At 46.4% G+C, this 72,089-nt stretch overlaps 2 protein-coding genes across 2 annotated transcripts; one reads left to right on the top strand and one right to left on the bottom strand.

The window, feature by feature from the left end:
- Positions 1-22,850: 22,850 nt before the first annotated feature.
- Positions 22,851-39,096, top strand: LOC119393975 (cytochrome P450 3A8). The gene is made up of 14 exons (XM_037661184.2): positions 22,851-23,096; positions 23,502-23,598; positions 24,515-24,567; positions 24,677-24,773; positions 26,673-26,789; positions 29,089-29,177; positions 29,813-29,958; positions 30,073-30,188; positions 32,511-32,655; positions 33,928-34,088; positions 34,646-34,737; positions 35,447-35,590; positions 37,625-37,787; positions 38,817-39,096. Exons 1-14 carry the CDS (start codon positions 23,032-23,034, stop codon positions 38,898-38,900), a joined length of 1,569 nt encoding a protein of 522 aa, XP_037517112.1. The 5' UTR covers positions 22,851-23,031; the 3' UTR covers positions 38,901-39,096.
- A 7,963-nt stretch (positions 39,097-47,059) lies between these two features.
- Positions 47,060-68,202, bottom strand: LOC119394821 (cytochrome P450 3A8). Its single transcript, XM_049415576.1, has 15 exons — positions 68,138-68,202; positions 67,683-67,779; positions 64,886-64,938; positions 62,283-62,379; positions 61,872-61,988; positions 61,143-61,231; positions 60,090-60,235; positions 59,861-59,976; positions 58,184-58,318; positions 58,015-58,024; positions 56,843-57,003; positions 50,859-50,950; positions 48,885-49,028; positions 48,067-48,229; positions 47,060-47,191 (listed from the first exon to the last, which is right to left on the bottom strand). The coding sequence occupies exons 1-15, from the start codon at positions 68,200-68,202 to the stop codon at positions 47,108-47,110; spliced, it is 1,569 nt and encodes a 522-aa protein (XP_049271533.1). The 3' UTR covers positions 47,060-47,107.
- Between the last annotated feature and the right edge of the window lie 3,887 nt (positions 68,203-72,089).

Here is a 72,089-nt window from a genome sequence, read left to right as displayed (position 1 = left end):
GTAAATCCCACTACTCGCCACCGGTCCACTAAAACTCAAGAAGGCAACAGTTAGCCCAACAAACAGCCGACGACGTATCAGGATTTAATTGCATTAATTAACAGAAATTTCTTAAGTTCCGTCTCATAATTGATTTCAAATGCCAAGTTTCCTCCAGCAAAGCATACTTCGTAGCACGTTGCGGTGTGTAACACGATGACAACTTACGGCAAAATCGCTTCTAATGGGCTATGAGAGAAGGAAGAAGAAGCACCGTCAGGATAAGCTGCATTCCGACGCAGTTTTTCGACGACGTTAGTGGAGCTGAAACACCCTTCCCTACATGCCCGGTTTCAGGCTTGGCATCACTAGTGCCTCATCAAAGAAATCTCTCTCAAAACATTGTGGCTAATTACCTCAGCCAGGCCCTTCTTCTTCTTCTTCTGTCTCTCATTGCCCATTAGCAGCGATTTTGTTGTGGGAAACACCGGCGCACACTGGATGCTTCGCTCCTCCCCAAGTTTCACGTTAGTGGTGCTGAAACACCCTTCCCTACATCGGTTTTTAGATGCGAAGCAGCTTTTGCTCGGGGCTGTGTCCCGAGCAAAAGCTGCTCGGGAACCAGGTGTGCTGGCACGCGCTAGCGCGTTCGGGCCTGTGTAAGGGGCTGGGTAAGACGCTGTGCCCTCTCCCCCTTACACTCTCTCAGCAGTCATGTGATGGCATCGGGGAACGAGATTCTGCAGACGCGCGATGAACCAACGAGTTGTATCCTAGTCAGAACGCGCTGGCACGCGCTAGTGCGTTCGGGCCTGTGTAAGGGCTGGGTAAGACGCTGTGGCCTCTCCCCCTTACACTCTCGCAGCAAATACGGAATTTTAAGTCGACCCATGCGCCGCTTCCCATCCCCACATTGTTCCCTTTTGTGGGAGACAGTATATTTTTTTTTAATTTTCACGTCCTGTTTAAACAATCCTCACAGTTCCTGCAACATGAGGGGCACTCGGCGACCGTTATCGTTAAAGAACATGCGTGGTCGTAATTCATTCAAAGAACTGTTTACTTCCCACATCTACCCCCAGTAAGCCGGGGACCAATGGCAGACAGTAACTATAATTCTCTGTAACTATAATTAACTTTACGTAACTTCACTTTCTTCGTTAACCATGCGTAACTGAGAATCTGAATGAGAAGGGAGTCCTTTAGTGAATACGTTGCACTTAGTTAAAGGACGAGTGATGGTTTATGAATACTCTGGTTCCCGTGGAAGGGCTTAAGTTCTCGTTTTCTTAATTCACTCATGAAGATATGAAAAAAAAAAGAGGAGGGGGCGGTTAGTTGAAATTAGCGCTAACGACGCACATAGTCGCAGCCGTAGTATGTAAACAAGTGTATTAATCCTCCACGAAACCTTAACAATAATGATTTAACCATTTTTTTTTCTTATTATACATGTCACTTTTTTATGATTTCTCTGATGGCAACAATCATCTTTCTTTTTGCTCAGCCCGCATGCAAAGTCAGCTTTTCGTGGGTTATAGTCGCTTTAAGTTAGTATTCTGGCTGAATGTTTTTCTGAACTTTAGCAAAGTGCAATTTCGCGAAATTTCTAAAAATTAATGGATTCCTTTCAACGGAGTCGCCTTTATAGAATATAGGTACTGCTGCGCAGTGATTCTTTGTATGCTACAGAATGGTCACTTTGATCTACACTTCTCCCTCTCTCCCATTTTCCCTCAGAATGGTGGGGCACTCTTTAGGCCGACTTCTTCTTTCTCTCCATTAAACATTGCCTTCTTCTTTTTCTTCACTCGTGGAAACACACCGACGTCCAGGTAAGGAAGGGCCAAGAGGAAGGCAATTCTTTTAATTTGTTGCTTCAATATGTCTTTTTTTTTTTTGCAAGATTGCAGTTTAGCACTCTGCTCATTTCTACGTGGCTTTATTTCTTTCTCTCTCTCAGCAACGCTCCAATATGCTAAGTTTTCTTTTTCTTTCATCGCATTAGGCACGCTTGTAAAGTGTCGTGCTTCTTGACCAATCCCTCATTGTGAGTATGAGTCGAATGTGCTGTGCGCATATGACAGCACGAAGCCGACATAAATTTATTCCACTTGCTGCTGTTTTCAGAAGTCTACTGATGTAGCTAGTCTATTCATATCATCTTCGCAGTGTAACTTATTCTTCGCTTTCTACTACATTCCTTCGCTCTCAATTGACATCTCTCCGGGAAAGTGTATCACAATATAAAAATTCTTGTCCGCTTCTGTGTGCCACTCCAAAGTCAAACAGCTGAATTGCACTTTTGGTTCAGAAATATTCAGCAAATCGATAGGCGTCCGATTACTAGTGAATAGTTTGAATTTTGTGCCTTCGATGTGAGGCCGAAATTACCTGATTGATGGCACAACCGCCATCGCCTCTTTCTCTGTTTTGCTGAATTTCTGCTCTGCAGACGTGTTTTGTATACGAAAAATAGCTAAAAACTTGGGCTCCTCTTTTGTTGGTACTTGCGTGTTTTCGCTGGTACAGAACAGCCCCCTGCACTGAAATAAGTTAAAAGCACCTGCCGTCATTCCAAAGGGAAGAGTGAAATTCGGCAGTGTGAGGACAGGATCTGACTATATGGCTGATACTGAATCGTTGAACACCTTTTCACGTTGATCGGTAAAGATTCGCTCAGTGCGATCAAAACAGCAGTCAAACGTTCAGCGTGTGAAGCTTCATTTCGATCAGAGTAGATTGAAATATCGTAGATAGAGACGTTGCAAAATACCCCGAGAAAGGTCTTGAGAACGCCATTCATCGTCTTTTGAAACATGGCAGCGCTCTTCTGCCACCCGAAAGGTAAGTAGTTGTACTCATATACATCGGTGGGTGTGATAAACACCGCAAACATTTCATATTCCTTTTCAAGCGGTACCTGCCAAAATCTTTTGCAAAGGTTTATACAGGAAAGTACTTAACAATCTCCTGTTTCCTCAATGATTCCGTCTATCATTGGCATTGGGAAAGGTCATATGTCCGTTTGGTGAAAAGGGGTTTGGTAGTCGGTACATAGCCTAAGTACATTACCTTGGGAAAGTAACAGGGCACAGAGCAACACAATAAAAAAGGAAAAAAGAAAGACGTATCGGTATCACTACGGATCCATCGTTGACAATGGGCACGCGGCTCTGCGAAAGGTGCCTCGAGCATGTGAGTTATACAGTCTACTGCGAAATAGCCTGTACAACGAAGCGCGCCATGTCGCCTGGCTGGATTATACCTCTCTTATATATTCTGAACGGTACTGCATCGAAGACAAGTACAGCGAACATACCTGTTTAAGGAAGCAGTTCTTACGCTCCGAATCGCTGAATTGCTCTGAGTAAACCTTATCGAATGTGACAGGTGACGTGTTCGGTGCACCGTTTATATTGTCTTGGAGAAAGAAAGAAACCACCGGCAGTGGTTCCTCTTGGAATCTTTGCACATTCAGCGGACGCCGGGAAGTACCAACCATTCCACGAGCACTCTGCCCTCCATCTATTGTGAAGGCCCGCGACATGTGTCTGCGAACTTGCGAACATGTGTCTGCGAAGACGTTAGGAGCAATTTTCTGTTCTCGCCGATATACATGGAAACGCAGTTCGCGAAAGGAATCTCATAGACCTCGCCAACAAAGCTTCTGTTTCAGAATTGATCTTTCACATGGATCAGACTGCTTTCAAGTTTTCTTGTCCGGACATGCGCGATTTGTACCTCTTGCTTCCTGATGATAGAGGCCGAGGTCATCGCTAACACCTGTCGTGTATAAAGGACTAAGGCGCGCTTCTGTCTTACTACTGATGGAAATTTCGCTGAAGCGTTCAATATGGGACTTTTTTTTACTTTGCACAATGCTTCGTGCATCGCTCCGTGTTTGTGAGAGGACCTCGTCTACCGAGATGTACCTGCGTCCTCCTATGCTCAGACGCTTACAATGTGAGCCATGGCGGAGGTTCGGTGGTGGGGTTTTATGACAGGTATCAGGCGATTAATAACACAACATGAAAAATAATTACACACCATGTATGAAATACTAATAGAATGAACAAATCGGCATTCCTTCTTTGTCTTTCTTTACTCTTGCAACCATGATATCCAACCCGTACGGACTTAATTATAGCCATCGTTTTTTTTTAAGTCTGACGTGCTGATTAAACTCTTCTTAGACTTTTTCTTCATCACTTCTGCTTCAGTTTTGCAAGTGTCCTCTACGTAGTTTATTATATTGCTTTAGGCACGCAATTTCTCACCAACCAGCATAAGTGGGTACTGGCCACTGATTGAAAAACGAATCATCGCAATTAAGCGACGACGACGACGACGGCGATTGGCGGTGTCGGCTGGAACGTGAGTCTGCAGTCCATATAATTTTATTCTTATTTAACAGCAGATAACCACGCTTGCACAATGGATTAACGAATAATGACCGTTAAGTTAAACACGAAGAACAAAGCAATCATGCAGCCACCCCATACAAATGCATCGTAGGCTGCAAGTGCAGCAACCACTACCGTCTCTTGTGCTGTGAGGATGATGCTGTTTTGTTACAGCATGCCGAAGGTCAAGAAAGCGCTGAGCTATTCGCAAAACGTTCGTAAGATGGTTAAGAACAGTGAGACAAAATACTGTGCTCGATGTTGATAGCGAACACATTAATGGATACAGATCGCCATTTGGAAAGCTTTCTTATACGGTCAAAAAACTTTGCGCATTCGGTTCCTGGGCTTGTTAATTTCCGGTAAACACTTTATTATTGTTCGTAAGAAGAAGTTTAGGTTACTCTGGCGAAGGAATCTGGGCAATGGTAAGGTACACTTTCGAAAGAAATACACAGAGAATTCAGTTCGTACGTTTTGTTAACTAGTTCAGGAAACACCACACGCTTTTATTCTTCCTAAGTCATGCACCCTAGATGCAATACGGTCTCAGAACGTTCTTCCCTCTTTCGGTGAAGACAGCTCATGCAGGACTGATTTCACAATAATTTCTAGCAGCAGTATCATTTTGCTCAATACTTTAAAAACATACCCTTAATTCATACCACGTCGCCAGATTGCGCAAGTGCTTTTAAGTACGCGAAAAGCTCACAGGCCTGTCATGACGTGCACTCTACCACGTAAGGCGAGATATTATGCTTTCAAACGGCGTACGTTATTTCCAACTCAACGCTTACTTGACTAAGAGAGTGATGGACCATCCAGTGAGGTGAACGTTAGACACATTCCCAGGCGCTTCAGGAGCTCTCTATCACGGCGTCATCGTTCGCCTGTGATTTGCTTTCAGCGTTACATCTTTTTTGTTAGCTATGTTTTAGACATGCTCTAACGTTTCTTCAAACACATGCAGAAAAACCGCTTTTGCTGCACCACGGCCGTCGAGGCGTTATCATACAGGATACCTTTCCAGTGTGACACGCTATCTTTACCGCAGAGAATGCTACAAGCAAATCAGATTAAGTGAAAATGGCAGAAAGCTACGTTGTAAACGCTTCTCAATAAAAATTAGTGTCCATTGCATGCAGTGCAATAGCAATAAATGAACACGTAAGGGAAGCTTCGATGCAGATGATGAAGCCTCAACAAATATTTACGAAGGCTGGCTGAAGAATATTCAAGGGCTGTCCATTCACTTCTTTCTCGCCCCCCCCCCCTCCCTTTATTTATTTTTTTTCTCTTTTCTTTTCTTTTTGCAGCGGCGTACACCGGACTACCAGTTCGACAACGTCACGTCGCCGTCGCCTTCAAAATTGTGCCCCACCGCGGTAAGGACCTTTTTCCTTTAAACTTTATCTCGTATTGAAGGTGCGCGTTGTCGCTGGTGCATATATATCGCACGGTTAAGTGCTACATGTACGGTAACGGTAGTGCGCTGACGTAGTCAGAGGTTCACGAGAAATGACCTTCAACTCTGCACTATGTTCATGTTGTAAGTGAATCTTCATTGACTTGACTTATTTCGACTAGACTTAAACAATCGATCAGTTCACGCTTTCACGTTCCCGGTCGCGGTTGATGCCCAAGACGTAGCGTTGTTTTGCGAGAACGCATCATGCCGCCTTGATGCGCGCGTCACGCTTGCGATGGAACAGAGTCAAGTTCGCGCAATTAGTATTCAACATAAAGCGCGCGTTTTTAGAGGGCCCGTAAGCCACTCCGAGTTCACAGACGAGAAAGTGGTTTCTTTCTCGCCCTCACTACCCTTCCTACAGGCGCTACTTCGCCTCTTATTTCTTCAGAAAACGCGTGGAAAATGTCAGCACTAATCGGTGAGCCTATCGGAATTTCGCGCTTCTTGGCTATACGCTGTTATCTGCGCTTGCGCTGTCGAAAACGCACGAAACGAAGTGAAATCTATTGATCGCGCACGATGGTGCTTCGCGACAAGGCAGAACGGGCGTGCGACTGTGTGGCAAAGCAGGGTATAGGGGAAATTCACCACTAGTATCATTCGAGCAGTGGAAAGGAATATGATATAGGTGTAACCTTAAGGGACAAGAAGAGAGCAGAGTGGGCCAGGGAGCAAACCGGTGTTGAGGACATCTTAGTCGAAATGAAGAAGAAGAAATGGACATGGGCAGGACACGTAGCGCGCGGGCAAGATAACCGCTGGTCAGTAAGAGTAACTGACTGTATTCCAAGAGAAGGCAAACGCCCGAGGGGGAGACAGAAGGTTAGGCGGGCAGATGAGATTAAAGAAGTTTGCGGGTACAACGCGGCCGCAGCAAGCACAGGACCGGGTTGATTGGCGGGACATGGGAGAGGCCTTTGCCCTGCGGTGGGCGTAGACAGGATGATGATGATGATCATCATCATCATCATCATCATCATCATCATCATTCGTATATGGACCAATCGAGAGCTTATCTCCTCATGACGTCACGTGAATAGGCTTCTGGCACCGCGAATTGTGCCGAAGAGGCGGGAAACACCAGGAGAGAATAACGCGCTCGTTATTTGTATTTGGTGAGGTTCTTTAGGAACCCTTTAAAGGGACACTAAAGGCAAATATTAAGTCGACTTTGATTGTTGAAATATCGGTCCAGAAACCTCGTAGTGCTACTTTTATGCCAAGGAAGTGCTTATTTTGAAATAAAATCACGTTTTAGTAGTCCGCATCGCGTTAGCGCACTTCAAATCACCCGCCTGAAAGCGGTATTTCGCAAGTCACTGTTACCGTGCCCAACGTTGCCCGCCTTTACTGCGCGGCGGTGTGCATTGGCGGCGTGCACCATTCGGGCATACGGTAACATCACATGCATTGCGGTATTTTGTAGAACTTTCCGTCAGAGCGACTTTCACGGGCGTGGAAAACACGCGCGGCAGTACGCGATACCGAAACTACCATTGAGACGCGACCGCGCGAGCGAAGCAGGGCGCCGGGCGAACCGCAGTTCGGCGAAAACGGAACTTTTGAACCACGCGCGCCGTTCCCCATGGCAACGCCAAAGAGGTTCTTTTTCCATTAATCAAACAGAAACGAACGAGCAGCACTTTATTACGCCTCTTGATGCACGGAAGGTTCTTTTTTTTTATTGCAGCTAGTTTGATTACTAGTGATTAATTGTATTCAGACTCTCTCACGTCATCGGGATCACTTCCAAAATGTCCCACTCGCGGCGCTCATCGTGTGATACATTTAGCTTAATTTCTCGGTAAGTAGGGCACTGCTGTTGATAATATTGCCGTTTTAGGCGTTGTCATACATTGAGCTTTCACTCTGACATAAATTGTTATTTGCCTTTAGTGTCCCTTTAACACGCTGCGTCTTGGCGCCCATCTATATGCTTCCGATGCGCGTCCTCATGTCCACGCTTCACTTTCGTGATGCTCTAACGCCGGCGCGCGTTATTCTTTGCAGGCCTTCGTACAAATCCAGTCTCCACTGTCCCCTCAGTGCAGTTGACCAGCACCCCACCATGGGTCTTGCCGCCGTTTTCAGTAAGCAGCAAATCTTCGGCTTCAATATACTATTTTTTTCTCATATTTACACCTGTTATCAAGCATATTGTTGGGGCAAGATATATGAGCAATGGACAATACGTCGACAATATGTCGACAATCCGGCCCGCTTTTGACCATAATACGCTCAGCATCATGGAGGTGTTCGTGGCGGAGACGTCACATTTAAAGACCAAAAAAATTGTTCCTTAGGAGCAACATAGACACGCCCACACTTATGGCTATTTGCTGTTTGTCGAAAGTGTGCGCTTGTGCTCGGGAAACCCCTCAGAGCCTCCTAAGGGACGAACTTACCGCTACCAGTAGGATACTTCTTAAAGCGGCCCTGAAAAACCTTTTTTGTACTATCATAAAATCACCTCATCGTTTTAGAACTTCAGCGCTTGTCCTGTGCTGCGTGTGTTCTATGTTCCGCATCGAATTTGCGCTCTGCCGCTTAGCAGTCACCTCACCATTGAACTGTGTTGAAGGTAAAGGGTTGCGTAAAAAGTGGTTGTGTTGAACTAAAAGTAAAAAGCAACCTTTGCTTTCTAGCTTTTAACACATTCAGCCAAAGACAAGTTCTACTGTAACTGTGTTGATTCGCGAATCTGCCTCTCCCACTTCCACACACAAAAAAAGAAAACTCACAGGGTCCCTTATGCACTCACTAAGACGACTGGAAGGCGAAAGCCACCTTCTTTCTTTCCCATTCTCCCTCTTCCTATCTTTATTTCACCTTCTTGCCTTTGTTTCTCTCTCTCTCTCTTTCTCCTTCTTTCTCTTTCTCTTTCCATCTTGCTCTCTGTTTTTCCTATCTCTTTTTCGTGTCTGTTTCTTTCTTTCGTTCTTTCTTTTTGTCTCTCTTTCTGTAGGGTATTTTTCTGTCTCTCTATCTTTTTATGTCTTTATTCCCTCTATTTCTCTGCATTTTTCTCGTTTTCTTTCTATCTCTTTATTTCTCTCTCTTTTTCCCTCTTTCTTTATATCCTGCCATTTTGTCTTTCCATTTCTTTATATATCTTTCTTTCTCTGTCCCGTGTTTCACGTGCTCCACTTCGCCGAGCAGCGTTTTTCGTTTAACGCTCGCGCCTGCTGTACTCGGTAGTAGGGCTTGCCCGAATCCTGTGGCGCGTACCACCCTGTCGTTTCCTGCGGACACCAAAGCTTTTGCGGCCGGCTTAAAGAGCTCCGCTGTTACAATGTGCCCTAAAGAGTAATTCACTGTGTATAAATACGTATATGAAGCAATGTTTGGCGTACTGTGACAGTAAATATAGTTACGCCATAAAGTTATCGTTTCGCACATAGTAAACAAGACAAACAGGGCAAAGCCCGTTTGCGATTAGGCGTGTAGATGTTTGAAGGTTTTGTTAATTTAAAGAGTTTCATTTAGAAATCCGTTCCGCACTTCACAACGCATCATGCCTATTAATTTTTTTATAGCGTGTCAATGTCAATTTCATTTCAACTAAACAATTTAGTTGTTTAGGCAGTCCACGCCCAAGCGTTCGTTCCCAACTTTATTACTATTATTATTATTATTATTATTATTATTAGTAGTAGTAGTAGTAGTAGTAGTGGTAGTAGTAGTAGTAGTAGTAGTAGTAGTTGTTGTAGTAGTAGTATTTACACCTCAAGACCAAGTGCATGAGGGGGGTGGGAATAAAATGCATACATACATACATACATACATACATACATACATACATACATACATACATACATACATACATACATACATACATACATACATACATACATACATACATACATACATACATACATACATACATACATACATACATACATACATGCGCCCCGCCACGGTGTTCTAGTGGTTAAGGCACTCGACTGCTGACCCGAAGGTCACGGGATCGAATCCCGGCCGCGGCGGCTGCATTTTCGATGGAGGCGAAAATGTTTGAGGCCCAGATTCAGGTGCACGTTAAAGAACCCCAGGTGGTCGAAATTTCCGGAGCCGTCCACTACGGCGTCCCTCATAATCATGTCGTGGTTTTGGGACGTTAAACCCCAGATATTATTATATACGTACACAGGCGTCCACTGTTAAAGGGAACATCGGAGCGTGTGGCGGCAGCTCGGCGCCACCGCCGGCCGTCGGCCGCAACGAGATTCGCACAGGACGCAGTGAGCACCGTGCCCGGTGCTCTTTCCGCCGCGTCAGCGGTTCGCTTCGCGACGATTCGCAGCGCGGGAAGCAGTCGGCAGCAGACGACGAGAGAGCACGACTCACAGCGCGCACTGCGCCTGCGCAAAATTCGTTGCAGCCGCTGGCCGGCGGTGGCGCCGAGCTGCCGCCACACGCTCCGATGTTCCCTTTAACAGTGGACGCCTGTGTACATACGTACATACATACACAAGGGAAAACAAATACAGTAAGTAATAATAACGATAAAGACAAAACAGGCTTTTATTTAAACAGCGTTGGTAAGTGCTTCGCGAAAACGTTGATTGTCGGTGATGGATGCTGTTTCAACGGGAAGGTGGTGCCATTCGATTTAGGTGTGCGGTAAAAATGTTTCGGTTAATGTCGGATAATGTCGGATAATGTTTCGGTTCTGTTTTCGAATGTTTCCGGTACAACATTTGCTTATATTGATATTTGCATTTATTATATCTGTAGCCTTTTACTTTAAAGTGGAGTTGGGCGAAAATAAATGAAATATAAATTAAAAAAACTATGCCCTGCCTGCACCACCTAAGTATCGCAGGCCAAAATCGATAAATTAGATAAAAGAACAAAATGTACTAAATTTCTATGTAAAGAAAAAATAGAAAATAAAAAGTAACAGTTTGATCCCACCACCCAGCGAAGCCACCTCCAAGGGCATAATTCTCTAGATTACATATTACGGTTTCTCTTCATCTTGACTTACAACTGTTTTGATACCTAACGTTCAACCCAGTATTTCATGGAACTTATGCGTCCTCGCTTTGTCTTCTTTGCTCTTTTGTCTCGCAGTCATCATCTATGTGTTCCATATTTACTTTCTCATCACTGAGGTCCTTGGAGAACAGTTACCTTTGCCATCCATCGCCCTGCTCCATTGGCTCGGCTTCCGGACCATGTGGCGTAGCAACCGGAAACCGTGGCTTCGTGGCTCCAATCAATGCACGGCGGGCGTCGTGGCCTAAGCGCGGCTGGTTCGCGACGCTCCAAAAATGGGGAAAGCAGGGTGGTATCCCGCGTCCCATTACGCGAGCGTCAAAATCGTGGGGCTGTGGCCTCTTTGCCATATACGGTCCCTAGAGCAGCCCTGCCCGATGGAACAGCAGCCCTCACCGTGGGAGCACAAAATCACCGGCTCGGCTTCAGCATCGCATTCCTCGTACACCATTTCTGCAGTGAATGTAACCCAGTTTTTGAGAACTACGAACGCTATGTCGTCACCCCCAGAGACAGTGAAGGGATATTAAAATAGGGGCAGCTACGCACAAGCGGTGCGATGACTGTGCAAGCAGTGGAGCTGGTGGCGTTGCCCTCTTCCTCACTTTCCTTTCCCACCCCTTGCTATGCTGTACTATACGTGGCTATGTTTGCGTTCTCTCTGTGTGTTTCATTCTATCGCTTTCTCTATTTATTTCTCTGTCTTTCTATTTTTTTCTCTTTCTTCCCTTTCTTTCACTCTTTTTCTTCTCTCTCTCTGTTTTTACTCGTTCTCCTCCGTCGCCTTCTATCTCTTTCTCCTCTTTGTTCCCTTTCTCTCTATTTCTCTCTTTCTCTTATTTCTCTCTCTCTCTGTACTCGTTCTCTCGCCCATCACAGTTATTGAATCCCACGCCGGACAAAACGGCTCACGTGCTCCGGGAGCGAAGCAGAAGATGAAGAAGAGCACGAAGAGAGCGCGTGCCGGTTCATGATGATGATGATAGTTTCTGGCGTCGCCACACGGCATAACGAAAAGCTTAACCGTTCCGCTGTAAAATATCTGGGGTTTTACGTGACACAACCACGATATGATTGTGAAGCTCGCCGTAGTGGAGGGCTCCGGAAATTTCGATCATCAGATCGTGCACTGACGTCGCACAGTACACGGGCCTCTATCACTCGGCCTCCATTGCAATGCGACCTCCAGGGCCAGCATCGAACTCGCGACCTTCGGGTCAGCAGCCGAGCACCCTAACCACTGTACCATCGAGGCGGACGACATAGTAGGAAAGGGTAACTAAGAATGTGAATGGGAGGGAGGGCCGTAAGTGAATATGCTACATTTAGTGATAGGGCTAGTAGTGGCTTGTGATTACTCTGGCTCGCCGCACAAAGGCTTGCACATACGCAATTGCTGAACTACGAACTAACAAAAAAAATAACGTTTTGTTAACTGGGTATATACGAAAATTGGCATGGCGTAACATGAGTGCGTGACGAACATAAATGACAGGTCATGCATTGTATATACCAGAAAATATGTTTCATTACCATGGTATATACCAGATTGTACATGTATGCATGCATGACAAACATGCGATATATAGTGAACTAGATACCATGACATGAACGACTTCATTTGCCGCAAAGACAAACAAGGCGATGTATGCAGCTCTTTGCTGAGTGCTTCACGTTACATCGATCCCCACAGTGCGCGGGATTTGCCGGATTTGTTACAGCGAAAGCTCTTATGAGATCATTTCAACGGCCGTTTTTGGCGCCGTAGTTGTCCGCCGCCGCCGCCGCCGGTGTCCGTAACCGCTATCGCACGAAATAAGAAAGAATTCCCAGGAAGGAACGAAGTTCGAACCTGCGCCCTCTGCGTGGGAGCCCAGTGTTCTACATCAGGGCCATGCCGGTGCTTGAAACTGTGTTGCAAAAAGACCCTATATAGGCTTCATATCGGGAAGGAACCACATTAACATATGTAATGTAGTGTGGTAGAAGAGTAAAATAACAACCAGGCGTCACACAAACGCGAATTCTGAAACCGGGCGTCACACAATGCGAATTGCGCGACGAGTGGGTTGTTGAATGCTTCGAGCCCATTACAAAGGCCTCTGCGATAATTCTGCATCGTCATCAGCCACAGCATCAACAAAGTGCACATAATGCCTTACAGGTGTTTAGCGAGTACCACGGTTCTCCGCAGGATGACGAAAAATTGCATAGTGGCTGCTTCCCTACTTCACAAAAATTATGATAATTTATAGCGTAGTGGGTTCTTCGCAAGCGCACTTCTATTGGTTGCCAAGGAAGCCCATAAGGCTCTCATGATCTATTTCCTGAGCGTCTCAATAAAGTTTATTCCATCTCTCTCTTTCTCACGTTTAACGTATGTTATAAAGCGTGGTGGGACAGTTAAATAACGACCGGGCGTCACACAATTTGAATTACATAACTAGTGGGTCGTTTAAAGCTTCCAACCCATTACAATGGGCTCAGCCATAATTCTTCATCGTCATCAACCGTCGCATCAACAAAATGCACATAATGTCTTACAGATGGTACCTCGATTCTCCGCAGAATAACGAATAATGACGGGGTGGGTGCTTTCCAACTTCCCCAAAATTATGATTTGTGGCGTAGTGCGTACGTTGCTAATGTACTTGTATTAGTAGCCACAAGAGAGTTTATAACGGGCTCTAGAAATGCCGCTCTTCCAGCTTTCGCTGTGACTGTGCTGCGCTTTCCGCGCAGGCCTGGCGTTTTTTATTTTGCTGCCGTGTTCTTCGAACGTCTACTTTTGTGGCACGGATACGTTAAAACTCAAGGCAATAACAAGAAAAGGGTATTCTAGGGATTTTACGCGCCAGACCATAACACCACTATGACGCGAGCCGTATAGTAATGAACTACTCACAAATTTTTGACCACTTGGGGTTTTAAGGTGCACCAAAAACGTCCACATTCCTTTTATTCTTCTTCTTTTTTTTTCATTTAGTTCGCATCGAAATACGGCCGCCCATGATCGGACGTCTTACCCACGCCTCGATGTTAGCTGTGCAACACGTTAACGTTTAAGCTACAACAGCTTTCTCTTTTTTTTTTCTTTAAGCTAATACGGCGGGGAGCTAAACACTCAATTAACTTGTTTAAAAAATTATGGCAGCTACGCACAGAAGTGCCGAGACTGAAGGAAGTGCGGAGCTCGACAGCCTTCTTTGTTTATTTTCAGTTTTTTCTTTCTTTCATCTTCTCTTTCTTACTTGATTTCTTTCCAGTTTTTTCTGATTTTTCCTTTATTTCTATCTATTTCTATTTTTCTTCGTATTTTTTTTCATTTATTTCTCTTTCTATTTCTGGCTTCCTTTCTTTTGTTCAGTTGCGCAGAAATGTACGCGGAAGTTGTGAAACTATACGCAGTGACATAAAAGGAGAAAACGTGTACTGGTCGAGATGATCGATTCCCCGTGTACAAGCAGCGAACAAACAATATCTCGCTCGTACTCTGGGCCGTGCATTTTAACAGGGTATATAAGCAATGACGACAGCGGTGCGACCGACGACGAAAATTTAATGTCTGATGAAACTTTCACGGCAGCTTCTCCTGCGAAAGGCAGTGGCTAAACGCCCATTTCCGCACCCCGCCAGTCCAGGGAACAGAATTGAGCGGCGGAGATTACGCCTGTTGGCGTCTTTCTTTCTTTCTTTCTTTCTTTCTTTCTTTCTTTCTTTCTTTCTTTCTTTCTTTCTTTCTTTCTTTCTTTCTTTCTTTCTTTCTTTCTTTCTTTCTTTCTTTCTTTCTGTTGATTTACATATGAAGCTTGTTTGAGCTCGCACAAAGCTTGTGTCGTATGAGCCTTACATTTGGTTTTTGCTGCGTTAATATCATCATCAAGGTGCTCGAAGAACGAGAGGAAGACTTCTCTTTGGCGCGAGCGCGCGCTCAGATAACTATTCATTCATTTCCAAAATTTTATTACGAGTCCTGAAGCCCGGTCTTTTCAGACCGAGGCTGGCCGCGTCGACACCGGCACCGTTAGGCCGAGCCTTATGGCGCCATCGTGGACCCTCTGCACAAGCCCGTAGTTGCGCTATATGTGGTTTTGCCAGCGTTACGCCAAGCTACGACGACGGCATACGATCACAGCCTACGATAGATCAGCCCCCAAAAGTGCTCCGCACTTAGAACGTCAAAGTCTGAAAGTACTTTAATCAAAAAGGCTATATTTAACTTTTTTCGAAGATCTTTCTTAGCGATGTCAAGGATGTTTTGTACCATTCTGCGTAAAAAGAAACACAAAAAAACGTTGCATTATTTGAGTCGATAACACGTTATAATGAGTCAAATGCGACCAACTCAGCCTTTGCCAGCGTAAGCTGTTACGGGCTCATTCCAAATGCCGTTTTTGGTGGCGGTGTTTTTCGCAGCTATCCCTAGAAATGAGAAAAAGACATCGAAGTTATCGCCGGGGCCGAATTCGGGTACTATTCCGTACGAGTTGGCTGCTCTATCACTGAATCATGAGAAAAGGATTTAGGCGCGTAAACACGTACACAGGAGAGGATATCAAGACAACACAATGTAGCCAAGGGGGATGTTGGGGTTGTACGGGAAGTAATGGGTAGTGTGCTATTGCTTTGGGTAGGTCCAATGGGTAGGTTCAAGCCACCCCTCCCCTGGCTCTCAGAATTTTTCAATTTCGCATGTGTATGTATACAGACACACATGCAAACGACGCACGAGCGTACATAAATTATGGTTGAACCCCCCCCCCCCTTTTCGAAAAAAATTTCTGGCTACGCTACTGACTCTTGTGTCCGTGTCCGCGAACCTACCGTCTTTGATCATGAATTTTCACCAACAATCTCAACTATCTCTCGCAGAGCCACCCTAATTGACGCTTGCAGGCTGCTCCGGTGAAAGACCTATCAGACGCATCCCATCTCGCATGGAGTCACGTGTGCTGTTACGCAAGCGTATAGAAGGTCGTCCGGTCGGAGACATAATAGCGAGCGGTGACGAGGGGGCTGCTACGCGCATATGCGTTCTCGGCGTGCAGGGAAGTGCTGGGTGAACGGCGGTGCTTCGCGGTGTCCTATGCTACTGCGCCCGGCTCCTGCCGCTCAGCATGGCTTGTTTCGCGGTTGCGAAAACGCATTGATTCGTGTTTGACACGAGCCCGCCGCCATGAACCTGTTTGGACGTCTGTGTTTCAAGACATGAAACTGTCCGTAATGTCAGACTACGCGTCCAGGTGTACAAGATATACCTGAGTGAATCTAGATAAAAGTGAACTAGTGGTCCCGCTCACCATTCCCGATACTGACGAAATTTATTTCAGACGCAGGTTCTGGACCCGGAATAATGACTGTGAAGTTTGTATAGCGAAAAAAAAATTGCATCACTAAAAAAGTATATAATTTTCGATCGCTGAAAACACTTCTGTGCCAATTTCTCGATTTCTGAACTTTAGGCGCACTTGGAGAAAGAATAGTACACTTCTTTTTTTCCAACAGAGAACAAATGAAATGCCACCTCATGAGTATCTGATGCCTCTTTGCTGTGGAAGGAATATTGAGGGGGAAAAAATCACAAACACGGTAAACGGCCCAAAATAGCTGCAGTCCAGGAATTTATTTCTATAGACACGCTAAATAAGCTGAAGGTAATAAAACTACGTTAATACTGACTTGATATTTGCGCTTTTTTGTGATATTTTTTGCAGGCTTGGCCACGCACCATTGTGCTTTGAAATTGTGCTGAAACATATCTGGTTTACCAAAAAATATCGAAGTTTAAAAATAGTATAAGAAAGAAAGACATTTGCTTATTCACCTTGCAAAAGGCCGGACACCGGCGACAGACATTAACCTGATGAATAAGCATTTCCTTTGAAGTGCATTTTTGCAATTATGGTCCTTCTTCCATCGATGCCTCCCTCCCCACACGCGACCTTTATATATATATATATATATATATATATATATATATATATATATATATATATATATATATATATATATATATATATATATATATATATATATATATTATATATATATATATATACTATATATATATATATATATATATATATATATATATTGTGACGATGGAAAGCGTTTATTTACAAGATGGGAAAAAAACGCCAGGCCTGCGCTGAAACCGCAGCACAGTCACAGCGAAAGCTGGAAGAGCGGCGTTTCTAGAGCCCGTTAAGCTCTCTTGGGGCTACAATACAAGTACACTAGAAAGGTACCCACTACGCCATAAATCACAATTTTTGTGAAGTTGGGAAGCACCTACTAAGCCATTATTAGTCATTCTGAGGAGAAGCGAGGTACCAGCTACACGTCTGTAAGGCATAATGTACACTTTGTTGACGCGACGACTGATGACGATGAAGAATTATGGCTCAGCCCTTTGTAATAAGTTGGAATCTTTAAACGGCCCACCAGTTATGTAATTTGCGTTGGGTGACGGCCGGTTGCTATTTCCCTATCCCGTCGTGCTGTATAACATACGTTGACGTGGGAGCGAGACGGGGGGGGGGGGGGGGCGGAGGGCGGCGAAGAACTTTACTGAGACCCCGAGGAAATGGATCATGCGCTTATGGGCTTCCTTGGCAACCAATACAAGTGCACTTGCGAGGAACCCACTACGCTATGAATCATTGTAATTTTACTGAGACCCCGAGGAAGTGGATCATGCGCTTATGGTCTTCCTTGGCAACCAATACAAGTGCACTTGCGAGGAACCCACTACGCTATAAATAATTGTAATTTTTGAGAAGTAGGGCAGCAGGCACTGTGCCATTTTTCGTCATTCTACGGAGAGCGTTGGTACCTGCTAAAGCCATGTAAGGCATTATGCGCACTTTGTTGATGCTGTGCCTGATGACGATGAAGAATTATGGCAGAGTCCTTTGTAATGGGTTGGAAGCATTCAACAACCTACTCGTTGCGCAGTTCGTATTGTGTGACGCCTGGTTACAGAATTCGCGTTGTGCGACGCTTGGTGCTTATTTTGCTCTTCTACCACGCGATATTGCATATGCTAATGTGGTTCCTTCCCGACATGAAGCCTGTATAGGGCCTTTTTGCAAAGCATTTTCAAGCACCGGCATGGCTCAGAGGATGAATACTGGGCTCCCACGCAGAGGGCCCACGTTCGAACCTCGTTCCATCCTGGAATTTTTTTCTTATTTCGTTTTTTTTTTCTTATTTCGAGCGATACTGGTTACGGACACCGGCGGCGGCGGCGGCGGCGGCGGACAACTACGGCGCCAAAAACGGCCGGTGAAATGATCTCATAACAGCTTTCGCTGTAAAAGCAGAGGTGTAGCTCGGCCAAGAGTCAACGGCGTCGCTCGAGAGCCAGACCAGCCTCGTTCTCCTCTTCGTCGAATCTTCGCTCGCGCGTTTCAATTCCCGGTTCGCAGACGATGCCCTCTGGGCGAGTCACTCAGATGGTTGATGGTAGCACGGTTTAAGGCGCGCAACGTGTGCCAGCTGTGTTTTGCTAGAGCGGCGACCATTGCTTTCTGCGACTTTCTGCGGGTCCCGTCTCACGCCATTTTTATCCACCAGGTGTCCCAGAACCAAGGTTTCACGTTCTCCAAAGCGACATTTTTTTTTAGTTCAGTGTAAGCGCAGCTTCCTCCAGACAGGTTAGAACGAGGTCAAGGCGATGATTATGTTCTTCAAATGTTCGGCCAAAAATCACCACATCATCCAGGTAACACAGGCAGATTTCCCATTTGAGGCCCCGCAAAACGGTGTCCATATATCTTTCAAATGTGGCGGGGGCATTACACAAGCCGAATGGCATAACATTAAATTCAAACAGACCGTCGGGTGTAACAAAAGTCGTCTTTTCTTTGTCATCCGGATCCATGGGAATCTGCCAATACCCGGATCGCAAGTCCACCGATGAAAAATAGGACGCTGAATGCAGGCAGTCGATGACATCATCGATGCGTGGAAGCGGGTACACGTCCTTCTTGGTTATAGAGTTGAGACGTCGGTAGTCAACGCAGAACCTCCAGGACCCATCTTTTTTCTTGACCAAGATAACAGGCGCGGCCCAGGGACTTGACGATTCTTGGATTACGCCGAAGGTTAGCATCTCGCTGACTTGCTGTGAAATTACCTTGCGCTCTGACGCAGAAACTCGATATGGCTTCTGTCGGAGGAGGTGCGCAGATCCGGTGTCGATCTTGTGACGAGTGCGTGTGCTGGGCGCCTCAGGTCTACGCGACTTGTGTGCAAAATCAAATACTTTAGCGTGCCTGGCCAGCAGTGTAACCAACACTTTGCGCTTATGCGAGGGAATAGACTTGCTAACCATTTTATAAAATTCTTTTTCCGTGCCGGAGACATCAGCATAGTCTGAATTTGCCGCACTGCTGAGAGCTCCTATGCAGATACTGCACTGCCTTTCAAACATGGCAAGGCGCATTCCCTCTGGTAGTACAACAGACTCAGACGAGCAGTTCACTATCCATAATTTAGCTTTTCCCTCGGTAAGAGACACAACGCAGCGCGGCAGAAAGACGTTTTTCTTCACGCAAGGTAAAGACAACGGCTCAACCACAATGTCAGGAGAACTGAAACTCGAGTCGGAATTCGCAGCAGCAACGAGCACGCTGGCCGTAGACCATGCCGGTAGAATAGCGTCTTTAACTACAACGAGGTTGTCGTCTCTGCTACGCTGAGGCTGCTGGGCGAGGGCAGACAACAGAACCTCGCCTGCCCCGCAGTCCACAGTCGCACGGCACTCTTGCAAGAAGTCAATTGCAAGGATAACGTCATGCGCGGAATGAGCGAGCACTGCGAATTCTGCCTTGAACGCCTTGTCAGCAACACAGACTGACACAGTGCACACACCTACTGGACACAAAGCCGTGCCGCTCACTGCTCGAAAGGTAGCAGATTTATCCCAATAAAACATAACCTTGCGGCCAAGTCTTTCCTTGAAAACTAAACTCATTACAGAAACAGTTGCACCGGTGTCTACCAGAGCCATCGTGGAAATATCGTCAATGAGTACGTGAACCTTGTTATGAAGCATTGAAACTAAAGGAGGGATACTTGTGTGCAAAGCGTTACGTCCAGCGACCTCGCCTCCATCGGCCGCGCCGGCTAGTTTCCCGGTGGCGGAGATGAAAGCCGCGGCCGGGGTCGGGGGGATGGTGACCGTCGCTGGCGCGTAGTAGGTGGAGTCAAGCTCCTCACAGAGGCAGGCGAGTCGCTGCGGATGTTCGGCCGGTACCCGTGCTTCTGGGCAGTTGAATCCGAAGGCCAGTAGGTGTAATCCGGCTGTTGGCTTCGCCGTGGAAGCATCGCTGGTCGGTCAGAAAACGTCGTGCGTGGGCGACGTCGCGATGGGCAAAACCGGGCGATATGTCCGCGAACGCCGCATTGGTAGCACACGGGGCGTTCCCGAGGCACACTGAATGCTGCGGCGTGATGAGGATACTCAGTGAACTGTTGCCACTCGGACACAAACGAAGGTGGTTGGCTGTCGTAGCTATAACTGCTGCGGGGCGCATAAGACGACTCGACGTAAGTTGGCGTTGGTGGCGGAGCCCTCAGCCGTGGACTGCGGTTGGAGTAGCTGCGCTCGTCGAAACTCGCAGCATTGATGCTTGCGGACGGTGCACTACACTGCGGGTCTCCAACTTGCATGGGAGCAGAGACATGGCGACGCAGTTCCTCCCGTACAATCTGACGAATGGTGGAGGAAAGGTCGGCAGGCAGGGAATTTTGGCAGACATCGACGGTGGCAACAGTCGTGACGTTGGCCAGACGTCCGAACTTCGATGTGATGCGACGAGTTTTAAGGGCCTCGAAGGTTCGGCAGTGGTTAATCACGTCGGCCACACATTCCAGGCTCTCCTTGCCAATGAGGAAGTGGTAGACGTCATCGGCGATGCCCTTGAGTATATGGCCCACTTTGTCTTCTTCCGTCATGTGGGCATCCACCGACTTGCACAACTTCAGGATCTCTTCAATGTAAGTTCTGCATGTCTCACCGGTGACTTGAGCCCTCTGCGACAACGTCTGCTCGGCGCGTTTCTTCTTCGTTGCTGGGTCTCCAAAGCATTTCTTAATCTCCTCTACAAAGTGGTCCCAGGTTGTCAAAGTGTCTTCGTGGTTCTCAAACCAGACCAGCGCCGTGAAATCTAGGAAGAGCCCCACGTGAGACTGCTGGCTAGCCGCATTCCAACCATTCGATCGGCTCACCCGCTGATAGTGGCTTAGCCATTCGTCCACGTCATCGCCGGGTTTCCCTGTGAAGGTCCGCGGCTCCCTGTAGTGGTAGGGCGACGTCCTTGCGGATGGTTGCTGGTTGTCTCCGTCAGAGCTCATTTCTTGAGGTAGTGGTGCCAAGCCCGCTAGTCGACGGCTGCGGCGAAGCTCGTATTGTTGCGGTTCCGTCGTTAGGGGACGGTGTCTCTCCGGTATCACTTGGTAGTAGCTGGCTTACCCCGCACCTCCACCACAATTGTGACGATGGAAAGCGTTTATTTACAAGATGGGAAAAAGCAGAGGTGTAGCTCGGCCAAGAGCCAACGATATATATATATATATATATATATATATATATATATATATATATATATATATATATATATATATATATATATATATATATATATATATATATATAGCGTGGTGTTCATGCTGTCACGTGATTGCATCATTCCATCCAGTTCTTTCTCAGTCCCAGTCTCCAGCCACGGCAGGCGTGAGCTGCGCCTGTCATTGCCTTTGCTAAACGCGCGCTATACGTCATTTCATTGCACGAATTATCCAGTCTTCAGCTTGAGTGACTGCGGCAGCCTGAGGCAATAGCGTGCCGTCATTGCAGAGAAACTTGCAATCGTACCACGACGACCATTCGCTCGTTCATTGCTCTCCTTCTCACGGGTCAATTTTCATTCACATCACTCCTCCAGCCCGAAACCTAAGCTTCCTTTTTTTTATATGACTTTTTTTTCTTCTAATACGGTATCGCGTCAGGCAGGCTGAAGTGTTGCGTGTGCGTATATGACGGATGCACTTCAGCAGTAACTCATTATCTCTTCCTTATCGACAATACACCAGCCACATTATGCGCACAGGCTACAGTTATCAATGACAACACGATTTTTTTTTCAGATAAATTATTAAGCACAAATTTGAATATTTTCTAAAAAATTGCTTGCTCGTCGTTCACAGCATTGAATAACAGAAAAAAAATAGAAAGGAAACATCTGTAAGCGACAATTAAGACACACCAGATGTAATTCAGATTGGAATGTCTGTGCAACTGTTAAGTTCTTGCGTTGTTCTTTAAATCACGACGATTTCCTTCCTGAATTCTTGAATATTCGGTAATGTTACGCAGTTTTTATCCAAGCGAAATTTTTTACTAGCGGTCCTTGTTTTATATGTGACTTATTATTTTCAGAACACCCCCGATAATTGGCCAATACCCCATAAGTGGCATGAGCCATTCATAAAAGAAATCAAGCTTAAAAACAAACGAACAAACGCTAAACAAACAAATATACAGACAGACAGATAAGTAACCAATCAAACAAAACAGGTTCACATCGTTGCGGACCGAGAGACACTTTGACACGTGTCGTCAAGGTGGTGCAAGAGCACAATGCCCGCAGAAAAACAGGATGCCTGCACTCGCCGCGGCGTGCGTCCGCCCAAGGACGTTCGTTCGCTCGGCCTCGGCAAAGGCCGCGGGTTGCCGCACAAATGATTCTTCTTGCACGCCCCTGAGTCACATGAAATCGGCGCGACATACGCGATTCGGCGGTTACGTCGGAGATCGCCGTGAAATGGCAGTGTTTACAAAACGTTCGCCCACGCGGCGCGTGCAGAAGAGATGCACTTACGCAACCTTGCGCAAGCCTACCCAGGCCTGTAGCCATCGACGTCATTCCGTTCACGCTCTCTCATTTCTTCTCTCGCCTCTCTAGGTCGGGAAATCCCTATCGCAGTGGCAATATAAGCAAACCCGTTTTGGTGGGTTGCTTCGCATACGGTACTTCACCGTCGTACGGAAAAGCGCGAGCACAGCGAGCGCAGGATCTGCGCCCTCCCTCGCCTGAGTTGTTCTTGCTTCTGAGTCAGGTCGTGGAGTCAACTTCCCAAGTGCTCGACACTCCGGAGGACGAAGCGATGGAGCTGATTGGTCTACCCGACTGGTTGCTGCTTGCGGCAACCGCGGTCATACTGCTGTATTTGTAAGTCTCTTCCGGCTCCCCCCTCGCAACTGTGTGTCGCCGTAGTAGTAGTAGTATTAGTATCAGTTGTTGTTGTTGTTGCTGCTGCTGCTGTTTCTCTTTCGATGTCATTTTTGTCGTCACCTCTATTTATATTGTTACACTGAAGTTGCACAATCTTCACGTTGTAGCGATTACGTAACGATTGACAATATTGATTTCAAAACACACTCTTGTCATGCGATAAGTGTTCCGTTCCCTTGCACTGACTGAACGATACGTCTTCGTTTCAACGAAGATGTTCGCTCCTTCTAAATGAAAGAATTAAGCGGCGACTCGAAATACACATAGTTGCACAACAAACTAAGTGTCCAAAATACAATGTGTTGTTCGCACCAATTCACATGAAATTTCCTGAATTTTCAGGTATGTTGGGAGGCACCGGAACTACTGGAAGCAGCAGAATATTCCCCAAGAAGACTTCTCCTTGATTATTGGTCCGGCGACGCGCCTTATTTTGCGGGTGAGCTGATTACTGTGGTTCAAGAGTATCGCCTACTTCTTTGGCCGGTTGGATGTGGTAACACCGGGCATTCTACGTCGTTCATTCCTCATTTCCTCGTTCATTCCTCAATTTGATCGCATCGCGGCCTTCAGAGCAAAACTGATTTCGTCGCTCACAAGTTTTAAAAGTTGAATGAGCACCGCAGCAGCGTTCGTTGTGCGTGATGTGCTCAACATGCTTATTGAATTGCAAATCAGTTCTGCGGAATCCCGCAAGGTGGCGGATATAGGTGGCCATTATATGATTTCCTTGTGGCTTCGTGCTACAATCGGGTGGTTGTCTATTTTCCCTTTGCTTATTGAATGCATGCAGCAACAGGTGACGTGATTTTCTGCTTTGAGCATAGCGTGAGCGAAAGCTCGACATAAGGAAAGTAGGCAATGTTACCTTTCGGATACGGCCTCTTTACAGTGCAGTCATGGTGCGCCACACATCGAGTAATCTTATGCCATCAAATTGACTTTGTGTCAATGGGACTATATGCCGTTATTATTTATTGGGGCTTATTATAAATTAATTGACTTCGTTAATTTTGGAAATTGCGCAGTAACCTCTAAGCAGCTGCTCTCAACCGGCAGCCGCGGTATTTCGATGGGAACTAAGCGCAATAACACTACGGTACTTCGACTTAGCTATACTAAATAACCCCCTGCGTTGTAATTTAATCCTAACCGATTAATCCCCTAATGCGGCGTGCCTCATGATTATACGGTGGTTCGCAAACACAGAATCTCAGGCATTATATTCAAGTTAAGGGAAAAGTTAGGGTCGCAAACATGTCAAGTATAGCTCTTAAACGCTCGTCCATTGAGATGGCCTAAACTGACCTGCCTGTATCCGCCTGCTTTAACGCCTTTCTTTTTTTTTTTCTCAGCCCTTTCACGAGAACGATACTAGGCGTTACCAGAAGTTGGGCAGAGTTTTTGGGTAAGGGATACACAAGTCGTTCTTGCTCAACTTTGTATTTTAAATTGCGAAAGACGAAACTGACGATCTCTCTCGCTTTCGCTGTCGCGTCGCATCTTATCGTTACCAGCATCTACGAGGGATCGCAACCGACTCTGCTCGTCGGTGAACCAGAACTCGTGAAGCAGGTACTGGTGAAGGATTTCCCGTTGCTGTGCAATAGACGGGTAAGTGAAACATATAATGCGCATACATGCCTGACACTTAAAAAAAATAAAAGAAGAGAGAGAGAGAAATTGTTGATTAGCAGACGCACTTGCGTTTTTCGCACGCTCTTGAGTATGTGGCACTCAGCTGCCTACACGTTCTTCGCGAAATGCGATAGGAGCTTGATATCGCAAAGTTTTTTTTAATGGGTTAAGGTATCCAGCGCGAATAAATTAAGTGCGCACACAATGTGTTGTGAGGGTGGAAAATGAAACCATTATTAGCAGGCCGGCGTACATGAAGTTAAAGAGTGAGAACAATGAGAGAAAAACACACTAAACCTGTGAGACACTAACCAGGTGAAGTTACGCACTAAAGCAGTAACACACCAAACGGGTGAAGCAATGCATAGCACACAGTTACGTTAAAAGTGACAGCTTGCGAATTACTGTAGAGTACGTTTGGCACCGATTTGAACTCGCGGTGCATATGGGACAGCTATGCAAAGCTTCAGTAAAAAAAAATTATCATGAACCGACCGTCCCCGTCAGGCAACAAAGTGTGAACGTGTGATATTTTGATATTCTGATCGCGTGTCCAAGGTATCGACGATATAGTAGATATAGACTTTAGTAGGGCGTTCTCGCCGGCCAGTTTGTTCTTATATTGAGTGGCGTTAACGCTGCGCAAAGAAAAAGAAGAGAAACGAGGAGAGGTGGAAGGAAGGAGCCATGCGCGTAGTGGTGTCATGCTCGTTCTTTTCACCTGCGCTCGTTTTTTTCGCACAGTGTTAACCTCACTTATAGATGTAGACGCCGACGCTTTGTTTTAACATATTTATTTATTTATTTATTTATTTATTTATTTATTTATTTATTTATTTATTTATTTATTTATTTATTTATTATTTATGACTGCCCAGGGCCCACAAACAAGGACATTATATAGGGGACAGGTCAAATGAACAGAGAAACAAGTTTATGAATACACAGGAGCAATAAATTGTACGCATAATTGAACAGCTTCAAATTTACTGTCCCTAGGTGCACTGACTCTTGGGCACGGCTATGGGAAAGTATACGAGGCCGTTCAAGATTTCATAGCACAGTCAATGAAATTTAGACCAAGGATCCAAAACTTCATATTCAACCAAAGCAGGTCCCATTGTATTTTCTTTTTTATTCCTAAATTAATTTTTATTCGCTAAGAATCAATTCTACCCCCCTTTTCTTATTTTGAAACAATAAAGTTGATAAAAAACCTTCTCATTAAACAAAAGCACAAATTATTCTATTTTCTTTATTTCAAATATTTTTTCTAAGCTGCCCGATTCTTGGCCAATACCCCAAGGTGGATGTGAGCCACAATTTCAGCATCTACGTCTACGTCTACATCTACAATTGTACAATGTTTTAAATTATGCAATAATAGCTATACTACAAGTGACTGGCACGAGAAGCAGTACGAACGGCAGCTCGCAATCAGGTATACAAATATTTAATCATCAGGGCCTTTCCTATAATATACGCCCGAAAACTGAGATAAATGAGCCGGGAAATGGCGTCACCGATTGTGACGATATATGCTGCGAGGCACTTAGCGATAATTGTTAACCCGCCACGCTGGTCAAGTGGTTACGGGGCTCGACTGATGACCCCAAGGTCGCGCGATTGAATCCTAGCCGCGGCGGTCGCATTTCGACGGATGCAAAATGCTAGAGGCCCGTGCTAGAGGCAGATTTAGATGCGCGTTTAAGAAGCGCAGGTGGTCGAAATTTCCGGAGCTATCCACTACGGCATCTCTCATAATCATATCATCGTTGTGGGACGTTAAACCCCAACAGTTATAATTATGGCGATAATTGTTGGCCGGCAGTGCTCCCTAACCTTTCGATGTATTTGCACGTTTGATTACAACAGCAGCTGAAGTTCTTCGACCCTCTTCTCGACAACATGATGTCCATCGCCCCCGTGGAACGGTGGAGAAAGATAAGGCCGTCGGCAAGCCCGGCGTTCACCACTGGGAAACTCCGCAGGGTGAGTAAAGATATGCGCTAGCAGCGCGAATAATCCTCCTGCCAAAGCAAACGTTTCCCCCCTCTCCCTCATCCTATCTTATCTGAGCACATGCTATTGTTCAGCCAAACGCCACAAGGTTTAATTTTAGCCTTTAAAGGGCGGGCGCTTCGCGCTCAAGATATGGCGGCAAGGTGGAAATAAAACATGGTCTTACCCAGTTGCAGTGGCAATGTTATTGTTGCCAAACTGTCATATCGACTTGAGCTTTCCAGCCCACTTCACAGAGAGAGAGAGAGAGAAAGGGAAGGAAGACAGAGGTAGAAAGAATTGTACACGAATGTGGTGTTATTGCTATTGTTAAAAAGGGTTGGTGTAGACAATATGTGGGAAAGGAAACTCAAACGCGAACTCAAGAAATTACACCGCTCTGTCTGTATCGTCTAAAGCTCGCTAGCCGTAAAAACCGGATCACCATTCCGTCGCTTGGGCTTACCCATTCCTGTTAGGCAAGGTATATCGGTGAGTTAAAAAGTTCACCGGCGATTACGATACTGCCTAATGCGAATTCTGAGCGTAGCTTCGTGTTGGGACAACACCAACTGTGTTTGAAGCTTTGGCTTTCCGCAGTCGTACCAGTGTAACATTCGTTACACATTGCCACAGAAACAGCCAGCGCTCGAGTGCTACACGTTCGCTCTCTTTCGTCCTCGTTCGTTCCATCGGCTGTGCTGACGCCAACGGCGACGCCGCTCAACGCAGGAACGAGCGCCTAAAGGCCCGAACACACGTACGCGTTGCAGCGCGTCAACGCGTGACTTTTTGACGCGGCGTCGCGTCCTCTCCCTATGGGGAGAGAGGGCGCGCGGCTACGCGAAGCTGCGCGCCCTCCCTCTCCATAGGGAGAGGGCGCGACGCCGCGTCAAAAAGTCACGCGTTGACGCGCTGCAACGCGTACGTGTGTTCGGGCCTTGAGAGCTGCGCTCTTAAACGCCAGGCCTGCGCGGAACGCGCAGCACAGTCCCATCGAAAGCTGGAAGTGCGGCCCTTCTAGAGCCCGTTCTAAACTCTCTTGGGGCAACTAATACAAATACAGATGCAAAGTATCCACTACGCCATAAATAATTTTTTGTGAAGTAAGACAGCCCCCACTACGCCATTATTCGTTTTTCTGCGGATAAGCGAGGTACCCGCTACACATGTGTAAGACATTATGTGCACTTTTTTTATGATGATGATGATGATGATATCCTCGACTTGATGGCGCTCACCCACAAAGGGGGATGGATGCTGTATGTGACTGATGACGATGAAGAATTTTGGCTGAGCACTTTGCAGTGGGTGGGAAGCATTAAAGCACACACACGTTGCGCACTTAGCATTGTGTGATGACCGGTTGTTATTTTATTCTTCTGCCACGCTATATTATATAGGTTAACGCGATTCTTTGCCCGACATGAAGCCTGCGTAGGGTCTTTTTGCAAATTAGTTTCAAGTACCAGCGTGGCTCTGTTTTCTTTATCAGACACTTTTTTCTTCCTTTATTACCGGTTTATTAACGTCCCAAAAAAATAAAACAGCGTGGCTCTGTGGTAGAATACTCTACTGCCACGCAGAGGGCCCGGGTTTAAATCCCATTCGATCCTGCGAATTTTTTTTCTCATTTTGTTTCTCCACTGTCTATCGGTTACACCACCGACGGGGACGTCAACGCCGCTCAACGCAGGAGCGGGGGCGTAAGTGCTGCGCTCTAAAAGCCATGAAGCAATCCGCCAAGTTCCTGTGGAAACAAAGTAGATCCCATGACACACAGTGGCCAGTATGAAACTACAGGAAAACGGCCGTTCCTTCACCCCCCCCCCCCTCCCTTTATTAATATGTAATCTCATGAAGGCATTCGCAAGATGGCCGCTAGAGAGTGTTTTCGGTTGATGTGGTTCGCATGCTGCGAAAATTGCAGGGGAATTTGAGGGCTCGTTTTTCTTTGTTGGGCACAACTTTAATGAGAACCAACCGACAATCAAGAAGCAAGAGATGTAGTGAATGACACAAGTATTGCTTCGCAGGCTGCGCTTGTCTCACGTGATTCGTCATCTTTAGTTTCACGTTGTTCTCGGCATGACTCCACGTCAACGGCACGGGTACTTCTATAAACTTTAACTGGTCGCTACTGCGGGGTTTTTATACAGCCACATGATTAGATAACACAAATAGTGCCAGCTTATTCCAGAACAGATATGTTTCGCTCTGTTTCGAGTTTGCTCTTGCGCGTAACCTTGCTTGACACTTCGATGGCTAAGGAAAGTCACATGTGTTTCAGATGAACGAGATGATCCAAGCCTGCGCCGAAATAACGTCAGAACACCTCAAGAACGCTGCTCAGCAGAAAAAAGACATTGACATCAAGCAGTAAGTGAAGAAATACGTTGGTGGATGTTTAAATATGGATGTTTAGATTTCCGTCTTTACAATTACACTGAGCGAACAACGTAGCTGTTATTCACCCTGCGCAACAACCATTGGCAGGACGTTGACTGTGCCACGCTGATCACATGATCTTAACTGCTTTAAAAGCGACAGTATATTCCACAGGACATAATGGCCTTAAATTCTGCGCAAGTACATATCTGTAACCGACAGATCGAAGACGCTTCTCCACACACGCGTTTCATTCTTTACTGAAACAAGTGCAATGTATTTAACCATGCATAAGGCTGCTCTTTAGTGAAGCAATAACCTGTCAACACGAGTGTTGCTTATAGTTCTCACTTATGTAACCGAGCATGCTCTTTTGGCGATTCCTGCTCTTTCTTAATGCACTGCAGTCTTGTCAGGAGCAAAGATAAAAACTCCCCGCTTCTTATGTTCAAATGAAATGTTGAAATACAACTGCATAGAAGTTCGAGTTTCCATTCCTGCCTTTCCTTCCTTCGTTAAACTTGTCACCAACTTCTTATTAGAGAAAGGAGAACGTACTGTACTCGAGGTCAGCAATTAGTGTGTTTTGAAGCTACGCACTGTTGCTAATACGTGTCGTACTGCAGGTTTTACAGTCACTACGCTCTGGATGTCATCGCAAGGTGCGCCTTCGGCACGAAGCTGGACTCTCACACCGACGCGACCAACGAATTCGTGACAAAAGCAAGGAAAGCGTTCTCCGGTGGAATTACTCTTCCTCTTGTGATGTTCTGTAAGTACATAATCTTTCAGACTCTTCTCATTACGACCTACTCGTTTTGAGACGAGTGTAAGAGGGAAAGTGGTTGCGTTAACTCATACCCGTGTGTGCATGTTTGTCTTACAGTTCTGTTACCCGGCCTAATGAAGGCCCTGCGAATAAAGCCGCTCAACTCGGATGCTTTTGAGTACTTCAAGGACGTTTCTCAGAGCATTATTCAAAAGAGGAAACAAAAACAATGCGTAAGTTCGGCTTGTTTGTAGTACTAAATGATCTTAACACCCATTGTGTCAAAGTGTTCGAAAGTGCCATGTAATCTCGCTTAGACACTGGGGCCGATTCCACGCGACTTAACGTACAAAAGTGTCTTTTTTTTTACGATTAGGGAGCCACGTCCAAAAATCATATGTTCAGTATCACTATTGCATGAAATACCCACTTATGAGCAAGCGAGTCATGGTGGGGGAAGGGTGGTGCAGGCCGGTCATGAGGAGTGATTAGGACTGTAAGCGTGGAAGCCAAGATTATGCCTATGCCACATTTACTGGAGACAGGAAAAACGTAAGGGTGCTAATCACTTAGTTATAACCTTTCATGTTTCCTTTTGTGCTTACAGTAGGCCTACTCGGTTGTTGCCTAAATCTCCTTGAACAACGCCTCCGTAGTAGCATGATCGAAAATTTGCTTTTAGAGCTATATACTACAACGGAAGTCCAACAGCTATTCGGCCTGATAACGAGTGGGAAAGACTACTTCGTGAGATCAGGGAGACATTTTGGTGGAATGCATGGTTACGATGCCCAACTGCATATTTAACCCCTTGAGGGTTTTCGCCGTACATGTACGGCAGAAGCTTCCTGGTACCAAAGGGTTTTCGTCGTACATGTACGGCATAGCGTTTATTTTTAAAACGCGCACTTTTTTCGATCATTTCTCTTGCTTGGCCTGTGCTGCCACACTTCGGGAATATGTGGAATTTTTTTCATGCGTCGACGTCTCTCCGTTGTATTTTTTTTAGCTTCCCAAAACGGCGCGCCCGCTATCGCTTGCGCATACAAGCGCGTTCGTGGTGCGGCTGGTTTAAAGCGCGCCTTTTTTGATCATTTCTCTTGCTTTGCATGTTCTGCCACGCTTCGGGAATACGCGGAATTTTTTTCATGCGCCGATGTCTCTCCCTTGTTGCTTTTTTTAAGCTTCGCAAAACGGCGCGCCGGCTATAGCTTGCGCAACCGAGAGCACCCGCGGCGCGGTTGATTGGTTTCAAACGCGCGCCTTCTTCGATCATTTCTCTTGCTTGAAATATGCTGCCACGCTTCGGGAATACGTGGAAATTTTTTTCATGCGCCGATGTCTCTCCTTCCTTTTTTTTTTCCTTCCAAAGAGGCGCGGCGGCTTTCAGTTGCCCATCAGAACGCGCGCACGCGGTCCGGCTGGTTTCGGTTTCGTCCTTCGGGTGGTTTTCGCTTCTTGCACCCGCAAAGCTGATGGCTCTTTGGTTTCTAATCTATCAAAGGGTGACCGCTTGTTACTTTCTCGTTTATTGCTCCCCGGGGTGCGATTACATCTGTTTCCGTGCGGCGCTGAATTACAGAAACGACGCCGCCGTGATTGCGTTTCTTGTTTTGGCGTCTCGGAAAAACTAACTACGTCTTGTTGGCGATAAGACGAAGGATTACTGTAGCTTTTTCACTCGTTTTCTTTTCCGGACGGGCGCAACACCATACAGTTTTCTTCCGTGAGCTCACTGACGCAGTTCGCTTACGCTATGGAATCGCGCGCCGGTTGCTCTGCTGCCGGTGAGTCGAGCAGCGATTCTTCCGATGCGGACTATTCCCCACGTGCCGTATCAGAATCTGATTCATTGGATTTCAGTTTGTTAGACAAGGATTTTTTTGAAGAGTTCAGACTCCGATGACGATCAAGGAGCGAGATCTGAAAATCGTGCGCGGCGAGCCATGCTTCAAAGACGATCACACGCTGAAAAGTTTTTAGTGTTAGAGCACGAACATTTTTAACCGTAAAAGTACTCTGGTGCGCTTATTTTTGTATGTCTGTGAGCTATGTTTAATACAATGCATAATTTTTATTTATAAAAAACTGTTAAGTATTTTTGGGGGGGGATATAGCTTGATTTTACTACGAATAAACCATGTGTATATAACAACAAAAACGATTTTTTTTATCACTTTACGTTCACGAAAAAACATTGTAGACAATTTTTTTCTTAAATAGAATCGTCTGAAGAATGTATTTCAGCAATAAAAAATTACACATTTTTGGACTGGATTTCGCGAAACAATTCGACCCTCAAAGGGTTAAATGCGATTTGGACAAAAAGACTATTTTGGTGGCCATGTTGTTCACTCCTGTTAAAATACCGAAGGAAGTTAATACTTTCACGCAAGTGCATAATACAGCAACAGCTTATAACCATTACATGGTATTTGACGGTGTTCGGAAACACGATCTATTCGCCGGAAATCTGACGAACGTTTAGGATGACGGCGTTTTCAAGTTAACTAACCCCATATTTTATCGATTATTTTTATTATTTATTCCTTTAGCGCCAGGAAGACTTCCTGCAACTCATGATGGACGCTCGGGAGGGCGCCCTACAGGAAAGTGCCGAATCTAACCCCGGCAAAGAGTCCTCGGAAATCTTCAATCTCGACTCCGAGATCAAGAACGACATTGCCTGCGTCTCTAAGGGTGAGTGCCTCAACTCGAAACGTGACCCACAAGTTGTACGAAATGACCAGAATCGTAATATCTATTCGGGCGCCACATTATCTCGTGACCCGTCGTGACAGCTTATAGCGGCTAAGTTTTCGCGCTTCTAAGGACGAGGCTGCGGGTTCGGCTACCGATCGCGGAGGTCGCATGACCAGGGACATCAAATTCCGGAGGCGACCCTAATTCTTGACTTAGGAGTCTGGCAGTGTGCTTTCGTGTGCACTGGTGTAGTCCTTGTGTCAACTATGTTTCGCGCGCTGCCGAAGCTGATCTCAGAGGCCACATATACGTGGCTTCTATTGAAAGAAGCGCGTTGTTGAGATCTGTTCCGCCAGGTACCGCGAAGATTCCAGCTGCTCATAACCTTTCAGTGAACTCAATCAATTAATTTTGATAAATTATCCGGAAAGTAATTGGCCCTTATGTAAAGTCATGCTCCAGTATCATGTGTATCTAATGTAACCCTTAACGTGAACCAGAACTACCGATTTTTAGGAGACTTTTTATGAGTATCCTTAAAAACGGAAGTAAGCGCTCGACCGGATATGCTTGGTAATGCAAACGAGCTCTGCGGAATGCCGCAAGGTGGCGGAAGTGTTAAGGAAGAGAAAATAGACAGCCACCCGTTTGTAGCACGAAGCCACGAGGACATTCCTTACGGATTTCTTAGAAAGAAAGCTTCTCAGTTGCCGAAAAATTCGTCCTGGTCCGGGGTTCGAACACGGGACCAACGCCTTTGCGGGGCGGTCGCTCTACCAGTTGAGCTAACCAGGAAGCTATCAACTGGCAGCACGAGTGCGAATTCATCGACACCTCGAAGCACACACTTTGTAATGTATTACTATGGTGTTACTATAGTAACGCATTACTATGTATTGCTTTGCATCACTGTGTGTCCATATGCTTCGAGTTGTCGATGAATTCGCCCTCGAGCTGCCAGTTGCTGGTTAGCTCAGTTGGTAGAGCGACCGACCCGGAAAGGCGTTGGTCCCGGGTTCGAACCCAGGACTAGGACGAATTTTTCTGCACTAAGAAGCTTTCTTTCTGAGAAATCGGTATTGATTTCCTCATGGCTTCGTGCAACAAACGGGTGGTTGCCTATTTTCCCTTTCCGGATATGCTTCTAAGAAAAACAAGATTGTCACCCGGCGCTCGTGCTACTGAAGTATATTATAATACGTGCGATCCGTTGGTGTTCGCTGCTGATGGAAAAGTTGATATTTTCTCTTGTTCTCTTTCTATTTCTAGCATTGTCTGAAGACGAAGCGTTGGCTCAATGCGTGCTGTTCTTCCTCGCTGGTCAAGACACGACATCTTCTGTCATCTCGTTCGCCGTCTACTCGTTGGCACTGAACCCCGAAGTACAGGCCAAGCTTCGCAAGGAAGTCGACGAATGCTTTGCTACGCATGCAAGTACCTCTGCTTAAACCTTGCACAACATAGAGTCGATGTTGTGTAAGCCTTACACAACCTTAAACCTTACACAACATAGAGTCTCCAGAGAAATGGTCTAAAGAGAAAGGTTGGACGCAGTTTGTTCAATGTCAGTCAATGTGCGGCAATGTCGGTAATGTTCGATGTTAGGCAATGTTCGCAGGCGAACATTGCCTACTCATGACTCATCAGTGCTCTTGTTGCCCGCGTGATTTTCTTGCTTTGTTCGTATTTTACGTTTTGAAGGGGTAATAAAAGCAGTGACGAATTAAAACTACGTGCTTTCTTGTAAGACCAGCTTCCACTAGTAAGCGCATTCATCCGTCACCGTATTCGTATTTGGCAGAATGGTAGCTTGGGCTACTTGGTGATTTAATATCGTTCAATTTACGCTGTGAAAACATGTCCATATTCGTACATTATCGGCACGGATTCTATCCATTCTGCTGTGTGTTTTTTTTCCTGTAGAAGCATTGTGTGAAAAACAAAAGCTTTTGTTGAATGCTCAAGCGTCCTCTATTTATGCTTGCAGGGAAAGGAGCCAAGCCTCGATGCGATTTCTAAGTTGCCATATTTGCATTGCGTTGTGTCGGAGACCTTGAGGATGTATCCACCAGCTCCACGGTGAGTTCTGCTCAGCACCAAATAAGCGCAGTCGCTATAGTTCTTCTAGAAATTCAAAAATCAGGACACGTACGTTGTAATCGTTACAGACATGTGCGCTAATACAAGAACACGGAGTAATCGTCTGTAAGTGTTAGTTTTGTGAGCATGATTGCGTACATGTCACTTTCAGCTTGTTAGCAAATCACATCTTTGAAAAGAGTGTGACTTTCGAAAATAATAATTGTTGGGATTTTACGCCCCAAAACCACGATACGATCATGAGGGACGCCGTAGTGGAGGGCTCCGGAAATTTTGACCATCTGGCGTTCTTTAACTAGCAACAACGACTAAGTACACGAGCTTCTAGCATTTCGCCTCTATTGAAATGCGGCCGCCGCAGCAGGGATTCGATCCCGCGACTTTCGGGTCAGCAGTCGAGCATCAAAACCACTAGACCACAGTGGCGGATAACTTTCCAAAAGAAGGTTACTTAAGTCGCTAAAACGGCAGTAGTAAGTGTGGACTTTGCGGAAACACGAAAGCAAAAAAGTTATAATCTGTTGAGCTATGCAGCTATGGAGCTATGGGCGTAGAGCTTTGAGCTCGGTCAGAATGGGAATCAATATCTGAATCGCAGTAACAGCAACAACAACAATGTGGCGATGCGTTAACCTGTAAATTGAAATATTTGCTTACTCTTGATGTCGATGTTTTTGTTCTTCGCCAGCCTCGAGAGGTCCGCCCTCGAAGACTACGTTCTCGGTGACTCGGGCATCCGGGTACCCAAGGGTTGCGTCGTAGGAGTACCGGTGTACGCCATGCATTATGACCCAGAGTTCTTCCCTAATCCAGAGAAGTTCGACCCCGACAGGTGAGGGTGTCTGTTTACGCAGGCTTTGTTCACACTTACTAAAATACATTAAATAATTTTGCTAATAATAACAAAAATTAGGATCCCGTCCCATAAGCGAAGATTGGCGTGTGCATGCCTGACCTAGTCTGTCTTTCTTTCTTTCTTTCTTTCTTTCTTTCTTTCTTTCTTTCTTTCTTTCTTTCTTTCTTTCTTTCTTTCTTTCTTTCTTTCTTTCTTTCTTTCTTTGGCATTATGCAACGCTCCCTTTTCTTCATGTCCGGAATTGGAGCTTCACCAACGTGCTTTGCAGCGCAACACTTTTGTTGCTACAAGCAACAACGACGGTCATGCGTGAAACAATGAAATGCAGCAGTGAAAGCGACAATGAAATGTGGCAACTTGAAACAACGAGTGACCTCGATGAAAGATCATATTGCCATATCAGAAACGGCTGATGTGCGATGAGCCCACTATGGATAAAGCATCGATATTGGAAAACGGCACGCACAAATACTCATGCGACCGGCGCGCCTTTGAGGGCCTCATTTGTGTACACCCGCATTCCTGTACACTCGCTGGCTCTAGGTTTTTCGCGAACTATGCTGCCATCACCACCGCCGTTGCCGCCGAAGTCTGTCTCTCACAGAAGCTTCGCTTGAGAATAATAACTATTGGTGGGCTTTTGCGTGTTAAAGCCACGGTGTGATTATGAGGCGCGCCGTGGCGGAGGGCTCTGAAAATTTTGACCACCAGGAGTTCCTTAACGTGCATCTAAATCTAAGTACACCTATATCTAAGCATCCACTGAAATGCGACCCCTGCGGCCGGGATCGATCTGGCAGATTTCGGGTCAGCAGCCGTGCACAATAACTATGTGTTATGACGTTGCAATAGAATAAAGTTCTCACTCACTCTCTAACTCACTTTGCAATAAAAGCCAAACACATGCATTGAAGGATGCAAACTATGCTTTGACGCAAGCGAATGCGTTTTAAAATGCAGCATGCGTAATTTGGCTGCTCGCGCTTACGTTACTTAATTTTATTCACTTATAGCTTTCAGGTTGTCGCACATTTCGCGTGCACAGTATTGCCGCTCCAATCACGGGCTTTCAAAGTGCCAAGGAGTTGAGGTTTATGATACGGTTTTTACTTTATTTTTTTTTACTTTCACTTAGTCTCCTTAATAATTGGGCTTTAGAAAGAGGGGCTGTCGACGTGTACAGCAGTGCACCGCACAGAATGAGCTCTAGAATAATTCTGAGCACTTCAGTTTCAACAGAGCCTGTCCAAGTGCATTTCCGCGAAGCTCGAATGGCAACGCGTCAAACACAATGCTGCTATAGTATTTTTATTGCGTTAGCAATTCTATGGACACACTAGCCGCATTTTTGCCGTCGCCGTCATGTTCCGTGTAGAGTCCAAATGCATTACAACGCCCCGCGCGTCGTATGTGCGAGTGAAAGCGTGCGAAGGCTGCCGCCGGTCGCGTGTCAAGCAGCGATGAAACGCGCCGGCCATCTCCGTCACGCGGAGGCGCATGGGAAGATGCTGGAAAAAGGGGGAGGGGGGCGTCGTTTTAGCAACAACTGCGAACTTTGATCAAACGAGCGCGGTCGTGCGCGCGCTATCTCGGAGGAGGTCAGCAGACTGCTCATACATATGTGCTGTTCTCACCGCTTTGAGCTGAAGCGATAGACAACACGAAGGTCGCGTCTCTCGCTGGAGCGGCCGTATTCGCTTATGCCAGCGTTTTCTAGAGTTACGCCAGATCGGATGCTAAAAGAGTTAGCTGCTAGCCCTACTTCATATACATACGTATTTATTCGTATTCATGCTCCTTCGTATACATCGCGTTCATCGTCCGCCCTTGCAGCGAAACTATAACTTTTTTTTTTCATACCATGCCCAACGCATGCAGTCGCGGCTGTTTGTGAAAGAATCCGCGACATCATGCTTCGCCGCAGAAGTTCACAGTCACTGAACGAACGATGTACAACCTGTTCCCCAATATCCTTCAAGCTTGCTTATGAGACTATTTCCTTACACGCAGGTTCAGCGAAGAAAACGTCGGTTCCATACGTCCGTACACCTACCTGCCTTTCGGAGCCGGGCCCCGAAATTGCATAGGCATGCGGTTCGCCTTGCAGGCTGTCAAGTTATCGCTCCTCCATTCTGTACACAGCGTGCAGTTCGTGCCCACGGAGAAAACAGACGTAAGTTTTATTTCCACATGGACCTCGTGGAAGAGATTTGGCTGTTATTTTGAAGCGATTTTACTGATTGCGGTTGTGTTGACTGAAAGCTTGGCTATATTCAAGATTAAACACCACGAATTTATACGTAGGTCAGGCGATAATGATTGTGTAAGCAAAATATGTAGCAACCACGAGCGCACGTGTCTTTAAAGCTTAAAAATAAACCAAAACGCTCCTAATTTCTCAGAGGCAGCCGGTCTTCTCAACAGCAAAGACGGCTTCATAGGACACATATGACGTCACGGTTACCAACCGAAGTGCAGAAATAGGCATCTACGGCGCTAAAGATGCACGGTGATTCTCGTGACACGCAGGGCGAGCCGAATCGCCAATTGATGAGCGGTGTACTCGAAGAAGCAAACGGAAACGAATAAGAAATGAAGGGTATACGTCATCGCGACAGGAACCTGACTACCGAAGGCGTGTCTAACGACGTTGCTCGGATTGTAGACGCTTTACCGTTTAGCCTTTCGTGTTTTCTGTTTTCCACGCTTTGACGTGAAGTGCACTTGCAGCAGTGACCTTCAGTTTCAGACATGTTGCTGTGGGCTAGCAGGTAAAAACACCCCGAATTTACTGAGCGAAACCAAAGCGCTGGACTTCAGGGAGAATGAGAACGCAATGACAAGCTAACAACTGCTCATCTTTCAGAAAGAGACAGATAGAAATACATGAAACCAACACGCATGCGCAAAGCGGTCTTCTTAAGCATACCTTGATGCGTTGTCGCGGGGTCGCTTGTTGGACTTCGGCCATTAATACAGAAGCGCCTGTGCTAGAGGGTTCATGCCCTCTTTTGCAACCCAGTTGCGGAATACACTCACCGCTGAACGCGCTCGGCACATATTACGACTCCTGAAATATATATACGCCTTGACGCGCACCACTCATTGAATAAAGCGAGTAGCTTTCTCAATACGTTAAGCTATTTCCTCACAATCACCATTGACGGTTTCTACAAGATTCTTTTCCTTTTGTCATTCGCAGGTGCCGCTCAAATTCGCCATTGGCCTGGGCATTCTGAATACCAAGAACATCACCGTGGGCATCAGAGAAAGGCCCGAGCGATGATGTTGGACGATTATGTTACACGCGAAGTTATCATTGCATTGTACAGTATCATCCGCATGTACAGTTCTTTCAGCTAACTTATTGCCTTGATGCCTGTACATATCATTTCAAAGGAAAACTTCTGTGTACATAAAGTCACGCTTTGTTTCCTTTAACTGTGTTATACAATTTTTAATAAACATTGTTTTGCACCGAGTATCTCGCTCAGACATATGAAAACACATAGACGTTTCGAAACATTTCTGGTATGCATTTGTCAATGTAGGATCGCAAAAGACGAGACTGGGGGACTCGAAGGGTTTCAAGACGAAAAGCCAAAGGCCCGTGTTCTTAGATTTAGGTGCACGTTAAAGAACCCCACGTGGTTGAAATTTCCGGAGCCCGCCACTACGGCGTCCCTCATAATCATATCCTGGTTTTGCGACTCTAAACCCCAAATATTATAATATGCAAACACAAAACAAAACTAAAGATAACTTAAAACAGCTTAGCACTAGCGGTTCCAAGCCTGAAGGTACAGCGTAGCCGGGTGGCCTTATTTCTTCTTAAGACGAAAGCCTTAGATGCCTCATCAAGCGCGAAATTTGACCGTCGGCGTACCTAGAGTAGGCTGCACGCGGGCAACATTGGGCGGCGGCGGCCATTTCCCTTCCGGAACGTCCGGCGCGTTGGTAGCGTGTGTTGAGAAGTGACCGATCTTTTTGCCTCGATGCCCTGTTACGCTCGGCATAACTGCAATATCTGTGTGTGTGTGTTTCTTCAAAAGGATATCAGAAGTGATTTCGAGTCATCGACAGTCATGAATCGACTGCGCAGTAAGCGGTGTAGCTAATGAAACGTGCGTCGAATGTTGCCATGTGCTCGCGAACTCTCTTCGTGGCTTCATCGGTCTCTTTTCGTTTCACGGCCGGGTGTGTTCGCAAGGTCCGGAGCTGCAGACATAGGTGCATTAGCGTAATGACCGTGCGAGATGCCATTTACTTTGAAATTTGGTGAATGTTGACTGTTTGCGCTAGCTTTGTAGTCGATTTTCAGGTTCACTTCATAGCGCATTCGAAAACATTATCGAACATCGAGAATATTCAGCATTGCGTCCTTCGACTGATCGCTGACGCATACCTTACTTGCGCGCAATCATTTAAGGCCTTACTGAACTTTTTGCGTGCCAGTGGCCTATTGAATAGGCTTTAGTACTCCCGCTCTACAGCTTCCTTTTGTTTATATCTTTTTTTATCGCGCGCCTGCTCTTCTCTCCGCTGTCCTTTCCATCCTTCTTCCCCTTTCCCCTTCCCTTTAGTGTAGGGTAGCAAACCGGATGCTACAATTCTGGTTAACCTCCCTGCCTTTCTCTCGTTTTATTATCTCTCTCTCTCTCTCTCTTTTTACTTGCGCACCATGCTTGCTGGATGGATGGATGGATGGAAATAACTTTATTTATACGTCCTGTACAGGGTGTTGCCACCTGCCTGGCTAATCCCACGTCGGGACTGGGAGGTCAAGCCTCCCAGCCCTGTCATGGGCGTACTGGACAGCCAGAACTTGGGGAATATGGTCGTGAGACTTTATCATCCCTGTAAACCGTTCCCGGGAAATGCCAGGGCCAAGCGACCCACACTCCCAGAGCATATGCTCAAGCGTGCATACTTCTTTCTTGCATGCCTTGCAAACAGCATCCATATCTTTTATATCGTACCATGCTTTTGCCTATGCTGGTGAGTAATAAGACTGTGTCTGTAATTGTCTAAGTGTGACCGCTTGTGCTCTGTTTAGTCTACTGTGAGGGGGTGGAAACTCTCTCCTTCCCAAGTAGTAATGTTTAGTAATTTCATTATATGTCGTGGGCGTATCCCGTTGTTGAACTTACAGACCATGCTTGCTGTTCAGCTGGGTGTTATCTGTAATAGAAGTGGTGTGTGTACGGTAAGTGGAAGTTGTGCGTGAAGTATTTGACTCGGTTCGAAACGCCAGCGGCCGAACGCACGGGCGAATCGGTGTGCGGTAGGTAAGGTGCATCTTATTTTGCGAATACGTTGTCATCTCCTAACAGATACGTGGAAAACAGGCCATCAAAAATAATTGACGTCACTACTCAGTTGGTTCACTTCCTATAATTGACGTCACTACTCAGTTGGTTCACTTCCTATTTTTCGTCTCCTTAAATATTCCCAACGTTCCAGTGCATTTGCAAAAATTTCGCTGTGTTCCGACAAAGTTTTTTTTTTTTGCGTTGACAGCGCGTAAACAGCTTCGGTTTCTGCACTGCTTTTAATTTCAACTTTTTTTTTCGTAACACACTCTTGTTAAAACTTCCTCGGCGCAGTGCTTTATGTTATTTTGGTCAGAAATAGCACATCCCGAAAATTTTTAACGCGCATGCTACTGCTACACAGTATGCATATAGATCTAGGGCTCGCATGAAATCGATTCCCTCAATGCGTGAAAGGATAAGCCGATTTTTTTTTTTTTTGCTGTGACCATTTCTCACCCACAAAACAGTATTGTAAAGGGTACGCTCGGCGCAATGCAGCATTAGCAACATTTTTTTTTCGAAAAAAATAAAATACGCTTTATAGCATTGCCTTATACCAAGTTTATCAACAGAGTTCCACGCTTCAGTTTTGCGCAGTGGCAAATGATTATGCGACAATTGCCTTCAACGTAAACAGTTATTAAAGACGATAGTCTTTCTTGGGGAACTCAAACGCAGAAATTTTGGCCTGTCTTTCTGTCTGTCTTTCTATTTGTCGGCACGTCACTCGATTCAGCCACCCGGCCAAAGTTGAACCAGTTGCCCAAGGGCCAGCCATCTTGAACGGCTTACTAGGTTCATACTTGTGTACATTGTTGATCAAAAAGCAAACATTGCGCATATCTGAGGCGCAACATCACTAGGTAAGTACTATGTGGTGTGTTCCTTTAATAGAAAATACATAGATACGTAATTCTAGAGACCCTAGTTTCTTAAGCTGCGCTGAAAATGCGACTGCGCTGAAACTTGCCTTCCTCCGTGTCCTCTGCACGAGCTATTGTTGTGTTTCGGTTTCGGTTCAGTATTGTACTGTACGAATATGTACGAATGCCATGGGGCGCCGCTCTGGCATTCCTGTTATACCCAGGCGACGTGTAAATAAAGGAGTGTGTAGAGAGTACTCGTTGAGCGCGGACGTTTCTTCTGCTTCGGCGCTTCGCGCCAAACCGCGTGTTCGGGCTGGCTGGCGTCCCCGCCGGTCGCGTTGGTCACCGCCGGTCTTCGCCTGCTGCTGCGCCGGGACTACGACTACCATCCTGCAACACAGCAGTCATGTTTCCCGACGTATTGCCAGATGGCGTCCATATCTCACGCAGCGCCTCTTCTATCGTCTTTAGACGACATTTGCAGCGAAGCACGCAGATACGCGGCCAATTTTTTATTTTAATAAGTCTTCGATTTCGCTCTCGTGCGTGACACGCTTATAACTCGAAATGCATACACAATCTGTTCAACAGATCGAGATATAAACACCCGAGCAAATAGAAAGGTATGTAGTATGTAGTTTTCAATATCGCTGAACATAGCGAACCGAAAAGGTGAAGTATCCTGTTGCATGAGAGCTTTTCCAGCAAAGTTTGTGTAGTTCACTGCAGAAATGAGTGTTCTTCGAAGGGGGCGAATTCATTCCGCGGCCAACTATGCAGCCACGTACAACGACGGTTTTTGACGTTAATGTTTCGCACACAGAATGAAAAAATATGCGAAATTCCCGGAGTAGCTCACCAGCAACGTTCGGTTACTGGTGAGCTACTCTCTGGCATCTGCATGACGCGTTTAAAAAAGCGACGAAGTACTTCTAGGGACCGTGGTACTGCTAAATGTCCGGCCGCGCTCTGCATTCAAGGCGCCTGCACTCAAAGCGCTTGGAAGGGATATGGCGGCGAGAGGTCACGTGATGTGAGTAAGCCAATCGCGTCGGCGGCGGCGAGCGGAAAACAGATGCGATACTCTGAAATTTTTCTAGTGACTCTAGGCGTACCGCGTCGGCAGCGCCAGCATCCCGCGACGTCAGGGACGAGTGATGCAAAAGATCATGATCACGTGATAACGTCACCATATCGCCACAAGTAACGCCACAGATCAACAAAAAGTGTGACGTCATTACGACGTAATAGTGACGTCACGTGACGTAACGTCACATGATGACCTCATCAATGGCTTGGTAGAAGGTAGTCCGATGACGGAGTCAATGCAAAACCATGTGAGGTTCCTCCGATCTTGGAGGCAGTGCAGAACCCCGTTAGGTGCAGAAAGCTTTAGAAGGGTGGCGGGGCAGCGCCAATACATCGACCGAAAAGAAAAAAAAAAAGATGGCTTTCGCGTTCGAGTCGTCTGAAGTGAAAGCATAGGGGACCCAGTGAGTATTTATTTGTGTCCTTTCAGAAGTTGTTGAATGTTTGCTGTAAATTGATGTAAGGGAGCTTGCAAAATGCCTATTGGTGTTTGGCAGCTATAGCACCGTTTAACATGGAGCAACCTTAATTTCTACAGTTGCGAAGTGAAGTTGTGGAACTACTCCATCTTCACTGCAGTTTCACGAAGAGAATGCACCAGAAGCGTAGCCCGGGGGGGGGCACACCGGGACCGTGCCCCCCCCCCCCCAAAAAAAAAATTTTTTTTGCCATGACATACAGAGCTCAAAATGACACTCGATCACATCTGCCTGCCCGACCCCCACTTCAGATCAAGGAGGTGCCCCCCCCCCCGAAAAAAAATTCTGGCTACGCCCCTGGAATGCACCGATGTTCGTGACCAGTTTAAGTCGTCCTTCTGACGTCTTGACTTTCATCATTAAAAATTGCTTTGAAGCGCACCGAAGGGGCGGAAAACGGAAGTGGACAGGATAGCGCTTACAGCGGCTGTAGTAAGCGCTGTCCTGTCAACTTCCACTGGTCGCGTCTGCTTGAAAGTACCTTTTAAACATGAAAGTCAGCGAACTAGCCCAACTCGCCATGTTTTGCAGGCCTCGAGAGCTTGTAAAATGATACCTATAATACCCTACTTACATAGTGATCGGTCGCTCCTCCTTCACTGGCAGGTATTCGGACATCGTCGCTCAATGCGTTCGTTGTGGACTTCCGCGCGACGGGTCAGCACCGTGTCTGACGAGGTGCATGGCTCTGTGACTCGCGGCAGGTCTCCGGGGAGCGAGGTTAAGCTACCACGACAGCGCGCAGCTCTAAAGGCTCATTCACACCGAAGGCGGGGCGGCCAAAGCGGCAAAGCGGTGAGGCGGAAAGCGGAAAACCTCCTCTCCAGGCGGCGAAAGCGGGGCGGAAAACGAGGCGGCAGGTCCGATCGCTCTCGGACCAATTTTTTGCCGCTCGCCGCTACTCGCCGCTTTGCCGCAGCCAATCAGAACGCGCTGCGGCGGTGGCGCGGCGGTGGTGCGGGTGTCTCTTTGGGAGAAGCCGTGCCACGTGATAGCGACACGTGCGCTAAAGCGCGAGAGGCCCCGCCTCCTCGGCCGCGCGGGCAGCCAAGAAAGCCATGCGGTCTGAACAGGTACGCGCGCTCGCCGCCTCGCCGCCTTGAAAAGCCCGCTTGGCCGCTTTGCCGCCCCGCGTTCGGTGTGAATGTACCTTCAGAGATGTTCAGCGCCACGGATTTCCAAGGCATCACGAGCATCTAGTTCGCCGCGCAGCGCGCCCAGGTATACAGCTGTCTGCCTTCACCGTGCGGGCGGCATTAAGTTACCGATGCTTGCAAACACTGAACTCATTTAGTTCATAGGAGAGAGTAATCTGTGAGCGTTGTTGCTCGCGCTCGTCAAAACGCTGTTCCTCGCTCTTGCTGGTGCTTGCTCCAATGCGGTAGAGTGTGAGTAAGAAGTCCGCTTCCCCTGTGGCCTTTGTTCAACGGGCGAATACCGGTGAAATGACTTTGCTTATGTCCTGCGTTACCTTTACCGTACCTCTACGATACAACAAGCAATAACTGTCGTATACAGGATATTGTATATTGCAGAGCCTGCCATATTCGTTCGCTGCATTTTCTTTTCTGTTGTAATACAGCTAATCACGCTCCGTCACATTCTGCCGGCAGTGTTTGTACGGAAAGCGACAAAAGGCATGGTACTCTTAAATTACGCGTTGCTGACGGTCTGTAATGAGCACTGAGGTCAGAAACATACCTGATAATGGTTTTCGTAATTTAGGCAATGCAAGCAAAGTGAAAGCCTCATGAAGCCTGCATAGATGTAGATTTAAATGTTTTGGTTAGCTCTATATTGATAGCTCTATAGTGATATTTGCTTGTGAAATAAAAACGAAAATTTCGAGGCTATTGCTCACATTGCAGTCGTGAAGATAGCCAGAAACAATAAGCCGTGGTAGAAGCTTGGTTCTTTCGCGCTCCTTTCGCAAACGCGGCCGCTGTACCGAGCGAAGTGACCTTCGTACGCTCTGTGACTTCAGCGCGGACATCGCGGGGAAATCACAAGACAGACACCCCCCCCCCCCCCGCTCCACCCCCCCCCCCTTCTCCCGCCCCCTTCTTTCCTCGGATAAGCGCACGAATGCGACCACGCCATGTAGGGCGAAGAGAAACGGCGTTCGCAGGAGCGGGGCGAGCTGGCCGACGCCCGTTGCGCTCCTGGCGCCATCTCGCTGCTAATGAAGAAACGCTTATAAGCGCCTGCCGTCTCCGAGTGCTGCGGTAAAGGGTGTGTATATAACGCTCGCCGTTAGCCACTGGACGATCTGCGCTTTGTGGCATAGTGGTTAGAGCCACGCGCTGCGGATCGAGAAGGCGCTGGTTCGTTTCCGCGCTTCGGAAGCTTTTTAGATGCGAAGCAGCTTTTGCGCTGGGCTGTGTCCGTAGTTCCACTGGCGACCGTCCCACCTAGCATAGCCATCTGAGCGCGCGCTCGCGCCAAGGAGAAGTCTTGTTCTTCGACCGCGTTGATGATGATACGTGTAGAGCACTTTACGGGCCCGGGCTGCCGTATGCTGTCCTAGCTTGGCGTAACGCAGACAAGACCATGTGTGCTAGCGCGCTCGGGCCTGTGTAAAGGGCTGGGTAAGACGCTGTGCCCTCTCCCCCTTACACTCTCTCAGCAATCATGTGATGGCGTCGGGGAACGAGATTCTGCAGACTCCTTGGTCAGAACGCGCTGGCACGCGCTAGCGCGTTCGGGCCTGTGTAAGGGGCTGGGTAAGAGGCTGTGGCCTCTCCCCCTTACACTCTCTCAGCAATCACGTGATGGCGTCGGGGAACGAGATTCTGCAGACGCGCGATGAACCCGCGTGGCGTGCTCCAAGAAGAGTTCGGGACGAGTAACAGCAACTACAGTGAATTCATGATGTGCTCCACGTGCAAGGACGCGTTAACATCGGGCAAGGTGCCCGTGATGAACGGAACTTTAAGTCGACCCATGCACTGCTTCGCATCCCCACGTGGGTCCCTTTAGTTGGAGATGGTGTAATTTGTTTTTCGGAATTATTTTTCTTTGGGACTTATATATATATATATATATATATATATATATATATATATATATATATATATATATATATATATATATATATATATATATACATATACGCAGCATGACGGCGGCGTCTGCGACGGCAAAAACCAGCCGAGACTGTATAATTGCTATCGCAATATTATTCGCGAGTTAACGGCCACGTCGTTCATTTGTTATCACAGCTGTAATGTACTTTTATCAGCGCATGCTGAAATAATCTTTCAGCGCATACTGCGATAATTGTATGCGTACCATGATTTGAAATGCTACGCGTTTTGTGCGTTCGAGCAAGAGAAGTGATAAAAATAATGTTCATTTCAGGCTGCACCACAGTTAAACGAAATAAAAGTTTGATGTGCACTTTTTTTTGAGGAGCTATGTAATATAAATGTAATTTACGTCCCAAAACCACGATATGATTATGGGGGACGCCGTAGTGGAGGGCTCCGGAAATTTTCACGATCTGGTGTTTTTTAGAACATAGGTACACGGGCCTCTAGCATTTCACCTCCATCAAAATGCGGCCGCCGTGGCCGGGATCGAACCCGCGACTTTCGGGTCAGCAGCCGAGAACCGTAGCCACTGAAACATCGAGGCGTACGAGTGGCTATGGACATGCATCAAGTCAATAGGCTTTGGAACTGTACAAGAGGGCGATACTTTATAACGCAATGAAAATTCCGCGTCCAACGTATTCGTCTAGTATCAAAGCTCCGGCCTCTCCCTGATACCCACGGTGACGCTCTTAGGAAAGTGAAGGTTGGTGCTGGTGACGAAGTCGAGCGGTACCTGCAAACGACAGAAAAAAAATTACGGAGAAACCATCAAGAGTAGCCCACTGAGAAACTTTCAGAGAAAGCGATGAACATGCATGGGAGGAGGAGGTCGCTACTGCAAATGCAATGGACCTTTTTTTTTTTCCTAAGTCATGTGGCCGCCGAAGAGCCCGGATGAAATCGTGCTGGTGTTGCTACCGGCGTTGTTACTGGGTAGACCAAGCTGGCTCGCTGTGGTATACAATTAAAGAGATAGCCCTGGTCCTCCGTTGGTACAGCATTCGACTGCCACACGATCACCCAGCGTTAACTGTTGGCGCAAGAAAAGCGCCGGCCGCCATGCGGCCAATTATCGCGTTTCATTTGTTGAACGCTGTATTCATCTCTGCATTTTTTTTTTCTTTTTCGCGCGCACCGCCCAGCTCTCGGTGGCTTGGCGCGTCCTGCACAACAAGGGAATCGCCACGTGTCCTGGCGTAGCTGCTGGCAATTTCCGCACTGCAGGCGGTAACAATGACATCATGTGTCACCTGCGACGCCATCTTTGCTGCTGACAATATCAACTACCCGCGAAAAAGAGCGCGCTTTGGTCTAATTTTAAGTTTTAATGGCACGCATATGGCTGTAATATTTTGCATAGACAATCACTATCGCGTGATCTACTCACAAACCTTTCATGCGAGCCAGGTTCGTGGTATTAGGGCGAAAGCCTTAGATGCCTCGTCAAACGCGAAAATTGACCATCGGTGTCCCGCGGCGTCGGCGTCAACACGAGTGATGCAAAAAATAATCACGTGACGACGTCACCATAGACGTCATCATGACGTCACAAGATAAAACTCTCAAGATAACCGCTAAATGAGGTTGTTGATAAAACAAAAATCTCGCCTCTGTTTTCTCCGTGCGCACGAACTGCACTCTGTGTACAGAATGCAGGAGAGACAGCTTGACAACCTGCCAGGCGAAGCGCATTCCTATGCAGTTTCGGGGCCCGGCTCCGAAAGGCAGGTAAGAGTACGGACGTATGGAAGCGACGTTTTTTTCACTGAACCTGCGTGACAAAAAAGAAGATGAACTAACGAACAACCTTGAAGGGCATTGGAGAAGAGCTACTACTGCGTTGGTTCAGTGACTATGAACTTCTGTGAAGCTTCATGATCGTAGGTTCATTTACTAACAGCCACGACTGCATGCCTCGGGAGTGGTGTGAAAAAATACTGTACACTCGTACTTAAGAGAGGTGTTGTAAAAACTCAGGCGCCCAAATTTACCCAGAGCTCACGCTACGCAGCGATCTGGTGACCACTTCGTAAAACACAACTGTTACGTAAAATAGCAGAAAAAAAGTGCTTAATAATGCAATATTGACTGGTACTTTTCAACATCAATGATTTCAGCTGCAACATCCTGCACGAGAATGTGCAGCAATCTGAAAGCTCTAAGTGCATCTTAGAAGATTGCATCCTTGCGTTTCGCAAGGATGCAAGCCTCTTCTGTAAGTTACGCAAATGAAAGCGTTACTAAAGATAGAACGCGTAGTTAGTCCGCACGAGCTAGCTTTCGTTGCTCAACGAATCGTATCAACGTGAACTTAGGTGCAAGGATGCAAGTACTGTATGCGTTTCGATTTCACGACAACGCCTCGACGAAAATTATTTAGTTCCATTGTAGTAAGTCCGAACAAAGCTTCCGCAAGTCATCCTCACCTGTCTGGGTCAAACTTCTCTGGATTCGGGAAGAACTCGGGGTCGCGATGCATGGAATACACCGGTATTCCTATCACACATCCCTTGGGAACCCGGATGCCCGTGTCACCGAGAACGTAGTCTTCGCTAGTCGTCCTCTCGAGGCTGGCAATAAGAAAACACCGATATCAAAAGAATGCGAATATTCAAATCTGCAGAGTTATTCTTTGTCGTCACATTGTTTTCGTTTTGTTGTTGTTGTCCGCCGCGGTGGTATAGCGGTTACGGTGCTCGGCTGCTGACCCGAAGGTCGCGGGTTCGATCCCGGCCGCGGCGGTCGCATTTCGATGGAGGCGAAATGGTAGAGGCCCGTGTACTTAGCTTTAGGTGCACGTTAAAGAACACCAGATGGTCGAAATTTCCGGAGCCCTCCACTACGGCGTCTCTCATGATCATATTGTGGTTTTGGGACGTAAAACCCCAGATATTATTATTATTTTGTTGTTTTCGAGTATACCGCATGGTCAGTGGCGACTTCTTATGACACCGCCAGTACACGTAGTGGTGTGCTGGTGAAACAGGAAGTTCCTAGGAATTTCTTAATCCAGCTTGGAATATAAGCATGTCCAGCTGATGTTAAAGCTAAGATGAAAGCTGGAAACATTTACAGCCGTGATGAGGTTAATGAACTTGTCATTATTAATTACAAGTTCTCTAACCTTATCAAGACGCTTCTCTTTTGGCTCTAGTATACCATCTAACAATAGTGTGCATGTGCGGCCTCGTTTGTTGTTACGTTCCACTTTGGCTAGCATTAATTTCCATTGAACTGATGGCTCGCATGACATGACCAAAATAAGGAAGACTTAGTTCCATAACCATCGCTTCTAAAGAGCACTCAAGACTGATCTCTCTTGTGAACGAGATATTCTTTCCTGCGGCTGTCCTTGGGTTTCTGAAAACTCTACGCCAGCGCCTTAGCTCGAAAGAATCTAGAACGGAGCTGCAGATGGCACACCTCCTTTATTTTGTGGCGTCCGTCCGCGTACAAAAAAAAACGTATAGTGCCCTCTAGGGAGAAATGATGTATTTAGAAGCGTTTTGAAGCAATAAAGTGGAACCCCTGCCGCCCTTTATGGTGTGACGGAAGAAACCAATGCATTAGAGTGCAAAAAAAAAAACCGTCGGTACCCGTTTCATGCCTGTTAAAAAAAACGTCTAACGCCCCCGAGTAGAAGCGGTGTATTTTGAAGAATTTGGAAGCATTAAAGTGGAACCCTTGGCGCCCCCTACGGAGTGACAGAAGAAACTAATGCCTTAGAGTGGACAGGAAACCCGCCAGTCCGCGTTTCGTACGTGATGAAAAAATAAACGTCGCCCTAGACGGAGCAGTGGTGTATCTTGAAGTATTTGGAGCCTTAAAGTGGAACCCCTCGCACATTCTGTGGAGTAACGGAAGCAACTGATGCATTAGTGTGGAAAAAAACATTAGAGTGGCAAAAAACACATCGGTACGCGTTTCGTGCGTGTTTCGCCACGTCAGTAGTCGAGTCTGGGCGGTGGGATGACGCAGCCGTGAGTCGCAAGTATGGCTCGACCACGCATTGTGAGAACATCGGAGGAGCAGCGCACTTATGAAGAACGGCGACGGGAGCAGTGACGGCAGTGCGCCCGTAAGCTCCGCTGGTCACCCACCTTCACGGAGTGGAATCGTCGCGAGTTTTTTCCTTTCGTAATTCCCCAACATCCGCGACTCACGCCGCGACATTAGAGACATAAATAACTTACACTGACAAGTCACATTCTTTCAAAGACGTGAATTCCTAACTAGCATAAATTGGCATTAACGGTCAAGCTCACAAAAGTAATCACAAAAAAATCTTCCGTGTTATTGGACTGGCGCAAGTTTGTAAATATAAACCTAAATGTTTTAAAAAGACTTGGACAACCGTGGCTAATGTATCTATCTGCACACGGCTGCTGAGGTGAACTTACAGCGCAGATATTGGATACATTCTCATAGTCTCAGACACAACGCAATGCAAATATGGCAACTTGGAAACAGTATCGAGGCTTGGCTCCTTTCCCTGCAAGCACGAATAGAGGAGGATGTTTGAGCATTCAACAAAAAATGTTGTTGTTGTTTTACAAAATGCTTCTGAGAGAAAACAAATGCAAGAAGCGGTGCCGACTGTGCACGAGCATGCTAACGAATGAACGCCCGCGTTAGATGCTCCGTAAGCTGGTCGCATAAGCAAGCGTGCAATTTTAATTCGGCACTGCTTTAATTACCCCTTTCAAACGCGAAATGTCAAAAAAAAAAAGTGGACAACAATAACAGGCGTGTGCTATAGGCGCCTGAGTCGGCGCTCTCTTTCGTCTTCGACTCTGTAGTACTGTCTTTATATTGCTGGTACTGTACAAACTTGTCCAACCTCGTACGCCTGCCCCCATAATAATCACCGCTCTCATAGCGAAAACACTATAAGGTTGATAGTACGCTGTTAGCGCTCGCTAGCGGATGTTGAAATCAGCACAAGTTCGGACGTTTAGTTCAAACCTTAAAAGGACACTAAAGGCAAATATTAAATCGACGGTGATTGTTGAAATAAAGGTCCAGAAACCTCATAGTGCTACTTTTGTGCCAAGGAAGTGCTTATTTTGAAATGAAATCACGTTTTAGTGGTCCGCATCGCGTTTGCGCACTTCAAATCCCCCGCCTGAAAGCGGTGTATCTCACGTCACTGCTGCCGTGCCCAACGTTGCCCGCCTTTACTGCGCGGTGGCGTGCACTGACGGCGTGCGCCATTCGGGCATCCGGCTAGAGTGACCTAGAATAGGGGGAGTGTCCAAAGCGCCGCGCGAATACATGGGAGGAGCGAGGGCCTTTTGCGGTGAACTTCCGCGCCGCGGCGCTGCCGTGCCGGACCCGTGGGCTTTCTCCGCGACGAAGGCCGCGTCAAAGCGGCGAGCGTCTGCTACGCGCGTCATATTTTGGACGCTATTAGCTAAACTTGCGGAAATTTGGGCAATATTTAATACTGCGTCACTGCAACATAATACTGCAGCGACTCATCACACAGATAACGCGTTTGTTAGTTTGCGTGTTGCGAAACGGAGATTTTGTATATATCCTTTCAGCTGGTTTGTCACCGCATTGGTCCACACTTCCGCGGCTGTTTGAGGCACGCATCCTGCGCGCACTTCATCGTCAGAAAAGGCGCTTAAGTTACTTTCGTGTGGAATGACGAACGTAAACTTGCTGCAGGAGAGAATAAACTGGAGATAACCAGGAGAACGTAGCACATAAGGCACGTAGTAACTAGCTCATGCATGCTAACGCGTTTGCACCCTTCACATCCTATCTTTTATTTCTTGCATTCGATTTGTTTTACAAGGCTGCCTCCGGTGCTCTGCTGTTTCAAGGCATTTCATGCGAAGCCGAATGTGTCTGTCGGCGTGGCCGCGTTACCAAAAGTAAAAAATTACTCGCGTCTCGTTCACGTGGTATACACGAAAATTGACACGGATGGGCACGAATGTATGTATGCCCAACACGACGGATAGGTCATGGCATCACTAACTTGACATGCTTGCAATTTGCGTACAATAATATGGTGTGTGGCGCGCAAACCCGCTTTCTGTAGCCACAAATAATTCTGACGATGTGTGGTCTGACGATTTCTTTCCGTAAGGTTATAAAAAACGTGGTGGTCACCAATATCGATGTAAACATGTTAGACTTACCCATACATTTTGAAGAACTGACCGCATAGGTAAAATGTATGCGAAAAAATTACATGAAAAAAAAAACGGTCTCTTATGCATTCGCCTGAAATGTCTCGAAAACGAAAGCCATCTTTTTCGTCAGTCGATGCATTGATCCTCCCTCGCCCCTCTCCGAAAGCCTTCCGCACATAACGTGGTTTCGGACTGCCGACAGGATCGAAGGCATTGCAAGCTTTCTGCACCTCACCTGCTTTTACGTTGCCTCCGTGATTGGCCCCCGATCACGGAGGCAATGCAAAGGGACCATGTCATGTGATGGCGCCATCATATGGCGTCACGTTGAATGACGTCATAGTGACGTCACAAATTTTGTTGACGTCATCGCATGATGATTTTGTGCATCACTCGTGTTGGCTACGCGGGACGCCGACGGTCAATTCGTGTTTGATGAAGCATCTAAGGCTCTACCTTAAAAAAAAAACAAGACAAATCAAAGCAAATGAAACGATAACAGTGCACCATCGTTTATGCCTCACTTCATGTTACGAGCGATCGCCCGAAAACAAACGTGATTGTCAGTTCAGAGCAGCTGATTGCGCGCGTCTGTGGGACAAAAGAGGCGCATGTTGCATTTTTTCAGGCTAGGTACATACTACGTAAGGGATCTCTGCATTTGAACAATTTTCTGAAGTGATTGAGATATTACACTTCTATTTGTCAATTTCTTACTGTATTTTCGTTCAGGCAGCTTGTACAGCAAGAATGGGGGCATTTGTAACTTTGTTTCATGATATCTGGATATTTGTAAAGCATTTTCTATATTACGCCTTTTATGCAAAAACTTGTGGAATATGGTTAGTTTACCTGGCATTGCTTTTCTTTCAAATGTTCGCGCACGGTGAGCCTTGTTGTACGCTACCTGAGAAGCAAAAATAAGCCAACAGCATTGCGGTTGTATGGCCGTCTCTACTCTTTTTTTCCCCCTTGCGTCTTCCTGGTGTGCTCCGTTCATAATAAAGAGCTAGTGGAGGCTAATAAATTGTCGAATAAAGCGGTGTGTATATGGCTAGAAAACCAGTAGCGACTACGAGTAAAAAGCTAGTAGTGTGAAGCCGTCACTGCGCGCAAGTATTTCAGCTGACTCCGCGTGCAATTTACTTTTTTTTTATTACTCTTAATTCGATCATGCGTGATGCTCTTGCCTGATTAGTCGTGCGAATAAGGTTTTTTTTTTTTCGTTCTTTGCTTGTGCGTGCCCGTTTTGCGCGTTTTTACGCACGCACCAACGTTCTCGAACTCTGTGACCGGAACTAGGCCACGCTGATGCCGCTTGACACACGAATTTTTTTTTATTCTGTTGTTGTCCCAGCACTAACAAAACGCTTAAAGATGGATCAGTTCCATTTCACACCGCATTGTAAAAGTTAAGTAGACTTCAAGTGCCTTGTGTGGAAACGCGGCGCAAAAAACTACAGCGCGTAGCAGACGCCCCTCGCTTTCCGCGCGCTTCCCGAGCGGGGAAAGCCCACGGGTCCGGCGCAGCAGCGGCGCGGCGCGGGAGTTCACGGAAAAAGGCCCACGCGGGAGCCGGCGCTTTGGACACTCCCCCTATTCTAGGTCACTCTAATCCGGCAACATCACATTCATGCGGCATTTTGTCGAACTTTCTGTCAGAGCGACTTTCACGAGCGCGCAAAACACACGCGGCAGTGCGCGATACCGAAACTACCACTGAGACGCGACCGCGTGAGCGAAGCCGGGCGAAGCGCAGTTCGGTGAAAACGGAACCTTTGAACCACGCGCGCCGTTCCCCATGGCAACGCCAGAGGTTCTTTTTTCCATGAATCAAACAGAAACGAACAAGCAGCATTTTATTACGTGTCTTGATGCACGGAAGGTTCTGTTTTTATTGCAGCTAGTTTGATCACTAGTGATTAATTGTAGTCGAACTATCTCACGTCATCGGGATCATTTGGGCGCTCATCGTGTGGCACATTTAGCTTAATTTCTCGGTAAGTAGGGCACTACTTTTGGTATATTGCCGTTTTAGACGTTGTCATACATTGAGCTTTCACTCTGACATAAATTGTTATTTGCCTTTAGTGTCCTGAACAACCTCTGATGATACAAAGAACGAGCGTGTTATTCTCTTCTGGTGTTTCCTGTATTTTCCGCACAATTCGTGACGCCAGCACTCTGTTCGCGTGACGTCATGAGGAAATAAGCTCTCGATTAGTCCATGTACGAGGGATTTCAGTTGCGAATTGTCTCCTACTCTGCATTGCCATGCAGTCGCACGCCCGTTGTGCTTTGTCTCGCATGACTATCGCGCGCGGTCAACTGATTTCGATTTGTTTTGTGCGTTTTTGAATGCGCTAGCGGAGATAACAGCGTGCAGCAAAAGAGCGCGAAATCCTGATTGGCGCAACGCTTAGTGCTGACATTGCCCAGGTGTTTTATGAAGAAATAAGTGGCGAGGAGGAGACAGCGCCTGTAGGAAGTGTAGTGAAGCAGGAAAGAAATCGCTCTCTCGTCTGTGAACTCGAAGTGGTCTGAGGTCTGCTTAAAAATGTAGTAGACAATCGTAAAGTCTTTTCGAAAGTACCATTGTTGCCTATGGTTTACGTAATTAACTTTTACATGCAGTATTCTGCGACAAGCCATTTTGTGTCAATAAAGCCAAAGCCTTAAGTGTCTGGTTAAGCCGGCCCTTTGAGCGAAACGCGGCAGGCGAATGAAGTGGTACAAAAACCGACGTGACCTCCATGACTGATGGCGTCATATTGTGACGTCACAATGACTTCATATGTCACAGAAACATGTGAAGTCATCATGGCGTCATCAAACGACGATACATGATGACGCCATCACATGCCATCGTTGTTGGCCATCGTCATCATCATCATCATCAGCCTGTCTACGCCCACTGCAGGGCAAAGGCCTCTCCCATGTTCCGCCAATCAACCCGGTCCTGTGCTTTCTGCTGCCACGTTATACCTACAAACTTCTTAATCTCACCTACCCACCTAATTTTCTGTCTCCCCCTCACGCGTTTGCCATCTCTTGTAATCCAGTCAGTTACCCTTAATGACCACCGGTTATCCTGCCGACGTGCTATGTGCCCGGCCCATCTCCATTTCATCTTCTTGATTTCAACTATGATATCCTTAACCCCCGTTTGTTCCCTGACCCACTCTGCTCTCTTCCTGTCTCTTATGGTTACACCTATCATTTTCCTTACCATCGCTCGCTGCGTCGTCCTCAATTTAAGTTGAACCCTCTTTGTAAGTCTCCAGGTTTCTGCTCCGTAGGTAAGTACCGGTAAGATGCAGCTGTTATATACCTTCCTCTTGAGAGATAGTGGTAGACTACCATTCATGATGTGATAATGCTTGCCGAATGAGCCCCATCCCATCCTTATTCTTCTAGTTATTTCACTCTCATGGTTCGGCTCCGCGGTTACTACCTGTCCTAAGTAGACGTACTCCTTTACAACTTCCAGTGTGTCGCCCTCTATCGCAAAGCGCTGTTCTCTGCCGAGATTGTTCCACATTACTTTAGTTTTATGCATATTAATTTTCAGACCTACTCTTCTACTTTCCGTATCCAGTTCAGTAATCATGAGCTGTAATTCGTCTCCCGCATTACTCATTAATGCAATGTGATCAGCGAATCACAGGTTACTGAGATACTCTCCATTAACTCTTATCCCTAATTCTTCCAATCTAGGGCCAAAGGTGGGCCAATCCTGTGAGGAGCAGAAAGCTTCAGAGGGAGGGAGGAACAATGCAATCGACTGAGAAAGTCAAGGTAATTTATTGCGTGTATCTCACATTGCGGCTCGTTATGTCTTGCAAAAAGTCTTGTACCCGATTGTATAACTTAATGCATTAGCAAGTCTGCAGCAGGCACTCGCCTTGAAGTGGTACAGAGAGTGGAACATGCTGCAACTTTTTCAGGTCATTCGGTAACCCAGAAACATGTGAAAGAAGCCTTAATTTTGTGCTGCTCCCGATCATGTCCGCATATGCAGTCGACGTCAGAAGTACGCGCGATTGGAGTGTTGGTACGCGTGCAATGAAACGGCACTACACTGCGTCGGTGTCTCACTATGTAAAGGTGGCAAGTTTTACGAAAGAGCACCACGCCCAAGATCAAAACACCATTCCACTTTTCTTGCTACATCTTTTGTCTCCTAAACTCGTGGCGCCGACTGCATTTTGCGTAACGTATTAAGTAGCGGTACGTACGTGCGTAGCAATGCATTCGTCGACTTCCTTACGAAGCTTGGCCTGCACTTCGGGGTTCAGTGCCAACGAGTAGCCGGCACACGCGATGACAGAAGCTGTCGTGTCGTAACCGGCGAGGAAGAACAGCACGCATTGAGCCAACGCTTCGTCTTCTGACAACACTAGAAATAGACACGGAAGAAAAGGAAATTTAGCACCTTTTTCATCTACTGCCAACTACAACGGTTTCTATACATTTTTTTTTCTTGGTCCCTTAGAGTGATAAGTAAGTACTATGCATCAAAGGAAGTGTGTCCTGGTACCCAATGATTAGATTTTACTGCCAAACGGAAGCAGAATATGTATATATACGTGACCTACGTCACTGATGTCGTGTTGTGACGTCACCTGATGACGTCATCACATGACTTCGTCGCTCGGTCAAAGGTGCTCCGAGCCCGGACGCCTTGCAACGCCACGTGGGGCGAAGAAAAGCTTCAGGTGTGGAGGAACAATGCAATCAACTGCGGACGTCAAGGTAACACTGCGGTTCGTTATGTCTAGCGAGAAAAGTCTGGTCCCCGACTGTATAACTTAGTGCACCATCAACTGTACAGCAGGCTTTCGCCTTCAAGTGTGACGGCATGTGAAGTAATGCCGAACTTTCTTTTTCATTTCGCCCCTATCTCGCATTCAGATAGGGGCGAAGGTAGCGGCTACCACATTGTGGTAGCCGCTACGGGCTACCACAATGGATAACGAGATTTCTTTTTTTTTTATCTGGGGCTTAACGTCCCAAAACCACGAGATGATTATGAGAGACGCTGTAGTGGAGGGCTCCGCAAATTTCGGCCACCTGGGGTTCTTTAACGTGCACCTAAATCCAAATACACGGGCCTCAAACATTTTCCCCGCCGTCGAAAAGCCTGCCGCCGCGGCCGAGATTCGGGTCAGCAGTCGAGCACCATAACGATTAGACCACAGCGGCGGATGCGTACCAATTGTGGGCCACGTTTCTAGTTGGAACAATCGCCCTTAGATACGAACTTGCTTGAGACGTACTGGTGGGCTAGTTCATGACAGATTATGACAGCACTCATCAAAAACAAGGACGAAATGGACACATAAATACAGACATAGACGTAAGCGCTGATACAAAAAGCAGCATGCACAATCGATTTTTCACAAGCCACGTTTAGTACTCTAAAAAACTATTTTCCTTATCCATCAGCGCAACCGAAGGGCAACTGCCTGCTTGTGGAAGCTTGTGGAACATCGGCGCTTGCGTTTATGTCTATCCTTATGTGACCATTTCGTTCTTGTTTTTGATGCGCGCTGAAATGCGCTAGCAAGCCTAGATACGAAACTGACGTCGTTCCTGATATCGAATTTATGATTGAAAATTTCAGAGGACTCCTTACCGGGGGTAGATTCGGCACTTTCGTCAAGGGCTCGCTCCTGAGCGTCCATCATGAGTTGCAGGAAGTCTTCCTGGCGCTAAATAAATATATAAAATATAAAAAACAATAAACAGTATGTGTCATAAGTTCACTTGAAATGCGGTAATTCTACGAGTGTTACACGGAATATCGCTGAAAATTCAACTGCGTGCGTTAATTAGGGTCATGTGCTCCTTCGCCGGGTTTCCGATCTCCTTCAAGTCTCACGTAAAGGTTAAAAGTTGCAGCAATATCGTTCACTTGCGTGAAATTATTCATGCGGCTTTGGTATTGCATCAGGCGCGAATAAACACGCACCAAAGTCATCTTTTCGTGCGGTGCGCATTTATACCTGAAGTTGATCATCGCCACCATACTTTCCACAAAAGTGTCTCCCCGACGTCACGATTTAACTTTTCCAGTTCGTTTCAATACTTATAGTTGCTGATAGAGTCCCGTTATGCATAGCTTTAAAGGCACATTTTCGATCATCCCACTATATGCTGGCGTTGTTCAACATCATTTACGAAACGAGCAAGTGCAGTACACATTAAGTGAAGCGCCTGAGTTTAGGACTATAGCGATGAACACCTTTGTTTTTCTCATCTCCAGTTTGTGTGGCATACGCGTAATTTTGGGAGTTAACGCGTAAATTATAGTCCGAACCACAAATTGTGACCAGCCTACCATCCCTCCCACGCACACACAAGCCTCGATTCACTTGTTCGTAAGCCAAAATTTAATCAAATCACGATACTGGATATATGATTTGTGGACGCTTCTACCAATCGCAGATAAAGCACTTCCGGACGTAAAGCCCCGTAAAATCAGCTCCAGTTTCGTAGCGAGATGACATGGCACCATGGAGGAAGGAAAAAAAAATACTAGAAGGAACTATCACGTGACAATCCTCAAGCCTAGCCATACACAATTTACGGGTGAAATATGTCCTGCTCACGTGATAGGCAAGCGCGACCATTGGTCAGCTCACTTTGGTTGCGCCTGCAGCGGGTTCTTTGTGGGCCCAATCCTACCCAGGCCGGAATAACATAACTATAATATTAGTTATATTATTCCGTTGGGGCTTAACGTCACAAAACCACGATATCATTATGAGAGACGCCGTAGTGGAGGGCTCCGGAAATTTTTACCATCTGGGGTTCTTCAACGCATAGGCGTGCGAGGGGTTCCTCATCAGCGGGGCGGGGGCGAAGGTACATCGCAGCGCTCTCTCCCCCCCCCCTTTTCCATATTAAGTCAAGGTATGCAGCAGACATAGGTGACTAGGGGGGAGGGGGGGGCGCACAGCCCCCCGTGCGTACGCCTATGCCTCAACGTGCACCTAAGTCTAAGTACACGGGCCTCTATAGCATTTCGCCTCCATCGAAACGCGGCCGAGATTCGAACCCGCGACCTTCGGGTCAGCAGTAGAGCACCATAATCACTAGACTACCGCGGCGGTAGTGGCGGGAAGGGGCGGCGTCAGAGGAGGTTGGCTTGCCGAGGCTAGCGGAGTCACGTGACGGTCACTCCTAGTTTTTCTCGAATAATTGCACACACGGAGTGTTACGCCACTTTAGTGCAAACAAGCCGTACTTACGCATCGCTTTTCTTTCCTCTTTTGAATTATGGTCACGCAAACATTCTCGAGGTAGTGAAAAGACTCCGAGTCGAGCGCCTTCAATCTCAGGACGTTCGTAAGGCCCGGGAACAAAACTGCAAGACACAAATACGCACACACGGTTGTGCGTTATTACGTCACTCGTTTGACTGTTACGCGCTATTTCAGGCGACTCACATTCCGAAGACAACAAATATTATGTACTTACAATGCATCAGCAGAGAAAGGGTAACTCCACTGGATAATGCTTTCCTTGCTTCTGTCGCGACCTTTTTGCCCGAGTCGGTGTGAGAGTCTAGCGTAGTGCCGAAAGCGCATCTTGCAACGACATCCAGAGCGAACTTGCCGTAAAGCCTGCAAGACGACGCTATTTGAACGAGAGTACTTTCAAAACGCCGAAACTGCTGACATTGAATAAACTCCATTGTCCTTCCTCTGGCTAAAGGTTGGTCGACAAGTTTAAGGAAGAAAGGGAAGACCGGAAACGAAACTTAGAATAGCAGAGAGCTGAGCTTAGAAAACAGACTTTTGGGCTAGTTGGTTTGTTACGTTCCTTGAAGCCATAGCGCTGATAATACAAGGACCACAGAAAGAGGACGGGGCGTGCTCAGCGCACGTCCCGTCCTCTTTCTGTGGTCTTTGTATTATCAGCGCTATGGCTTCAATGAGCTGAGCTACTTGGTGGGTATTCATGTTAAAGAGACAGGGCGTGCAAACACGGACACACGAGAGAAGACACCACAAACGCCGACTAACAAGTGAACAGCAAAAGTGCGGAGAACTGGGCTTGTTGGTTGTAGTACATGATTAAAAAAAACAGCGCAAAACCACAGGACACACAGGAAGGGCTGTGTGCGTTCCCTTCCTGTGTGTCCAGTAGTTTTGCGATGTTTTTTCTAATCAAGTGTACAGCCGCACAACGGCAAAAAAAGCAGGTAGACACAAAACTTATCTGCGCATGTCCAGGCAAGAGGCCATACCTATCACTCCGGCACGCGTGGTGGTCTACGTGAGACCATCACGCGTGCCGGATTGATACGGATGGAGATAAGCATTTGCACAGCATTTGATGCCCCAACTATCGCTTTTACAACGGTTAGGGTGAAGTGATTAGCGTGGTGCAGTGAATTTGCAGCTAATAATTGTTGCAAATTGTAATACACTGCTTAGATGCCTGCTCTATACGTTACAGAAAACATGCAAGTGATATCCAATACTAACGTACTATTTAAACTTCTACCAGCTCATTATCCTTACTTACTGTTTGAGGTCAACTTCTTTATTCTGCCGAGCGGCGTTCTCGAGGTGATCCGACGTTATTTCGGTGCACGCTTGGACAAGTTCATACATCTGAAACACGCATAATTTTCCTTAGGCATCGATGTATCAAGCCACGTCATGCGCAAAGCGCAAATTTAAACCGGGGCCAAACATATTTGCCAGCACTTTTTACGTTGTAGAATGACGTGCCTTGTAACTTAGAAGTAACTTGATAACTACGCTGTGAGGTATACGCGGCCGGTGTCTTAAAGTGCCAGTGTACTTTGTGGCCGTGTGTGTGTCTGCTGTGTAGTTAACGGGATAATCAGATGTGCTGTGTTTCCACAGGAATATGGCAGGCTGCTGAATGGATTTTGGTGTCATAAATATTCATAGTTTGCATGCGGTATTATGGACACATCTCGACAACGTACTGGTACTCCAACATGGCCGGCTTGGATGACGTGAAAGCAGCATAGTCAAGCCGCAGTTAACCTGGTACAAGGTGATAAGGACGCGGCCGGAACTTGAATGGCCTCTGTGCATATCCACAGGGCACTATTCATCATATTTTAATCACTCAGCATTTACCCCTTAGCTGCTATAAGTAAACACAGCAGCTTTTCACTGGCAAAATATGCAGGCCAACGGGAGAGCAAGAGAGGGGAGGAGTGACATGTTTGTTTGGGCAGAAGAATTACTGGCGCTGCTCGCCCACCATCTGTCTTACCCTGCGAAGTCTTCCAGCGCTGAATGCAGGACTTGCTGATGCTCTTATCTTTCTCCATTTTTCCACGGGAGCGACAAGCATCATGTTGTCCATAAGCGGCTCGAAATTCCTCACTGTCTGTTGTAACCAAATGCACGAGTAAATTCACGAGTAAATGCACACATAAGAAAATTTAGGAAACAGTAGTGTCCTATCATTATCGTCATCTAGTGCGCCACACTCGTCATGTTATGCTTCACGATATATATTGTCATGATCAGTGACACTATAGTTGTCTGGCGCATTTATGATCGTGAAACTAAAGTTGTCTCGCGCACTTATTATAGCTCCCGGAGTTATCTTTCTTTTTTTTGGGGGGGGGGGGGAGGGGAGGGAGGGGGGGGAGTGTAGACACATTTGTACTTAACGTACCCGTCTATTGCCAAGCAAGGGAAAGTCTTTCACGAGCACCTGCTTCACGAGTTCTGGTTCACCGACGAGCAGGGTCGGTTTCCCTCCCTCGTAGATCCTGGCAACGAATAAGGAGGAAAACGCAAGCGAGATATCGTCAGCTTCACTATCCGCAGTTTAAGATACGACGATAACAAAAAAATTGCCTATATTAATGTTTAATCTTAGGTGGCTAAAGCATGCGTGGCGAAATTCATCAGTTTGTGCTTCCAGGGGGCTTTCTAACAGAAAATTCACGCAGAATTCCCTTTGGGAATTGTCTAACCGATGCGTAAGCGTTGCGTTGTCTGTAGCGGCCGTCTCTGCAACGCCATTTTCGGGCGGTATCGGCATGGCGTCATTCATATCTAACCATGTCTTTAGCATTCGTCGGCGTTTCATATTCTCACTATTTTATTTTTTTACAGCACTGGATCGTGCGCATGCCATGGGACGCAGTCCCACACACGGGTGTTTGTCATCAAAATTTTGCTAAGTTTGAATTCTCCTGACGTATATCTCAGTCCTCCCATTCGGCTTGACATCTTTTCCTGCAGAAGGCTTCTATTCCACTCGCACAAAAATCAACGAAGCCTTCATAGAGAGTGTTATCTTGCTACATTTGTCTCACACCGCGGGTACAACACGTTCGTCTAGGTCACATAAGTGTCCAAGGGTCACATAAGGTCACATGGATGCGCAGCGTAGCGGTTAAGGCACTTGCCTTCGAAGCGTGGGGGCCCGGGTTCAAACTCAAGCGCCGGAGAGAACTTAAGGCGAAAGCCTTTTAGATGCGAAGTATCTTAAGGCGGAGCTCAATCCGGTGGTGGTGGTGGTGTGCGGCGTGACCACCCTTACTGCGCATGCGCATACCCTCCCCACACACCTCCTCTCCACTCCCCCTCACCATTCCCCATGTCCTTCACCCTCTCCTCTTTCCTCTCTCCACTCACCCTCTCCACTCTTCCTCTGAAACGCGGGCTAGATATGCCGAAATTCTCTCCTGCGCAACGCCGCGATGAGCTCGAGCGCACGTCCCCTCCCCTTCTCTCTCCTCTCCTACGCTGCCCCCCTCTCGCCCGCCTGTCGACCGCGTTCCCCGCTCGCCCTGTGAGAATTAACGGCCAGGCTAGATGGAAGATACGACGCGCGTAGCGTCCCTCTTCGCGTTCCACGACGCGAGGTCGTAGCATGCCCAACGAACGCCAACGGAACGCGATCGTGCAAGTGCTCCGGCTTCGCATCGGCTCATGGTCCCCTTTATTATGTCTCATACTCGCGGTGTCCGCCGGTGTCCGTACGTGCCCTGGCACGGTGATAGCTGTGGCCTCTCCCACTCACACTCACTCAGCAATCATGTGATGGCACAGCGGCGCATAGCAACAGTTGCGCCACGCGGCGGCGGCGTCCGTTGGCGGCGTCCATCCGTGCCCCCTCATACTCTCTCAGCAATCACGTGATGGCACAGCGACGCGCACGGCAACGCTCCTTCGTCAGACGTCTCGTTGCAGCAGTCGAGTTAGTAGGACGGCTCCCAAGCGGCCCGGTGATGATTCCACGGCAAGCGGTTCGGAGAAGCGCCCCAAGAATGTGGATTCCCCCGATACCATGGCATAGTCAGTCGAATGGCCACATGCTGTCGCCCAACACACTTTGGAATTTACAAAGTGTCCTTCAACTTCTTTTCGTTTATTCATTCTTTTCTTTATAGCAGCGATCGTGTTATGGACAGACAGACGGACGGACAGTCTTCGCGTTGATTCGGGGTAGAAATTCTTAAGCCTTTAAAAACAGAAGTTATGCAGAACCTCTACAGCAGTTGACTGAGCACGCGTAAATGTTTGCGCGCCGTCCAATATAAGCGCCCTAAGCGGTCACGTGGGCGACGACGTGTATGGCCCGACGTGTGGTGCAAAGGTATGCGTGTGCATATAGAGCCGAGTAATGAATGGCGTGACGTGTAGTATCACGTGTGGTGTGACGTCACATGTTCAGGGTCGACCACATCTAAGGTGAACTCTGCATTAGTATCCAAATCGGTAAAACTAGAACGTCTATTCTACCTCGCAAGAAAAATGTTCGTTATATGACGTGTCATCATGGTATATCGATGAGCACAACAATAATTTTCCGAATTATGTAGGAAACATCAGCTTGTATGAAGTCTTGAATACTAACGAGGCCTTCACCTTACAGTCGGATACAACTTAAGTCCGGAGAGGCCCCGCCCAGACGGCCGAAGCGCGGCAGCCGATCGCCTCCGCCATAAAGAAATAGTCCCGCTCATGCACTCGGCGATGTTCTCCGAAGGCGGGGTCACCGGCAGTCCGGCTCATGACGTCAGTACGGATTACGCGCCCATTGGTGCAGGCTTGTGTACACCCGCCACGTACTTCTAAAGTTGTATCTGACTATAGGTGTGGACAGCGCCTCCTGTATTAGGAGGCGTTGGTGTGTACGACCGTGTACAACTGCGGTGGTTAAATCAGCGAATGCATACGAACATTTTTCAAACCACTCAACTGAGTCGCAATGCTATCACAACAGCCTAAACAATGCGTACGCATTAAAAGTGTACAACTTACCCAAAAACTCTGCCCAACTTCTGGTAACGCTCATCATCGACCACGTAAAAAGGCTGCAAGAGAAAGAAGAAAAGACGCTGAAGCAGGAACAATAGTCCCGAATACAAGCAGATCAATTTACCGCCCCATTTTCGGCCGATACCCCGGGGCGGGTTGCGCCAGTAGACTGAGCATCGTACCCACCAACCAACCAACCAACCAACCAACCAACCAACCAACCAACCAAGATAAATTTCGCCCATTTCAATGAACATCCTTTTAAGAATAAATTTTAGACGTCTTTCCAACCCTTTCACCTTAAAGGGACACTAAAGAGAAACAATGAATTGGTTTAGATTGATAAAGTGTGCTCGGAGAACTCTTGTGTAGTTCATTTCACCACCATAGGTTTATTATTAGAGGAGAAAACCAAGTTCAAAGTTTCATTTTTAAATTTCGCGCCGAACTTTGTAATTCGTGACGTAAAAGACTTCAAAGAGCATTTAACGTATCTCGGCTCCACTGGCTCGACGAAATTTCCACAAACTCGTTATGTCAAGTCTCTGGGCCCGTCAGAGGACAATGTACTTCGATTTAACCGATTAGGAACTACGTAGGCCCATGCAGGCGCCGTCAAAACTATGTGACGTCACGGCAAATGGTGCGGGAATTCCAAGGTGGCGTCGCCACCTGTATTTTCTTTTTGCGCGTTTTCTCGCTTATTAAGCGTCTTCGCGCAGAAAGCGTGGTGTTTTTGGTATCGTGGAAGACTACTCTACTAATGCGAGAAAAATCGTTTTGCTCTACAAAACTCTGAGTTCTTTCTTTCTTTCTTTCTTTCTTTCTTTCTTTCTTTCTTTCTTTCTTTCTTTCTTTCTTTCTTTCTTTCTTTCTTTCTTTCTTCTTTCTTTCTTTCTTTCTTTCTTTCCTTCTTTCCTTCTTTCTTTCTTTCTTTCTCTCTTTCTTCCTTCCTTTCTTTCTTTCTTTCTTTCTTTCTTTCTTTCTTTCTTCTTCTTCTTCTCCCTTCCTATCGCATTACGCAATTCTCCCTCCTAACTGCTTCATTCCGCCATGCCGGGAATCTAACGGTCATCCACGTACTTAGCAGCGCAACACTTTCAGTTGCTACAGGCAACAACGACGGTCATGCGTTCATGTCCAGGCAGCAATGAAACGTGGCAATGTGAAACGGCAAGTGACCTCGATAACCTCGATAAAAGATTAGATTGCCGTATCATAAGCGGCTGATTTCCGACAAGCCCACGATCAAGGCAGCATTAGTTATTGGAAAACGGCGCATACAAATACGCGTGTTACCGGCGCACTTTCGAGGGCCGCATTTCTTTGCGTCCCTCGAAGTGTCGTGACTACGGCGGCTAGATGTTTTAACGTAATAGCGTTACAGCGCACGTCCGAAGAAAAACAGTCTGTGTAAAAACTGGAAAGAAATCATTTACGCTCAATTATTTCCGGAAAAACTTCGTTAAATCGAGTTCAGTGCCATGAAATCTTCGTTAATTCGAGTTGACGACAAGATTGAACCTTAGCCCGGCAGTGCCTATGTATGCGTGGTCGTGTTTTTGGCACACTGAAGATGCACCAATTGCAAGCATCTACTAATGCAATAAAAAGATCACTTTGCAGCGAAAATATTAGAAGCGAACAACACATGTGGCGTTTTTTTTTTTTTTCAAAAGAAGCCAAATGCAGAAACCGAAACTGGGCTAAATTTCACGGTAGGTAAAACGCGCCTAAGTGTCTTTAATTTCTAAAGCAGTTGGACTCAAAATGTCGCAATTCCTGATTGTAACGTGAAATCAAAAGGCAGCTTCTAATAAAAAAATGAGTCAAATCCTGCATCTGTTTCAACCAAACTGAGCCACATTAATTAAACTAGCGCTGCGTCAACAATCGTGACCAAAACAACCAACACGGTCTGATCCAATCTGTTTCATTTGTGTCCTAGTTGCTTTGCTATCGTATTTACGTTCCAGAATAAGATTTTTCTAGGGCGATTTAGCACTTACTGAAGGACGTGGTGTAGGGGCAAAGATCGAATATAAAGAGTAAGAGGCCGACTTTCCTACTTTTTTTTTGCCTCGTACTGTTTCTTTTCGATTTTAGCGCAACAGAATCATGTCCTTTTTTCGCTCCAAGATGGTATATTTTAAATATAAGACGTGAAATGAAAATATTGGGCACTGATCTATTCCTTGAAGAAGAAGAAGTGACCCGTAAAGGCATGGCATAAAACGAGCTCAGAAGAAGAGCTGGAGCACTTTTTAAGGCCTTCAATAGATGCCAAGAACTAGAAAAAGCTGCCGACCATCCAGAATAGTGCGCCTTTTGCCGAGAAGAACCACTGACTCTTCAAGCCTATATCATCGCCATTACGCCCATGCGACGAAGGACGGCACCGACAGAAGCACAAGGATGATGTTAATTTTATCGCACAATATAGCTATACCGTACATTCGAATCGTTTTAGACTTCTTTTACGAGCTAATTTAAGCCCAAATGAAATGTTCTAGTCTATAGGAGCCAAATACAAATTTTACTCCTGATTACCGAGGATAGCGGGCTATATAGATTTTAGCCGCAATGTAAATTTGAGGTATTTAGTGGACAGGAACGCACTGGCAAAAATTGTTGGAGCAGGCCCGACCACATTGTCAGTAGCAAAAAAGCGCGTTTTCCTCAGTTTCAGTTAAAGTGCATTTGGCTCTTTTAGAAAAAAAAAAAGAATGCCACATATATAATGCCGCGGTGCCACAGAATTCAAAGAAGCATTATACGCGGTATACAATCATCAGCTCACCTCATAGAAAATTCTCAACGCCGGGCAAAAAATCAAAGAGAAGTCTTCCTGAGGAATATTCTGCTTCTTCCAGTAGTTTCGGTACCTCGTAGCATACCTGAAAAATAAAGCAAATTTCCCGTGAATGGGCACGAGGAGCCCTTCAGACGTTATGCAATGGACATTTAATATGTTATATAACACTATGTGCAGTTTAGGTCACCGCTACTTTCACTTATGAGGAGTGAACATGTTCGTTGCAACGAAGACGTATTGCTCAGTCACTGAAAGTAAACAAAACACAAGTCGGTTGAAAATAGCAGGCTTCGAAATCAATCTCTGCCACTCATTACGTGCCGCTGCAACATGCAGAGCGCGCAACTCACGTGCAACAGTATAGAGATAGCGACAGACACGAGGACATCAATAATAACAGCAGCAACAACAGCGACACAGTGGAGAAGTTGGAGACCCACATATACAGCAGTACGACAGCGGTTGCCGCTAGCAGCAACCAGTCTGGTAGACCAATCAGCTCCATCGCTGCGTCCTCCGGACTTTCGCACACTCTGAAGTGAGTGAAAACAGCCCAGCTGAGAAAGAACGGAGATTCCACGTTCGCTGTGCGTGGCGTTCCGTACAACTTCTGGCAGTGCATGTGAAGCATCATTTCTAAACGGGCTTTCTTATATATCTCCGGAGCTGGGGCTAGTAAATGATTCTAGCAGAAGTGACAGAGAAAGGAGGAAGTAGTGCGCGCTGTAACTGTCTCTTCGTTGAAGACACACCAACCACACTGAACTATGGGAGAATGGGATAAGGTCATACCTTGGTGCCGAGTGGCAAGGGCCAAAATGAGAAAGGGGGACCCTGTTGACCTTGGTCTCTAGCATTACGCAAGTTTGCCTCGGAGGATCTATTCGGCAAGCCCGGACGGGCGACCGTATTATTAATAAACACAAATGTTTCACGGTGACCTCCAACACAATCGCCGATTCGCTTGTCTCTCCCCCACAAGTTGCGAAACTTCACATATAGGAACTATCCCGCTACATTGGTCAAAATCGTGATGTCTGCTGATTGTATCGCCATCTGTGGGCAAAAAAAAAAAAAAAAAACTAACTGATAAGTGTCATGTGTATGTGTGTGTGCGTGTGTAATGCAACAGAGGGGCGCAAGCTCGATAAAGCGAGCAGTGGGTTTATGTCTGCGATTAAAATATGAAGGATCGAAATTTGGGCATGTTGGTATGACAATAAATGTAATAGCAGCGCAACAGACAAGGACTATCAAAGAACACACACACACAGGTTGAAAGTCATCGCTGTGCTGGGTTCCCGTTGGGTGGACTTGATAAGTAGTCAGAACTCAAGTAAAAAGTAGCGAAAGTAGCCATGTCATTTAATTTTATCGCCAGATTTGTAGCCAATTTGGACAGCGGCATTATGGGTAGAGTTTTTAATATTGAACGTAAATAATACCGTTTTTAATAAGGAAGACCATTGAAATACGAGCAGCGTTTTCCCTCTTAGGCTTCAAGCCACAAATAAGTTGCAAGTAACGGAATAAACTATAATAAATTCAGTGCGCCATGCACGTAGTTTATGTAGAATATAGACAATGTTCTTGCCAAATACAGAGTAATTCTGGAACATTCCAGTCAACAAGTCGGTACGAACATTAAACGTTGAAGCAGTGTTTACTTGAAGACGCGGATTGAATTTGATTGCAGAGCTTACATTTTACCAGTCCAGCTTCATTTTGTCGCGGATCTCTGTTTTTGTCAAGTTCACACAAGAACACGCGCTGCGCATCAGAATTGGAGCGCGTGGCATCAGCGTAGATGTCGGGCAGCGTGAGCAGCGTGCCAGTTACACTTTTGGTAACAGGCATACAGCTGTCGGCTTCGTGCCGACAGCTGTATGCATGTTGGCTAACGCATGCATGTTGACTAACATGTACAGCTGTAGGCTTTGTGTCATTGCACAATCCTGGCTTCACATGTCAAAGTGTGATTTCCGGGGCTCAACAATGCGAAGTTCGCACCTTCATTTGTTTGCAGGACGGTGCCGAACTAGGCCGCTTAGTGCATAGCGAAGCGGAACAATTGCGTAACGGAGGGAAGTAATAATTTGGACGAGACACAAAGCGCTGACTTACAACCGCTCCTTAATTATTGCGTTTTCATTTGCAATATATACCGCTGGTGCAAATGCGATAGAGAATGGTTGTTAGCGCTAACAACGAAGAAACTAGACGTGGTAAAACACAGGAGCTGCGCTAACGAACAACCATTCTTTACTGCATTTTCACCTACATTATATAAATAGCGCTAACAACCATGCACCATTCTTTACTGCATAACGAGTGCATGGTTGTTAGCGCTATTTATATAATGTAGGTGAAAATGCAATAAAGAATGGTTGTTAGTCAGACCTGTGTTTTCCTTATGTATAGTATACGTCTCGTTTTTGAGCTGTTCGTTCCGCTTCGTTTGCTGGTTTCCACGATTGCTTATTTATTTATTTATTTATTTATTTATTTATTTATTTATTTATTTATTTATTTATTTATTTATTTATTTATTTATTATCGTTTATGAATGACACACACCCACTAACTATATTTGGCCAAGATTCAGGTGAGTTATCAAGATGATTAGTCAAATACAAGAACCACTATAGTAAGGAATTCTTGTTAGATAACAAAAAATGTAAAATAAGGGCGAAAATTAAGAATTTAGGAAGGGAATCGTCCTGACTGCTTGTCAACAGCTACATAGACAACCCAATGTAAATTCAATTTATGGTGTCTCAACGGCGGTTTATAGAATGATTTCCTCCTGTATTCCCTCCTCACTCGAAGCTGTGCATGACGAGCACAACGGTTCTTTAGAAAACATGCCAATTTCTTCTTAATTTTTATCTCGATCGCGTTCTCGTTTATAATTGTAGCCTCTGCTCATAGCGTTGCTGCTGTATTATTCATATGGAAGGGATAACGAGTCCCTGCTGCAGCACATCCGCGATACAGCACACGCTACACTTCATGCAGTTTGCCTGACGCAACGTCACTTGAAAAGGAAAGTAGAGGCGCCATCGCAAAACGTAGATTGTGTACAAGATTAGTGGTGCGGACGAGAAGTGCCCTATGAGAAAGACAGGAACAAACGCGTGACTGAGCTTCGTGGCACGACTAGACCGAAAGACCGCCGCTCCGGTAGGACGCAACATCATAATAATGATTGAGGTTTAACTTCCCAAACCCACGATATGATTAAGAGGGACGCCGTAGAGGAGGGCTTCGGAAATTTCGACCACCTGGGGTTCTTTAACGTGCACCTAAATCTAAGTACACGGGTCTGAAGCATTTTCGCCTCCATCGAAAATGCGGCCGCCGTGGCCGGGATTCGATCCCGCGACCTGCGAGTCAGCAGTCGAGCACCATAACCACTAGACCACCGTGGCGGGTGGTAGCTAGGACGCAACATCGTGCTATACAGGGTGTTTCAAGAAATGTGTCCAACCTTCTCAAAAAATCAGGAAAATGCGATATTTGCTCGGGGCTTTCAGAATTGCTTTTTCTGTAGCGGCAGGAATCTTAAGGTAGTTAAGGACATCATTTAGGACAGTAATTAAAAAGTTACGTTAATTAACTTTTTAATTAGTGGAGTTAGACGATTGTGTCAAATGGGAGCTTTGATATTTTTCATGCGAGGAACCCATCCGAGCTTTGAGATTTCGAAAAAGCGTCCTCTAGTAATTGTTCTGGCGTAATGAAATTCAACGAAATGCAACGGCTTTCAACAGCGAAAGCCATCGAATTCGGTTGAATTTCAATACTTCGTAATTATTTTTAGAGGCCGCTTTTTCGAAATCTCAATGTTGGGATGGGTTTCTGGCACGAAGAACTTCAATTCCCCTGTTTGACACAGTCACCTAACTCCACTAATTAAAAAGTTAATTAACTTAACTTTCTTAATTACTGTCTCAAGTCAAGTCTCTAACTATCTTAAGATGCCTAGCGCTACAGAAAAAGTCATTCACTCATTTTGGACGTCTCAGAAGAATATGGCAGTTGCATTCTTCCATGTTTCTGTTTCGGTTTCGCCATTGAATTTGGTTGAATTTCATTACTTCGTAATTATTACTAGATGCCACATTTTCGATATCTCAAAGTTGGGTTGGGTTTCTGGCATGAAGAACTTCAATTCTCCCATTTGACACAACCACCTAACTCCATTAATTAAAAAGTTAATTATTTAACTTTTTTAATTACAGTCCCTAATAGTTTCTTTAACCACCTTAAAATGCCTGCCACTACAGAAAAACCAATTCTGAAGGCAGCAATCAAATATCGCATTTTCCTGATTTTTTGAGAAGGTTGGACACATTTCTTGAAACACCCTGTATGTTAACTTCAGCTACC

The sequence above is a fragment of the Rhipicephalus sanguineus genome, chromosome 5, assembly GCF_013339695.2.
Source record: "Rhipicephalus sanguineus isolate Rsan-2018 chromosome 5, BIME_Rsan_1.4, whole genome shotgun sequence".
Lineage (NCBI taxonomy): Eukaryota > Metazoa > Arthropoda > Arachnida > Ixodida > Ixodidae > Rhipicephalus > Rhipicephalus sanguineus.
Note: the sequence above shows the minus strand (reverse complement) of the source record. Positions and strands in the feature narration are given on the sequence as shown.

Coding starts and splice junctions, on each gene's coding strand:
- LOC119394821 (XM_049415576.1), bottom strand. CDS start 68,202: ATGGAGCTGATTGGTCTACCAGACTGGTTGCTGCTAGCGGCAACCGCT. Junction 62,380..64,885: donor AAGTTGGGCAGAGTTTTTGG/GTAAGTTGTACA, acceptor ATTCGTTGCCAG/GATCTACGAGGGAGGGAAAC. Junction 60,236..61,142: donor AAAGAAGTTGACCTCAAACA/GTAAGTAAGGAT, acceptor GTCGTCTTGCAG/GCTTTACGGCAAGTTCGCTC.
- LOC119393975 (XM_037661184.2), top strand. CDS start 23,032: ATGGAGCTGATTGGTCTACCCGACTGGTTGCTGCTTGCGGCAACCGCG. Junction 29,178..29,812: donor AAAGACATTGACATCAAGCA/GTAAGTGAAGAA, acceptor GTCGTACTGCAG/GTTTTACAGTCACTACGCTC. Junction 37,788..38,816: donor TGCCCACGGAGAAAACAGAC/GTAAGTTTTATT, acceptor TGTCATTCGCAG/GTGCCGCTCAAATTCGCCAT.